At 41.7% G+C, this 72,089-nt stretch overlaps 1 long non-coding RNA gene across 1 annotated transcript; it reads right to left on the reverse strand.

Annotated features, from left to right (window-relative positions):
- Window positions 1-377: 377 nt before the first annotated feature.
- On the reverse strand, window positions 378-19,066 carry LOC137040851 (uncharacterized). The gene is made up of 3 exons (XR_010897997.1): window positions 18,679-19,066; window positions 17,798-17,866; window positions 378-558 (listed from the first exon to the last, which is right to left on the reverse strand). It is a non-coding gene; the product is annotated as an uncharacterized lncRNA (long non-coding RNA).
- Window positions 19,067-72,089: the final 53,023 nt, after the last annotated feature.

Here is a 72,089-nt window from a genome sequence, read left to right on the forward strand (position 1 = left end):
ACACTGTTTATAGTGTTGAATTTACAGTGTTAATCTAGTACTTTACAGTGTAGAAAATGTACACCGTGAGTGTAAAGAGTTACACTTACAATTGTTGTTTAACACCCTTGGTGTTGATTTTATTCCATTGGATTACACTGTTAGAGTTATTAATAAAGCATTCTGTTCAGTGGGGGAACAAAATTGTACACTATTATATGGTGTTAATGTACAAGATAAAATCAAGAATCTTCAGACCGATGTATAAATCCAAAGTTTATTTAACAAATGGGCAAAGTGGCTACTTTAAAACATATGCCAGTTGTGTAAAGGTCATAGTCAATCATATTCATGAGCTGTTGCACAGAAATAAAATAAAAGTTAATTAAATGCGCAAAATCATCAAATTTGCCTAGACATTAACAAATATGAGAGGTAGATTTGAACAAGATTGCAGAAAGCTACTTGTCGACAGTTGTGTAGCATCTAAACACTGTTCCTCTTTGTCCCATCAGCGAGCAGGTATGGCTGTGTAGTCTCTTCAATTTAGTCAAGTTGTTCTTGTATGTTAGTCTCTGCCTAAAGATCAAAAACAAAAATAAAACTCAAAGTCATCTTTTCAATTGACTGCCTTTATATTAGTTTTCCACAATACCAGCTAACTGGCAATATTTTGAGGCAAACAATACTAATAAAGCAAATATTATTACCTTATTGTGCATGACCTTATTCTACATCCCTTACGCCCAGTGATTGGGTTGAAAACAGACAAACCCAAAAATGGGTTGCTTTAACCCAGCAGTTGGGTTAAATGGTTGCCTAAAACAACCCAATCACTGGGTTAAAGCAACCCACACTGTAAAAAAAATATTTTCATGATTTGTTATCACAACTTTTTACCATTTGTCAAATCAACTTAGATAATTAATGTGGTTCAGATAACATAATATTTTAAATGTCTATTTATTAAACCAATCTCCTTTGTTGTATTAACTCAAAAAAATGTTTTCAATGAACCCAAACTTTTAAGGCAACCTGGTAACTTATTTTTTTTTTAAGTTAAAGGAAGTGTAAGTAAGATCCAAAACTGGTACTGCAATCACTATGCCCTCTCCCCCTCCCCCTGACTCGAGGTTGCCAGATAGGCTGCAGGATCCAGCAGGAACGTTTGTAGCTGCAGCTGTGGTAACTAGAGCGGATCTGGCAACCCGGATGCTGAAACACTACTGACTTTGTGATTGGTAGATGGGTGGAGGGCGGAGCTTCAGGCCAAAACACAACATGACAACTTCAACATCAGTTGAGGTCTGTGACAACAACTTTTAAGTGACAATATCCTGGCCGGACTACTGTTGTCAGTGAAATGAACACAATTTCTTAATGTCTAGTTACATATCAAGTCCATATTATGATTAATTGAAATACATTTATTACATACAGTTCCTTTAAACAAACATATTTTTACAGTGGATTTTTTTTTTCTTTTCCCATTTTCAACCCAACTTGGGTTGTTTTTGACCCAGCACTTTTAAAAGTGTAATCCTAACCAATACCTAAACTTGAACGCTACAAAAACGACCTTAATAACTATTGATAAGCAGTTAATTAGGAGTTTGTTGTGACAAAAGTCATAGTTAGTAATGAATATGTGTTCTCCACACTAAAGTGTTACTATCTTCACCCAATATTTATCTTGATATTACAGATTCAATGAAGTGCTATTATTTGCTCAGAACTCTTCAGATGCACCCAAAATGTACAAGATAAATTCCTTTTGGAACCAAACACACAGACTGGGAATCATTTAGCAGATTAGCCAATTACGGCCAAAAATTTGCTTTTCCCATGTACAGTGTTTAAAAACAGTGCTGACCGCACAGTGATAATTAACACATGTTAGTGTGTGTTAGTGCTGCTAATGGTCAGCAGTGAGTGTTTGGATGGGTTTGTGATGTTGGTAGAAACAGGCTGTTCTTGTGCCACTTCAAAAGGGGGAGATAAAAGTCAAGACGTTTCCCTCTCTGGAGCTGGGGACCACAGGAGGCCAGGCCATGAAACAGCAACCTCTTTTTTAAAGTGAACACCACACTCACACACACAGACACACACACACACACACACACACACACACACACACACACAGACACACACACACACACACACACACACACACACACACACACACACACACACACACACACACGTCTGGTTCACTATCTGTGGGGACTCTCCATAGACGTAATGGCTTTTATACCATACAAACCTTATTTTTTATCCTCATACACTGCCCCTGCCCCTGCCCCTAACCCATCACAGGAAACATTCTGAATTTTTACTTTCTCAACAACAATAAAAACGCATCCTGTATGATTTATAAGCATTTTGAAAAGTGGGGACCGCTGGCGGGGTCCCACAATGTAGGTGATCTCAGGTTTTATTGTCCTTATGGGGACACTTGGTCCCCACAATGTAATATAAACAAGGGCACACACGCACATGCACAAGCACACACACACACACACACACACACACACACACACACACACACACACACACACACACACACACACACACACACACACACACACACACACACACACACACACACACACACACACACACACACACACACACACACACACACACACACACACACACACACACACACTGCCCAACTTTCAGCACAATTTAGTATGACCCCAACCATCAAAACAAATAAACTCCAAAGGGAGGATGAATAGATGGTGTTACTAAAACAACAGTGATTTGAATATGAAAGCGGCACTAATGTGAGATGGAACAGAGAGTGGGATTGTAGAGAGACGAGCTATGCTGAGGTAAGCTGCCCTCAGTACTCTCTCACACACACAGCAGAGGGCACTTCACCTCTCTCTGTCTCTCTGTCACTCATCTTCAATTCAAAACTTTGTTTTCTTTACATGTTCTTCCCTGTAGCACAGTGTGCCATTTGTCTCATGATAGCAGTACAGTGCATTTTTGTCTGGTTTTCAGTAAATAATTATTTTTATTTTTTTCAAATATTTATGTTTTTGTTATATTATTACATTCAGAAGAGTAGTTATTAGAACCATGGGAGTGTAAAAAGGGTCCATTTTACAGTTATTATAAAATATCTTAAAATCCTTGATATATGATAAATATTGCATCTTAAATATAAATGTATTTTGTGTTTTAAGTATAAACAAGTGCAGTAATCTATGGAAGCTTGTTTCCACCAATGAATAAAAAATAAGGTAATTGTGATTTTTTTTCTCACAGTTGCGAGGTTATATCTTAAAATTTTGACCTTATAACTCGCAATTGCAAATTTATATCTTGCTATTCAGATTTTGTTTAATCATAATTGAGATATAAACTACCAAGTCCAAGTTAAAGTCCGAATTGTAAAATATAAACTTGCAATGGCGAAAAAAGTTAGATCTGTGAGTCAGAAAAAGTCGCAATTACATTTATTTTATTTAATGATGGAAACAAGCTTCCATAGTAATCCAGTCTATAACTGTTTTTTGGTAGTTGTTTTTTTACTGAAAAAGTAAAAGTGTTGACTGTTTGCAGCTGCCAAGCAACATTGGCACATTAAAACAAAATAATATTCTTTTTGTAGTGCATATGTTTCAGTTTGCTCTTATCATATAGTGTTTTCTGTGACATTTTCCATTTTCGCTCTCTTTAAATTCTTGGCCCAGCCTGAAACCCATTCAATGGAATTACCCTCATGGAGCGACGGCCCATTTTTACTCACAATTACACCCACACTTCCTCACGCCAAGATCAAACAGCAGACCCACAGCCGAGAAAAAAGAGTTACAAAGAAGGCTGAGGACAGAGTATTGAGGGGAAATTAAAAAAGAAATCCCCTCATTGCCACCACCAAAGGCTCATTCAAAAACCAGAAGAGAGGTAAGGGGCCTGAGTGGGATGGTTTGGTTTAAGATGAATGGTGAGGTGCTTATGAATGAGTCTATAGGTCAGGTGAAGGGCACCCACAGGGTAAAAAAATACAGATTTTTGGCAGGTGGGCCACATCTGATGTTCCCATGAACATTGAAAGACCAGTGGCACAGTGAGGTGGAAACAGACCCTGGCCAGCGGACAAACACAATACACGGTTACATACACAGACACACCCTGTGCAATCATAATTTCATAATTCTCACAGACACATTCCAGGGGTGAAGGCCCGAAGGATTAGGGTCAAAAAAGCTGGTGACTTTTTGAAAGCCAAGAAAATAAGTAGATGATGTTGTTTGTGTGTTAAAAAAGGGGAATTTAGTTTCATTTTGACTCCCTTGTGCCATATGTTTGCCAGATGAGTGATGGCTTTCTATGGGCACTGAGATTGTGTGTGTGTGTGTGTGTTTGTGTGATTTCCTGCTAACAAATGAGTAATGTGCTCCAGATAGAAAACAGGTCCCAAAACCATCGTCGGCCTTTAGGAATTTGAGTGGTCCAACCACCTCACCAAGACTGAGATATCTGGTCTGTGTCAGTGGATGTGGATGTGGATGTGGTAAAACTGGATTTTCTCTTCAGTTTTCCACTATTAGAAGAAACTGCTTTTCCAAGCAGGAAGTTACTAATAGGAATATCGATTGAAAGTGAAAGTATTAATCATCATAGACTAGGCTGAATGATATAAAGTAAAAATGATATTCCAGTAAAAATAATAATAAATATAGCTGCATTAAGGGGCCAAGCACAATGAAGCAAGCAAGAAGTAAAATCATCAGTAAAATATAGCATTTAATTTTATATACTTTATTGTAATTAGTGGCATTTTAATGTTTTGTTCAGTTTTAACGTCACCAACAGGCGCACTCCAGTCCAATTTTGTTTCTAACTCTTATGGTTCAAAAGTTATTATCGTAAACATGAGTGAAAGTTTGGACAAGTTGTGGCGCTAGAGAGTTTGATCTAGAGATACCAAATTTGCTGTTGTTAATTCTGGGACTGTCCTCTGTCAGTGTGCTAAATTGCATAACTTTCCCACAAGAACTTCAAAGGGCTGCCAAAGATTTAAGAGCAACAGAAGAAGCAACAGAAGAACGCCAATGGATACAATAGACGCCATCGCATCTTTGGTGCTTGGCCCCTAATAATAATAATAATAATAAGACGACGATAAGTATACTTAATGATAATTTTTGGTTTTGTTTAAAAAAAAGTATCATGGTTGAGCATAAACCTCACTTTCAGATTTATGTTTAAAACAAGAAAAAACTTTTCAATATATATTTGCTGAAAACTGTTACAGTAGACTGGTTGCTAAAGCTGAAACTAATCTCTGCCATAAAGAGAGCCGGAGTTGAGAACTTTGGTTCAGAGAAAGTGAAAAGTATCAGACAGTCTCTGTTTTTCATTTTATATCACTAAGATTATATTAATACTGTGACAATATTGTAAGTTACTGGCTCTTAAACCCAATTAAGTTGCTCTGAGACACAGACGAACCATCTGGTGACTTACACTGTGCAATAGACTTAGGGCAACCTAGCTCTCAAAAGCTCTAATGTTCTGTAAAACGTTGAAAATACACTCACAATCCTGCAGAGACAAACACACATGAACTTCAGCTAGAGCGCTGGAGTAAAACTTTGGCCCTGACCATCACATCTGCCTCAGGGACCTTTAATGTTCTGTTGTCTCGTGGAACAGAGCACCATGTGTGTCCAAACATCATTGTTTGAAATGTTTTGAGTTACATCACATTTATACTTCATTACCTTAGAATCACATCTACACTGTTTTCTCAGATGCCTAATCTGCATGATGAAAGCAATCACTGGGGCCTGTTTCACATGGCCATACAGAAATAAAACGACTGCCTCATTGAACCATCTTCAATTACATATTTTACATTTAATTAATTACCATCTTGGTTAATGATATTAACTATTAACATCTCACAAACATAACTTTGTCTACTCAGTATAGACAGAAGGTACAAATTATGCAATGTAAAAAAATAAAATAAAATAAAAAAACATTTAGAGAAAATATTTGCTGTTTCAACTTAAAGGTGCACTATGCAACTTTCCGTCCACTGGAGGACGCCTATTCTAAACAAAGGTATAGTTTGATGACGCCAAGTGTGAGCGCAGTATCTTGGGACATGTGGTCTTCACCTCACAGCCGGTGGAAAATAGGACTCGGGCAGAAATCATGTTTATGGATGCGGTTATTAACGTTACTGTAGTGTAAAGCAGAGCAGGATCGAGTGTTGTGGAGCTGAGCACGGCCGCTGCAGCGATTGTTATACAAACACACTCGCGAGCACCGGGACTTTTATTATGACGGGACGGGACACAGTCGCCGGGTGCTCGCACTTCTGCTTTTTCCGGTCAGGTAAAGCAGCTCTGACTAATCATATTAGACACATTTTAGTGTGTTTAAAATGATGTTATGACGTTACTCTCAAAAAAAAGTAATTGTTTGCGATGCCTTAAAAATTTCAATGAAGTCAGCTTGAAATGTGAAGTTATATTAAGTGACAACTTGGATATTTTAGTTGACCAAACTTAAAATGTTAAGACAGCACGAACGCTTACTTTTTTAAGATGAAACCATTTTTAACAGGTTTTATTTAACATAAAACCTAATAATTTTCTCTAATCATACCTAATGCAAAATCCAATGATCTAATCAGTGCAAACAGAAAGAATAGACATTGTTTAAAAAGTTAATTATGCATGGCAGGTGTTCTTTGGACTGCAGTGAAGGTCAGAGGCATGCTCATGATATTATACATGCTATTAGTGAATCAATGATATTAAACAAATAATATAACCTACAATGACAGTGCATGTAGCGTAACAGTGCAGAACCAACTGTTGATTCCATTTGATTTAATTCTGATTCGTTCAGTTTTGTCTGTTTTGTCCAATTTACTAATACATGAAATACATAATCTCTGCTAATGCTGTAAATTATACAGTGCAGCGTTTTAGACAGATCCATTTTTCTTATTGAACTATTCATTAAAAGCACCACCTCATGAGAATCAATTATTCAGGAATCAAGTTCAATAAAAATGCTTCTTGCCATTATAAAAGGGCCCGAACTATGCAGCTATATATTAATGTGGATCATGTCTGTCAACAAGCTTCGTTTGGATTACAGAAGCTTCGTTTTTATCCCACGAAATCAACAATGTCTCTAAAGAAGCGTGTTTCTGGTTGTGAGAGAAAGATACCCTCATTCAACTTCCCAAATAAGCCAGTGTTAAACAGTGGATGCAGCGTGTCTCTTATAATAATAAAACAAAATATTCTGTAGGCACTCAAGATTAACACGAGATGAACTGTTTTTCACAGCTCTAATAATGTCGCAAATCAATTAACATTACTTACAAACTAAATGAATATTTAACATATTTAATATTTCATCTATATACAGCTTGATCTAATATCTGGAGATTGTACCTAACCTAAGCTGGCCCCACTTTATATTAGGTGGCCTTAAGTACTATGTACTTGCATCAAAAAAAGTACAATGTACTATGTTCAAATTGTATTGCCAAACACCTTTGCTGAAATTGAGGTGGGATACGGGTAGAGTTAGGGACAGGTGTGGTGGTGTGGGTCAGTTTAAGGGTAGGGTTAGGTGTAAGGGAAGTGTCAATGGTGTAATTACAAATATAACTACAGAAATGAATTACAGACAATTACATGCAGGCATTTTTTTTTATGTAAGTACAATGTAAAAACATGTATGTACACAATAAGTGCATTGTATCATATGATTAATTACAATGTTAGTACATAGTAGTTAAGGCCAGCTAATATAAAGTGGGTCCCCTAAGCTTTACTGAAAGGAAGGTCAGTCATGCACAGTGATGTATAGAGTTGTACATCAACAGTGATTGAAGGGTACAAGTTCATGCCACACTGCGAGCAATATCCAACAAGTCCATTTTGGTCTGCCAGATGTCTTTTGCCGATGCAAACACATTTGAGTCAATTTGGACACTGTTATGCCAGAATCATTCCAGAGCACATGTGGACCTGATTGCAACAACAAATATTTGGTATTAGGTTTACCACCAGAGCCTTTGATCATGCTGATGAACAAGCTGAAAAATCAAAGTGTCAGCATTTAGAGCATCAGCAATATGGAATGTCTTCTGGGTTACAAGGTAAACAAGTTCACACAGTTCCACCCTCCTCATATCCTGGCACAGACACACGATCACACCTTCCTCAGCAAAGCACGTCCAATTCAAACAGCGCTGTTTTGGCAAGATCCTTCGTTGCATGAAATGGCCGCCAGATCTCCCTTTAAACGCACCCTGATTGTTTGATTGCCTGGAATGTTCCACATCTCAGCCCATGAAGCCACCAAGGTTTAAGTGGCTAGCAGCACGAGTGTGAAATTAAAGCACTTAGTTACTCGCCAGTAAATTCTATACAGTTGGTATGAGGATCACACACGATGTAGGCAGTAGTAAAACCTGACTTTATTCAATTCCATATGTAATTTTCTATGCATAAATCTCTCCTCAACCCCCCTCAGACTTATAACACAGACTTACTGTTCATTTTAAAATCTGAGGTGTTATTTTCTGAGCTCAGGGACCTTTTAAATCACTGAGCAGGGGCGTAGCACCAAATTTTGGGCCCTGGGTACAAACCATCTTGCTGGGCCCCCGTACCATGTATGTGTATGTATAGAAAACTGACTTCTAAGGCCCCCCCCCCTGCCTCGGGCCCTGGTTACTCAGTACCCTTTATCCCCCCAGTCCCACGCCCCTGTCACTGAGTAACATTCTTTACAATTAAATGGTTTTTCCTCTGTCTGCTAAGCTGTCTACATTAGCATTTGAGCGTTAGCATGTGGTGCTAACGGAGCTTTATTGTCATATGCTGGAAATCACTAGGGATACATTATGCACCTGGCTAGAGTTTTTCCATTTTTGCACATTATTCAAAGCCGAAGAACAATAAAGCTACGATGTTAATTTAGAAAAGATGTGCCACTGAAAATATGGGTACATTGCTTCTACTTCCATGGGTCTAATTCAATTATAGTCTAGTTTTATAGGTTTGTTTCAGCCCACCAAAGCAGAGAATGCAATGTGTAACAGAATGGCATCACATAACAGCAGCCTGCAAGACAGAAGCTGAAAACTGACATCAAGTCAAGTGCATTGTACTACTTATTATCAGTGGTAGACAACACAAATCCTGAACTTGAGTTAAAGCACACACAAAACAGAAAAAACAACTGAAATAGTATTTTCTTGTGAAACATACACAATGTTTAAATATTTTTTTTTACAGTCTACAGATAAAACATTACTTCAATTAAAGTATAAATACTTCTCAGTAAAACTACAAACATAATTACTTTTAAATATATAGTGCACTAAGTACCAAAAATAAAATGACTGACACTGTAAAAAAAAAAAAAAAAAAGATTCAGGTCTCCAATTGAAAATGTTCAAGTGACTGATCACATCAAAAGGTTTCAGCTAGCCAAATTTAATTTCTGTTAATTATACTGCATCAATTCACAGAATTTCAATTCAGCAAAATGAAAAATGTATCAATTCACAGAATTTCCATTCAGCCAACTCAAAATTTAGATGTGATTAGTCACTAGAAAATTTTATATTGGAGCATTTTTTTTTTAATTTTTTTTTTTTAATAGTGTACCATTCTATTTTTGTAGGACTACTATTTTCTAATTTTGGCTATTCCATAATCTCAGAATACCATTGGTTTCTTAACTTGAGACTCACTCGGACTGGATCACTGAATGAGTTCCAAACCATCTTTGAAATGTTTTTATTTGAAATGTAATTTGATTGTTTAGTTTGTCTCACGTCCCATTCAATTACATGAAGAGGGCGGGGTTTATGACCTATACTGGGGCCAGTCACCTGGAGGCAATCAAAGTCCTTTTGCTTTACTTTACAGTTTGTTAAAGTAAAGTTAATTGTTTCTTTACAAAGTGACATTGCCAACTACAGGCCTGGCAGCTTAATACAGAATTTGTAATCGTTTTAACAGATCCGAATGTTTTGACAACATTGTGATCTGTACACAAAAAACGCAAAGGAAAAACTTTTCAGTTTTTAATACATCGTTGTGGTGGGACAAGCAGCGGGGTGAGGGACCGTGAGGCCGGTGATGAGTGTTAACGAGTGCCAGCAGCATGACACACCGGTCTCGTCTCACGGCCATGTGACGGAAGCATAAAAGGAACGGCTGCGGAAGACGAGAGAGGACCAGGCTTGGAATTTATGTTGAGTTTTGTTTAAGTTTTATTATGTTTGTGTGGGCAGTCGTCCGTGAGGGGCTGCCCACGTTTTATTTTGTGGGTATTTGCGGGCAGTCGTCCGTGAGGGGCTGCCCGGGGTTTTACTTTCGTTTTGTTTATTTATTTGTATATTAAAGTTTGTTTGCCGGTTCCCGCCTCCTTCCTTCCAATCTAAGAACTTCATTACAATCATTAAGTAAACATACCCTCAATTACTAACGAATTTCTAATAACGAGTAAAAAGTCAGATCGGGCTTTGGAATGCAGTGAAGAAAAAGATTTTCGAAATAAAAATACTGATCAAGTGCATACAGTTTACTTGAAAAATGGACAGTAAAAAAAATCATAGTTTACTTTCAACCATTACTTTGTTCAAGAACTGGTAAATTTAATTTAAAAAAAGAATAATTGGATTTTGTTTTCACTTAATTTATAGAGGCTGGTAAACCTGCCCATTCGAATAAAACTGTTGTGACCTTACTGAAAGACTGTAGAGACAACATTGAAGAAATAAAATGTGAAATGTGTAGACTATATTCATAATAAGCACTAGCTATTTCATGGACATACAGTTTACCTTGTTTGCCAGTGGACTGATAAAAACCTTTTTTAGCGGTCAGCCAATAAAATGGAAAGTAGCAGATTTCACCAGCTCTTGCCATGTTTGCATATAATGCAGCTCCTGTTATTTAACTAATCAGAAAGATCGTTGAAGCCCTCATTCTGTCACAAATGAATTTTTCTCAACCAAATGTTGCCCTGAAACCTTCTGCCTTTGTCATATTAATCTGTTCCCTCTCTTTTTCCAATCTCTCAAATGGAACAGTGTTGGCTCAATTTCTGCTGGATACTCCCAGTACACAGTGTTCACATTTGTCAAGCCAAATCTTCACTTAACAGCAAAGGGATTTTAGGATAGATCCACAGCCCGATTAAACACACAAACTCTATAGAAAGAAGGCGAGGTTCTGCTAGAGACAGCCCGTGTTTGAAGTGGGGTCGTGCTACAGTAAGTGAGGCGGAAGCACCTCTCTTATCTTATACCACAACATTCTTTGTTTATTTCCTCATTAAGCTTAATTTCAATCAGGGCTGATATGAAACACTTTAATACTTGTATATATTTGTATTCTAATAAAGAACAACCCTTGTGATCCAAATCCTGTCTGAATGCAAAACAATGTTATACAGTTTAATAATCCAATGAAGAAAACTTTTTTTTGTTGTTGTTATTTTTGGTACTGGAAATAACTTTTTTCTTTATGTCAACACAGCCCTTTACTGCATTCAGAATAGAGGTGAAATGCTTGTTGCCTCCATGCATCTTTAGTTAGACTTATTTTTATGTCAACTTTTGAAGTTATGATTGGTTCTGTGGCCTAGGTAACATATCCTCTAACATATCCTCTGCAAATGCATTACTCCTGTCTCGTCTGCCTCTGCTCTATCCCTCATTTCTCTGGCAAAGGGGTCATGAACTGGCTCTTTTTATTTTTTATACTGTTGTCTGAGGCCAACTTATGACGTTTGCGTGGTTTTTACATTCAAAAACAACATAATGAATACGTAATATGCTATTTTCTACCCTGGTTTTGGGAAGGTCTCATGGAACACTCGATTATTATGGGCATACCACACTGAAGACTTGGAAGTACACTGTAAAAAATTTATGTTCAATAAGTTATGACAACATATGTTTTTACATTGTTTTAACTCATCAAAATAAGTTGAGCAATGTTAACGTCTCAGGTTACGTATGTAACCATGGTTCCCTGAGAGGGAACGAGACGCTGCGTCGAAACGCTAGGGGACGCCTCTGCGTGCCATGTCATGAAGCACTTGTGTAATCAGTCCAATAGCGGGACGATACGTCACGGGCGGGTGACGTCATCGACCAGGAAGCTATAAAGCATGCCCGGACCAAACAGTCACTAGCTTCTGGAAAAGTCGAACAAATCGATCACAGGCATGCCGGGAGTATGGCATCTCGACGCAGCGTCTCGTTCCCTCTCAGGGAACCATGGTTACATACGTAACCTGAGACGTTCCCTATCTCGAGGGAACTTCGAGCTGCGTCGAAACGCTAGGGGACCTCAATACCCACGCCGCCAGAGTCCCAAATGTCTGTATGTGTGAATCAACCCAGAAACACCCGGGACCCCGGTGTAGAGGCTACATCTAGATTGTAAAACCTCACAAATGTATGCGGAGAGGACCACCCAGCCGCATCACATACCTCTGACAATGAAACTCCCGAAATAAGAGCCATAGAGGCAGCCATACTCCTAGTGGAGTGGGCGCGGACCCTCATTGGTGAAGGATGTCCGGCCGACTCATAAGCGAGCGAAATAGCCTCGACTATCCACTTGCTAAGCATCTGCTTTGAAGCCGGTTTTCCCTTGCTCGGGGACCCAAAAACACACAAACAACTGTTCTGAGTTTCGCCACAGGGCAGCCCTGTGGACATATGCATCTAGGGCCCTGACCGGACATAGCAGATTTAGCTTCTCTTGGTCTTGACTAGTGAACGGAGGCGGACAGAAAGCCTGCAGCATTAGTGGTCCCGGCACATTAGTCGGGACCTTGGGAGCATATCCTTCCCTCGGGAAGAGAAATGCTTTTACCATTCCTGGTGCAAACTCCAGACAAGAGGGTGCCACTGCCTAAGTAGGCACCCTCGAGCGTGCCGCAGGTCTGCGCCTCAAAGTACCACGAAGGAAACGCATGACCCAAGGGTGTTTCCCCAATGATGCATTATCTAATGGAATATGATAAGCAGATATCGCCGACACATATACTTTCAGTGTTGACGGAGATAACCCTGCGGAGAATTTTTCTTGTAGGAACTCAAGAACTGAACCGAACGGGCAGTTAACAGGGTCCAAAGCCTGGTGCGTACACCAGGCGACAAAAACTCTCCATTTGAGTGCGTAAAGTCTCCTTGTGGATGGTGCTCTGGAGTGCAACATGGTCTCTATCACCTCAGTAGATAGACCCGTGTTTATGAACTGGGCCCCCTCAGGGGCCAAGCCCACCGTTTTCACAGTTCCGGGCGCGGGTGCAGTACTGACCCCCCCGGCCTGCGAAAGAAGATCTCTCCTGACTGGGATTTTCCAGGGAGGACCTTCTAGGAGAGACATAATGTCGGCGAGCCATACTTGGCCCGGCCAGAGCGGGGCTACCAATAAAAGCTGAACCCCGTCCCGGCGGACGCTCTCCAGCACTCCTGGGAGCAATGCCAGAGGGGGGAAGGCGTACAGCAGGGCTGGATGCGTGAGGGAGAAATATGCTGGACAGTGTGTCGTCTCTCGAGACGCAAACAGATCCACCTGGGCTCGCCCAAAGCGGATCCACAGCTCCTCCACCACCTCGGGTGGAGTCTCCATTCTCCCGGCATCACTCCCTGCCTCGACAGGGAGTCTGCCGCTACATACAGGACCCCCGGGATGTACATCGCCCTGAGCGAGAGCATCTTGCCGTGGGCCCATGTTAGCATATGACGCGTCAGCTTCCACACCCGACGCAATCTCAACCCCCCCTGGTGATTTATATACGAGACCACCGAAGTGTTGTCTGACCGAACTAACACATGGCGGCCCCGCAGGTCTGAGAGGAAGTGTTTGATTTTATATGATTGAAACACAGCCATCAGCTCCAGCTGGTTTATGTGCCAGGAGAGCTGACGGCCGCTCAGACCTTGGGCCGAGCGGCCACTCATGACCGCTCCCCAGCCAGTTAGGGAGGCATCCGTCGTTAGCGTTACGCGACGACAAGGAGCCCCCAGAACTGGACCTTGGGACAGGAACCAAGGATCTTTTCACTTCACTAAGGCACGTAGGCAGCGCCGCGTGACCTTGATCAAGCGAAAAAGGGTTTCCCCTCAGGGAGAACCCCTTGGTCCTGAGCCACCACTGTAAGGGTCTCATGTACCGCAGGCCAAAAGGTACCCCGTTGGACGCTGCTGTCATCAGCCCTAACACTCTCTGAAAGTGTTTCACAGTGAGTGACTGACCTAGCTTTATCTGGTTCACGGTATCCAGGATCGTTTTTATCCTGGGAGGGGATAGCCGAGCCAACATTATTTTCGTGTCCCAGACTACCGCCAGAAAAGTAGTACTCTGCAGCTTATAGGTGCCAGCACACATTTCTTTCCGTTCAACCTTAGCCCCAACACTCTCATATGGGCGAGAACAGCATCTCAATGCTGAACGCCCACTGTTTCGACTATGCTAACATCAGCCAATCGTCGATATAGTTGAGCACGCGAATGCCCTGGAGTCGCACCTGAGCCAGAGCTGCATTCACGCACTTGGTGAAAGTGTGGGGTGATTAAGCTAGGCCGAATGGCAGCACTCAATACTGGTAAGCTTCGCCCCCAAAAGCAAACCTGAAGACCTGTCTGTGCTGCGGAAGGATGGAGATGTGGAAGTATAAATTTTTTAGGTCTATTGTGACACACCAGTCCTCGGACCTGACGTGACACACGATCTGTTTTATCGTGAGCATTTTGTTTAGCTGATGCAGATCTAAAAATAGGCCTTAACCCTCCATCCTTCTTTGGAACTATGAAGTACCGGCTGTAAAAGCCCGACTCTCTGCAGAGGGGAGGGACCCGTGTATAGCCTCTTTTCGCAGAAGAGTCTGTACCTCTCGTTCCATGACCAGAGGCTGCTCGGGGGTTACTACCGTAGGAGTAACCCTGCTGAACACGGGTGGGTGTGACCCGAACCCTTTTTATAATGTGAGCAGGACCCATTCTGAGATATTCGGCAGAAGTTTCCACGCTGCCAGAAAATCTACTAAGGGAACCAGCCTCTCGAGGCTGGTCTCTGGATTTTCCTGGGTGGTCAGCCCGGTGTCCTGTAACGGATAACCGGCAGGTAGCAACCGAACTGACCGCCCCGGGGCCCTCACGAGAGGGCGCGAACATCCCCAAGCCGCTACGTTTCCGGGCGGACAAGGAGATATATGTTCGCCGGGGACCGCCGCGCCCTGAAGCACCAACGGTGGCAGGGTTGGCAGACCGGCCCCCCCCGATGGCACCGGGAAAGAGCGGGCGCCTCGGCGAGCCGCACTCTCCCGGAGGGGACTGCCATCGGAAGTCCTGCGCCTCTGACGTCAGGACTTCTTAGCCGAGGCCTTCCTAGCAGTAAGGACGGCCCTCAGATCCGCCCTACCACGGGAAGGTCCCGGCTGAGCGCGTCGCCCGGATCCCCGATCCCTCTGCGGGGGGGGGGCCCCGAGCGGCCACGCTCTCTCTTTGTTTTGCTCGGTGTAGGTTTGAGAAAGGATGTACTCGGCTGAGGCTGCCCCGCTCGACAGCCCCAGAGGGACATTTTGATTTATTTATTTATTTATTATATATATATTTTTTTATATTTCACATCTCAATATCAATATCCCCCAGCAGGTCTGCTTGTTTTATATGCTTGCAGGGCAACCGCCGTATACAAACCGGCGGCCGCCTGATCTGCTGCCGAATATGCCCTACCCCCAAAGCCGACTTTTTTTTTTTTTTTTTTTTTACCGGCTTGTTGTGGGCAGCTGTGGGGCTGTGTGACGATGTGGACTCGGGGGAGAGATAGCTCGCAAGCGTCTCTTCCCCGCGAGACATCGTCGCCCTTTCTGAATGATAGATGCAGACCCATAATCTACGCGATGCCTCGGCAAACACGCGATCTGAGCCACTAAACTCAACCCCGTAATCTACACGCTGCCTCGGCAAGCGCGAGATCCGCGATCGAGTCATAGAATCTATATTGTAGACCCGTGATCTACACGCTGCCTCGGCAAACGCGAGATCCGAGCCACTAGATTCAGCCCCTCGTAATCTCAAACATACTGTCTGCTCGCCATTATATTGTTCTTTCTCTTTTTTATTTTATTTATATATTTATTTATTTTTTGGCGAACTTCTTGACACTCGGCCGGCCAGTCTAAACTTAACCTGGACACAGCGCGAGTTACACCAATAGCACCTCTTTTTATGAGTGTGTGTGTGTCGTTTTCTTTTGGCAGATCATCATCAGCGCTAACAACATCCAGTTCCTCGGAGCTGGAGTGCTGCTGCGCTTGTGCCTCAGCGCGAGCGGAAGAAAACCGCAGAGCGTGCTTCCAGCTCGCTAACTGAGGCATGAGATCCAGCGGGTAAAGGCAGAGATAGGGGATCACCCGTCTCTAACCCCGCCACTAGATCCAACTGCGATCCCCAGGACGCGAGCCTTCGCTGCGCCTCGGCAACAGCGGGACCCGAGCCCTGAGGACCGCGAGCCAAAGCACTCTCCTCGAAGAGTGCCCGGCGTGATCTTAATATGCGCATTGGGAGTCTCTCGCAATGCTCGCAGCCGACCCCCTCGAGAGCTGACTGGGCATGCTCGAGCCCCAAACACATCACACATTAGGACGTGTGTATCCCCACAGGGAGGAACACAATACCTATACTGACTTGCCATATTTCTTTCTTTCTTTCTTTTTTGAACACACACACAATAAATGGACATACAATTCACACAGAGCGCTTGTGAAGACACAGAAGCTAGTGACTGTTTGGTCCGGGCATGCTTTATAGCTTCCTGGTCGATGACGTCACCCGCCCGTGACGTATCGTCCCGCTATTGGACTGATTACACAAGTGCTTCATGACATGGCACGCAGAGGCGTCCCCTAGCGTTTCGACGCAGCTCGAAGTTCCCTCGAGATAGGGAAACTTGTTTTTATTAGTTATACAAGATGTAACTCATTTTTTAAAGTCAGTTTAACATAATTTAAGTTGAAATAACTTAAACATCCAAGTCGATTCTACTGCAAAAGTTCAAAATGTGCCTTTTTTTTTACAGTGTAGACGCCCCCTGCCATGATTGGATAAGCTTTGCATATTACAATGAGCTTCGACTCCCCCATGAGGAATTGTTTTGAAAGTGTGTGGGGAAACGGCAAACAGAACAATTCACCCACAGGACTAGTAAAATGTCTTTATAAAACAAACACAATGATTTATCTCTTATCCACCTGCAATTAATTGGAATGTTATTTTTTATTACTTGGCCCGCCTGATCGGTGGATATAACCGCAAACTGTGCATCACTACACATGCACACACACACACACACACACACACACACACACACACACACACACACACACACACACACACACACACACACACACACACACAAGCATGCATGCACGCACAAGCCTCACTGCAGAGTCAGCATGATCATCTTCTGTGATTTTTTTTTTTTTCTTCAAACAGTCTTCAAACATCAAGAGAGTGAACATCACACATCAAGAAGGAAATGTTATTTCACTATTTAAGATCGCCTGTTGGGCTGGTGAAATGTTTTGGTAGTCCGTCTGGAAAACACATAGCCCTGGGATGTTGGGCTTTGCGAGCCATGGCCCATAACATTAAATGTCCGTGTCTGATCCCGATTCACAGCACATTGAACCAACAATACTTTGAATAAAGGATTTTCCAGCCTGTGACAGCGTGTTTGTAACAATGCAATACTATCATTAAAACAATGTTTTCACTCACATAAGTGTGTTCATTCATCCATGTAATCTCATCCTGTCTGCAAATCCAGTCTCTTGTTTACAAGCGAATCTGTGGTGAAATGAAGGAACAAATGCGGGTCTTACCCACATGAGCCAGATATTCATTGAAAATAAAGCTCATCTATGCATTCATATTGGAATCCGAATTAAAGGCTTAGTTCACCCAAAAATGGAACTGATGTCATTAATGACTCACCCTAATGTTGTTCCACACCCGTAAGACCACCGTTCATCTTCAGAACACAATATATTTTATATTTTAGTCCCAGACCACATGCAGTCTATGCACACTGTACTGTCCATGTCCAGAAAGCTAATAAAAACATCATCAAAGTAGTCCATTTTATGAGCATATCCCTCCAATCTAGTCCTTGCACTAGCTCCCTGTCAGGTGTTGCCTATAATTTTTTAATTATCATGCTTACCTACAAGGCCTTGCATGGTTTAGTGCCACAATATCTGTCTGAACTTTTAACGATCTACACACCAAGGTGTGATCTCCGCTTTTCCGATTACTGTTCCTTCAACACTGTTAACTAAGAAAATATTTGGAACAACCCCATTGTGGACCCCAATGAATTTCATTGAATGGATTAAAAAAAACAAAAAAACATTCACCATCTTTTGTTCTTACATCTTTGTTCATTTGGTCTTACAAGTTTGGAATGACTTGAGGGTGAGTAACAGATGACTGAATTTTCTTTTTTTTAGCGAACTATCCCTTTAAGATTCAACAGCAGATGTCTAATCTCAATCAGTCTTGCTTTACAGCGTGTTATTCCTGGGCTGTTTTGTGTGCTCGCAGCCAGTGAAACCCATCATCAAAGCACTTGTCCTGACTAGGATATTGGCTGAACATACTTCTCCTTTTCTAGCCTGCGCCCCTGCAGTCTCTGGGGCTCCAGGGGCAGGAAGCTGAACCCCAGGCTTGTGGGGATGGAAACCAAATCCAGAGCTCCTGCTTTTGGGAAGACTGAGACAGCTTGCTGCGTCTGAGGCTGAATTTAAGTCCGTCAACAGGATCCAAGGGTTGCAGTGGTTGTGGGCAGGTCCAGTTTTCAACACAGTGAAAGGTAGTGAGGCTGCTCTGATCGCATTGGGACACGTCTTTTTGCTGAAGGTGCTGAAATATTTCCTGTCATCTCTGGAGCTTTGCCCCGAAAATCCTCTCTGCTACAGACATTAGCATTGGTAGTTGCAAGCAGTAGTACTTTAGTGGGGATACTATAAAGGGAAGTATCATAGATCACCACTCGTACAAAAAGAAATGGGAGAAAGAGTTGAGAAAGAGAAAGAAGGGAGAAGAAGCTGAAAATATTTAGCTTGTCACTTGGGCAGTACCTTAAAAAGTACACCTTTATATGTACACCTACACCTAAAACGTGTTAATGATTATTCTGAAATGGGATAGGGACACATTCAAGCATAGTGTTACTTCTGGCAGGTCACATCAGTCATGCTTGCATCCACTGACTCTCAGCAGATCATGTCTACCTATAGAATACCTATAAGGTCCTTCGGTATTATCAGCTATAGCATTGCTCGGGAGCTAATTACCCTCCTCCATCCCTAGTTCCTCCTCTTATGTGTACAATCAATTATTGAACATTAATGACATCAGCAGAACAGGGCACCACGGTGGCTCAGTGTGTCGCACTGTTGCCTCACAACAAGATGTTCCCCGGTTTGAGCCCCAGCTGAGCCAGGAGTTCTCCCTGTGTGCAGTTTGCATGTTCTTTCTGTGTGCTCTGGTTTCCCCCACAGTCCGAAGACATGCAGGTTAGGTGGATTGAATATGCTAAATTGTAGGATTGTGTGTGAAGGTTTTAGGATGGGCATCTGGCGTAAAACCTGCGCCAAATCAAAGGTCTGTGTGCAGCTGACCCTACAAATGATTGGGATAATGCTAGGAATATGATGAAGGATATCTGCAATATACAGAACTGAACCATATCAACACAAACCAAACTGTATGCTAATTGTCAATTTTGCAAAATTGCTAATTTTGATGATAGTGGTCCTGACAGGGCCAAAAATTAAGACTGAATAAATTCACCCATTTTCCAAACTGTTTGTCCCATGCAGGGTCATAGGGATACTGGAGCCTATCCCAGCATCTCGGGCCATTTGCAAGGGGAAACTGGAGAACCCAGAGGGAAGCCACACAGGGAGAACATGCAAACTTGAGGCCGACAGAAAGGCCTCCTCTGACAGGGCCTGAACCTGGGATGTTCTTGCTGCAAAGGAACAATGCTACCCATCATCATGCTGCCCGAATGAATGAATTAATATTCTAAATTTGACTTTGATGAATTAATTAAAAAAACAAACCTTAAAAGTTATGTTTTTCTTAATAACACTTGTTCTTACTTCAGGTAGCATTACTTATATATATACATTTTAGTATATTGCACATTTGCAAAAAGCTAAATTGTATCCAATAAACTGCTTAGGATTTCTGGGTTAAAGGGTTAGTTCACTCAAAAACGAAAATTCTGCCATTAATTACTTACCCTAATGTCGTTGACACCCGTAAGACCTCCGTTCATCTTTGGAACACAAATGAAGATATTTTTTGTTGAAATCCGATGGCTCAGAAAGGCCTTCATTGACACCAATGTCATTTCCTCTCGTAAAAGACCCATAAAAGGGTGTGAGATGGGCTTTGTATCGACGTCTTTAGTGCCTTTTATGGGTCTTGAGAGAGGAAAGGACATTGGTGTCAATGAAGGCCTGTCTAAGCCATTGAATTTCAACAAAAATATCTTCATTTGTATTGCGAAGATGAACGGAGGTCTTATGGGTTTCAAACGACATTAGGGTAATTAATTAATGAGAGAAATTTCATTTTTGGGTGAACTAACACTTTAACCCAGAAATCCTTAATATAACCTCAATAACCTTAAAGTTTAATTTTTTTTAGGCCAAATGATGGCTTTTTTTTTCTCTTTCAGTTGTAAAAATTGCATTGCATCCCATATTAGTTCCAATATGCACCTTTTCTGGTTAAATAAGGTACTAACCCCAGAGACAAGCTCATGTACCTCTTTTCATATTGTATTACTCATCAGCACTGAAAATTGCTTACTGGGAATCTTTAATTCCAAGCTGGCTGCCAAGTGAACTGACTTGCCTTAAAGTGACTTTGACAGTTACTGACACTGGGAGGACAACACAATGCCAGAGCAACTGGAATATAAATGTTACTTTTATTGTATCCCAGTGCTTCATTTGACTCATCAGTCCCTCAGGAATTAAAATAGTAGCAGCCCGAAACCCTAAACTTGTGTAAGCAACATTTAATGACCGTACCTGGGAAAAGCTCCTCTTTTCTGGCATTCAGACCAGTACGTCTGGGAACGATAACTGGTCAGCTGAATAAGTTCCTGTCAAAACAATGAACCAAAGTGCCATGTACTTTGATGTCTTGCTCCGACTGGTCACTGAGAGGATTATCTGGTTTGAGACTTCTAGAATAAACACAGTCAGACCAGTTACAATGGAGATGAAGGTACATGATACCATGAACAAATCGACTGTTTTGAAAGACAGACTGCCCAATTAGTCATATGACATACTGTGAAAACAGGTTCACATTAAACAAATCAGAGTCCTTTGGCAGTTGCTTGTCTCCTAATCTGAGTGATTATGGATAGCGAGAAGAGGATATAGATAAAATGACTGAGCTGGAGCCAGGGCTGAGGAATGACATGGCATGGAAATCAATGCCAGGTTTAGGATCTCTGACGAACATGCATTTTCCGCCCTGATAGCGAAAGCAGTGGGAACTTCCTGCCAGAGCAGCGTTCACAGTCACCAAGTAATCCCTGTGAGCTCAATGTTTAACAGCCACTTACTGGGAAGAGGGATTTACACACGAGCACACGCATTTATGTGCACACACAGTGACTGCGTGTAACTATAACAGCAGAAATCAATTAGAAGGCAAAGAAAGCATGTTGAGATGTTTACTGAATAATTCACCCATTCCACGGCCAGTGCAGGTCTGGCTTGTGTCGAGACCTCCAGTGGGTTTCCATCCTCTCTGCTGGGGGCAAGATGTTGCAATTTGTGGGCTGCTTTCTGAGGAGTTTGTTTTGTCCTGAATCAGTTACGGTTGGCAGGAGGCCCAGCATGCTTTCACGAACGGTGTAGTGTTTGGAGTGTCAGGGGAGGCTATGAATTCCCACACTATCATATGTCATAATGCCACATATCATCCAAGTTTATGAATTTGATTAACTTATTTCTCAGCCATGATATCTCCGGAATTTTACTTTAATATATCGGATTTAATAGATTTATTTAACACATACCTAATTTGACATGTGTGGCGAGGTGAACGAGCGAGAGGCATGCGAGGTGCGAGTGAGACCGGGGACGTGATTGCGAAAGAGCGTCACCTGCGAGCCACTCCGGTCTCAAGTCCTCTCATGAGGGAGCTTGGAAGCATTTAAGGACGAGCAACACCAGTCAAGGACGAGAGAGGACCAGGCCTGGATTTTACGTTGAATTTTGTTTATGTTTTGTTATGTGTGTGTCGGCAGTTGTCCGTGAGGGGCTGCCTACAGTTTACTTTCGTTTTGTTTATTTATTAAAAGTTGTTGAATGTTCGCCGGATCCCGCCTCCTTCCTTCCCATTTACGAACTTTATTACATTGGTGCCGAAACCCAGAAGGAAGGAGGGACACGATGCCGAAGAGCCCTCGCTGCTGAGGGGGATCGCGGTGCTGAGGAGTTCGGGCAGCGTGGATGAGGAAAGACCGCGAGTGGCTGCCAGAGGCGGTGGTGCTGGAGTGAGTGAAGACCGGTGGGACGGAGAGCTTGCTGCCATGCCCCTGGGTCAAGGTTGGGTGGCGGCCGTCCTGGAGGGAGCAGAGGAGTTGCCATCGTTCGCTGCGGGCCGGAGCCTGCTGCCGTCCGCCGTAATGGGGAGGAGCAGGGAACGCGGAGCTTACTGCCGGCTCCCTCAGGCAGAGGAGCCACCGCCGGCCGCCAGAGGGCGGAGGAGGATCGAGCCATCCACCGGGTGTCCAGCACCATCTCATAGCACAGTGAGGAAGAGCCTCTTGGCTGGTGAAGACCGAGCGGCAGTGTGTCCAGGAATCGGAACAGATTTTTTTTTTCCTCTCTCCACCCTCTCATCCTGTTGCTCGGTCTCCATCTCCTGCTTCTCTCGTCTCATCTGCCCATACCCCAGAAGCGTGAGACGTGCAGATTGAGCACCCCAGGGGGGGGGGAGTTGGCGCAGTCTCAGGTGTACCCCCTGGCCTGCGAGGGGCGATGGGGGTATGTGGTGAGGTGAACGACCGAGAGACATGGGAGGAGCGAGTCCTCTCATGAGGGAGCTCGGAGGCATTTAAGGACGAGCGACACCAGTCAAGGACGAGAGAGGACCAGGCCTGGATTTTACGTTGAGTTTTGTTTATGTTTTGTTATGTGTGTGCAGGCAGTCGTCCGTGAGGTGCGCTGCCCGCGGTTTACTTTCGTTTTGTTTATTTAATAAAAGTTGTTGCATGTTCGCCGGTTCCCGCCTCCTTCCTCCCTATCTATGAACTATTACAACATTATAATCGTTTATTCTCTTTTATGTGATTTTTCCATTCTTATTGATTGACTGATTGATGTAAATTAATTTGAACATTTCTCAAGGAATGCATTTATGTTTTAGATGATGTCTGCTATTATATCCATATTGCTTATTTCAATGTATGAACAAAATGTATGTATGTACTCTATGTGCATCCTACTATTTGTTTTACTTCTTTTACATACTATATACTATAGCAAGGAAAGATGCACAATCACATGAGTGTAGAACAACAAAAAAGAACCAAGACTTTTTATTGGCTGCTTTTGACATGGTATATAATTAAAGCCAGGTGAGTGAAGCTACATTCACTGTGTCTAACGAACTCCATTCCATCATTTTGATATCTGCGCTGTCTAAAAAGCCAGAAAACAACCAAATGCCCCCTACCACGTTTGAGCTTTTTGTCACAAAGGCTTTTGGCTGTGTTCTGGATCTTCGAAAGAGAAACAAAAATGACATACAGCTGTGTAACATTACCACAGGCCACCACATAAAGGCACCCAGTGCCTGTACAAGTGCACTAAACTACGGTTCAAAAGATTGTGATTCCTTTTAACTGTACGAGGGCCTCGGCTTCCAGACTCTAGAAGAGCTATTATCCAAAAAGAGCAATATGCTGCCAGCACCACAATTGGATATGCTTCATTACAGGGGATTTCAAAACAATGTCAGGTTAAAGCCAAACCAATTCCAAGAAGCAGGTCTTAGGTCTGAGCCTGTATGAAAACAATGAATGACAGCAGAGTTTAAAATAAAGCGAAACCATATTGTGCAATTAATTGCATGTGTTGCCTGATAACAAGCTAGCTGAACTATATCATATAGGCAGTCCCTACATTTGAAGTAATTAACAATGTCCATTAGGTCAGTGTTGCTGTTCAATAATTAGTTGCATAAACAACTGGGAACAATTTCAATTTAGATAACAGGCTAATTAACCTGTGTTGAAACCCTGCAGGCTATATTAGTCATAACACAAAACCTTTAAACATACATCCACATATGAAAACAGACCTGTTAGCTACACTAAAATGCCCTCAGCAGGATTACAGCCATGTGAATAAAGGAACAAGTAAGTGATTAAATTCAGGCCTCATTAGAGTTGGAGTTTAGTAGGGGTCATCAAACTGGATTCAATCCCTCTGCATCATTCTTTGTTCAGTGCAAAAATAACAAAACGCCAGAGCAGAATAAATAGGATTTATAGTCCAGGGGGTTGTTTGCAATCACCTATGGCTCCATAAAACATATTTCTTCCAAAATTATACCCCTGCTGTAGCTGGAATGTAAAAAAAAAAAATATGATAATATGCTCATAAGTGCAGCATGAGTCACGACAGGTTCAGTTCCTCAGGGTCACTGTCAGATATTTTCTTTTTCACCCATGTGCCCCTCTCACGTGAAGTCAGATGTACCCACCCAAACATAAAGAGACTGAGGGGAGTACGGTGCATGAAATAAAGTTTCATGTTTTCCCCATTCTGACACATATTCCCACACTCTCATCTGGTAAAATGATGGTTTTCTAAAATAAGCTCAGGTTTTCCCCTTGGAATGATTCTGAAACAATGCATATCAAAAGCACACACACACACACACACACACACACACACACACACACACACACACACACACAAACAATAAAATTATGAAAAGGAAAATATCATGTGGGAACTTTGATTCCTACTCAGCATGCGTCTGCATAAAACCATTTTTAAAAAAATCCCTCAAGCTTTTTAAAAAAATGGCCTTTTAAGCAAATAAAATAATCTCTGACCCAGACATCAGCTTGGTCATGACATAAGAGTTTGCTGTCACAATTAGTCGGATATACAGCTTTCACACTGAACTACACCTGAGCAAAAGCATAACCTTAACAAAAAAGCACTGTGTCAGTATCATAGTACAACAATCATATCATATGGTATTATTGTATGAATGAAGAGGGATACGATGGGCCTGGTGGTATAGTGTCACGAAATGTTTTATCAAATTAACATATTGTATAATTCTAAAGTTTCTAAAATTTTATTTTTTACATTGAAGTCACATTTCTAAAGTATCTAAATCATTTTTAGCATAACCAGACTTTGATATAGGATGGTGTATTATTAAATATATAAAAATAAATTCTCAATTATTTTTTATTTGAAAATTGTAATCAGGCAATTCATTTATACATTAACCTTTTGATATGATGCCCACAATGAACTACCAATGAACAATACTTCTACAGCATTTATTAGTCTTAGTTAAAGGGGTCATGAACTGCGTTGTTTTGTTGTTTTATGATGTTTCCTGGGGTGGACTTATAATGTAAGAATGCTTTAATCTTCACGAACAGTGCAAATGGGATATAGTTAAGAGATTTGTTGAATAAAACGGGAGTCACTGATAAACACCTCATTGATAAACTCTCGCTGTTTGATTGACAGCTCCAACGATTGAAAGGGAGCCTTCTTTAAATAGAATAATAAAATAGAATTTAATAACCATTAAAGGAAGTGTAAGATTGTGGCCAAAACTGGTACTGCAGGTGTATCCCCTCTCCCCCTCCCCCTGACTCGAGGTTGCCAGATAGGCTGCAGGATCCAGCAGGAACGTTTGTAGCTGCAGCTGTGGTAACTAGAGCAGATCTGGCAACCCGGATGCTGAAACACTACTGACTTCGTGATTGGTAGATAGGTGGAGGGCGGAGCTTCAGGCCAAAACACAACATGACAACTTCAACATCAGTTGAGGTCTGCGACAACAACTTTTAAATGACAATATCCTGGCCGGACTACTGTTGTCACTGATATAAGGCTTTGAAATGAACATGATTTCTTAATGTCTAGTGACATATCAGGGCCATTTTATGATTAATTGAAAGACATTTCTTACATACAGTTCCTTTAAATAACAGATTATTTAGAACTAAAACAGGCATTAGAATTAACACAGTTACTTACATGTTGCATTACTGTCGAGCCCAGTCACAATCCTTTTTTAATTCTCAATTGCATGTTTAACGCTTGGAAGCTTGATCTGGTTTAAAGGGGGGGTGAAACACTCAGTTTCAGTCAGTGTCATGTCAATCTTGAGTACCTATAGAGTAGCATTGCATCCTGCATATCTCCGAAAAGTCTTTATTTTTTTTATAATTATATAAGAAAGATGCGCTGTTCCGAGTCTTTCCGAAAAAAGCAGAGCGGGTGGGGGCGTGTCATGTGAGCGGAGCTAAATAATGACGTGTGCAGCAGCGCGCTGCAGTGAGGAAAGTGAGTCGCTCTGTGAGGAAAGTGATTCGCTCTGTGAGGAAAGTGATTCGCTCAGTGAGGAAAGTGATTCGCCCGCCGCGTGAGGAAAGTGATTCGCTCTGTGAGGAAAGTGATTCGCTCAGTGAGGAAAGTGATTCGCCCGCCGCGTGAGGAAAATGAGTCGCTCTGTGAGGAAAGTGATTCGCTCTGTGAGGAAAGTGATTCGCTCAGTGAGGAAAGTGATTCGCCCGCCGCGTGAGGAAAGTGAGTCGCTCTGTGAGGAAAGTGATTCGCTCAGTGAGGAAAGTGATTCGCCTGCCGCGTGAGGAAAGTGAGTCGCTCTGTGAGGAAAGTGATTTGCCCGTTTAAGTTATTTAACTAATGTTAGCAAATTGTAAAGATACTGCTTTACCCAGAAGACAAGTAAAAATGGCCCATCTTACCCCACTCTACCCTACTATTGGTAGTATCGGTAATGCTACATTGTGACAGTTATTTCACCCCATTAATGCCCCATCAGTCTCTTTTTTGGTGTAGGATGTTGTGTCACTGTCATGATAGATGATTATGAATATGGTTAATCGGTTTCTTTGACACCGCAGATGGACATCTGCAGAGAGGAGTGATGAATGCTTTCCAAAAGAGCCCTGCTAGTGTGCATCTGTGTTTATTTTTGCAGGAGATTCTGACCCCCTCTATGGTCCTACGATGACAGAATTCTCTCTGAACGTCCCCGCTGAGACAGCACACCTTTAACTCTTCCTCGTTCTGCTTGACGTTACCGTTGGCTTAAATGCCAGAGTGAAAAATGAAACCAGGCTTCAGGGATCTGCTTCATGATCACTCTGTAACACACACACACACTTACATCAGGAACACTGGCCATCCTCCAACTCCTTATGTCACCTTTGGACAAACGATCACAGCACCAGGGGACACAGTTCATTGTGCGGATTCAGATCTGGCTTTTGTTAGCACCGAGGCCCCATTGCCAAAGGACTCGCTATGATACAGAATAAATCACCTCAGAAGGCAGGATTTTACAAGCCTCAGTGAAGTGCTCCATTAAAGTCGAGCTCTGTTCAGATGTACACCCCTTAAAATGATTTTAGTGTCTGTTTAATGGCTAATTACATTTCAGTAATAAACATGCCAAGTGATATAAAACATTCCCAATTAAGACTTGTATTTTAGACAGCTGATTAAGACATGATGTGTAAATCTTAAAGCAATAGTTCACCTAAAAATTTAAATTTATGCTAACCCTCATGTCATTCTAAACCCATAAGACTTTTGTTCATCTCCACTAACAGTGGAGCTGTGATGTAGTAGGGCTGTGATGATAACAGCATTACGGCAATACCGCAGTAATGAGATGCCTACCGCGGTGTTGAGGTCATCACCGTCATAATTTTTTTTGGGCTGGTGAAAGTTACAGGTGTGCATATGGTGTACAGTGTGATATAAAGTTTAAACACACGAATCATCATAATCTACTGCCTTCTATATAAAAATGCAATGATATGTATCGTTGATTTAAACGATATAATTTGCGACATAAATTTGTTTTATCAAATGCTCAGTTTACTGAATAATCTATAATAATTCACCCACAAATTTTAATTCTGTCATCATGTACTCACCCAAATGTCGTTTTGTTTAACTTCTATTTAAGGGGTACACTGTAAAACATTTTTTAGAAAAAAAAAGTTACCTGGTTGCCTTAAAATTTTGAGTTCATTGAAATTAAAATTTTGAGTTAATACAATGAACATTTTTTGAGATTTGACAACCTTTATTAAAATATTATTAAAAGATTTTGTAAGCATATTGGGTAATTGTGTGTGTGTTATTTCTGATGATGCAGTGAAACATGCCAAATAGTGCTATTTTCATGATTTATCAATTTTTTTTATGTGGTTCAGATACAATAATATTTTGAGTTTCTATTTATTAAACTAATTTCCTTCATTGTATCAACTCAAAGTTTTAATTTAAAAAAACTCACAATTTTAAGGCAACCAGGTTACTTACTTTTTTTAAGTTAAACCAACAAAAACCAACCACATTTTTTTTACAGTGTAGGGGTTAACCGCCAAACTGTGTGATTTGTTGCTTCTTCACCGCGGTAAGAAAAAAACCCATACCGTCACAGCCCTAAACACAAGTGAAGGTATTTTTAATGTATCGTAAAACATTTATGTCCCTCCATTTATAGTCCATTCCACCAAAAGTTTCAAAATGTTGATCATAAGAATGGCTTCATAAAAGTAATCCATATGAATGAATGGTTTTAAAGAGGGCATATTATGCCCTTTCAGAGAATCTTGATTTTGTTTTTGGGGTCTACGGTTCCCTTTCAGTCGGTCACGTTCGACGTACGTCAGAACTGAACCGACGAATTGGGATCTGCCCTCAGAGACCTATCCACTTCGAGTGTAAAAAACGAGCCAATCGGAGATTGGCATGTGATCCACACATTCCACGCTCCGCCCCGCAGCGCGGGTATAAATAGGAAGTGGAATGGTAGATCAAATGCTTTCAACTTCGGAGCCGAACAGTTCATTCTGTTTCCACGAAGAGTGTTTAAAAGACTGAGTCTTGGAGAGAGAGGAAGGAGAACTGCCAGTGCGGGTGTTACAGCGCTTCTCAGCGAGAGACCGACCAGTTGCAATTGTTTGCATTCATTTAAAAGAGCTTCCATTGTTGGTTCGCTGGGCGTTTTTCCCTGTTTTGAGTGTCACACGCAGGCTTGCATTCGGACTGCGTGCTGACCGCGGTCATCTCCCTGAGTGCTTCAGCACAACTAAAAGAGCAGTTTTCCATCCTAAAAGAGCAACACGGTTTGACCCTGCGTCTTTTTCAAGATGTCATTCAAACCGTGTGTTTCTGGGTGCGGTCGCTTTCTGTCCCCGCTTGACGGTCATGTTCGTTGTCTCTCGTGTCTGGGCACTCAGCACGCAGAGGCTGCGTTCGTGAATGACTCATGTTCCCATTGCGGGAACATGACCATCGCAGTGTTACGGTCCAGACTCCAATACCTCAAGGCAGGTGGAGCACCCTCGCGCATCCCCCGGTCTAGCGGTCCTTCTGCGCCTAAGCAGAGGGCTGCTACTCTGGCTGATGACTTGGGTGGGGACCTGAGGGTGACGGTCAGGGCAAACCCGCCGGGTCATATGGCTCCTCGGGCCCCTCCCCCCTCCGCTGCGCCGGTGGAGTTTCCGGAGGAGCGTGCTGACCTCTCACGTGGAGTGCCAGCCGTTTCCTTTGGGGCTCCGGCAGAAGACAGGATGTCGGTCACTGCATCGGGGGACGAGCTAATGGGCTCTGAGGATGAGGATTCGGCTGCGCTGCCCCCTTCGGGTGTGACAGCGTTGCCCGAGTCTGACCCAGAGCTTACGGCTATGCTTTCCCGGGCCGCCGCAAGCGTAGGGCTCGAGTGGAACCCTCCACCGTGTCCCGAACCTTCGCGGCTGGACGATTGGTTTCTCGGGACGGCCCGTGCTGGTTCTCAGCGCCCCGCCCCGGTGCCTTTCTTCCCGGAAGTGCATCAGGAGATCTCGAAGTCGTGGGCAGCGCCGTATAGCGCTCGCTCGCGATCGACGGACTCCTCCGTCCTCACCTCCCTCGATGGCGGTGCGGTGAAGGGTTACGTGGGAATCCCCCCGGTCGAGCGGTCAGTGGCGATGCACCTGTGTCCCAAGACCGCTGCGGACTGGCGTGGTGCCCCGCGTCTCCCCTCCCGGGCGTGTAAGTTCTCGTCCGGGCTGACCGGCAAGTCTTACACAGCCTGTGGAGAAGCCGCATCGGCTTTGCATGCCATGGCGCTCCTGCAGGTCTACCAGGCCAAAGCGCTCATGGAACTGCACGAGGGAAGTTCCGACCAGGGCGTTATGCAGGAACTGCGTGCGGCGACGGACCTCGCTCTACGAGTGACGAAAGTCACTGCACGCTCCCTGGGTCGGGCGATGTCCACTCTGGTGGTCCAGGAACGCCACCTGTGGCTGAACCTGGCAGATATGCGTGAAGCGGACAAGGTCCTGAACGCCCCTATCTGTCAGGCCGGCCTCTTCGGCGACGCCATCGAGGACTTTGCCCAGCAGTTCTCGGTGGCCCAGAAGCAGACGGAGGCTATCAGGAACATCCTGCCCCGGCGACCTGCTGCTGCCTCCACCCATTTGCCGGCCGCAGCTCCCCCGCCTGCTCGTCGCCGAGGGCGTCCCCCAGCGTCCGCCTCCGCCCCTGCCAAGCCAAAGCAGCAGCCTCCACAGGCCAAGCAGGGTGCCGGGCGCAAGGGTGGCGCCCAACCTGTCCAGACCGCTAAGCCTGCCGGCAAGCGCAAGGGGAAGCGGCCCTGAGACAGGCAGCCCAGGGAGGACAGGAGCTGCTCTTCAGGAGATGATGTCCGCATCCCTCCCACACCCCCCGGAGGAGGACCGGTGGGGTCCCGACTGGTCCGAAACATCTGCCGCCAGCTCTCCGGAGCTCGGCGGTACCCACATACTCACAAAAAGAGCAGTTTCCTATCCCCCTGGGCCCCAAGAGGGTCAGGGTGGCAGTTCACGACGCCTCCGGGCTTTGTCTCTCCCTCCCTCCCCTCCCCTCGCCAGGGGGCAGCAGAGTGGGCTCCGAGGACGCCTCCGGGCCTTCTCACCCACTCTCTGCCTCTCCCGGGAAAGCTCAGACAACACTCCGGGCCGCCCACGGGCCTCCCGAGTCGGGTCTGAGCATCCCACCTCTCTGCCTCCGGGCAGCGAGCAGTCGAGCGGGCTCCGAGGACGTCTCCGGGCCTTCTCACCCGCTCCCTGCCCGCACCAGGAGAGCTCGCGCGACACTCCGGGCCGCCTCCGGGCCTCCCGAGTCGAGCCAGAGCTCTCCGATGCGCTGCCCCACCCCGGGCATGTCTGTGGTGCCGTTGGTCCCGCTGGTACGGTCCCTGGGAGCGTGGCTACAGCTCCCTCGACCGTCCCGTTGGCTCATCCGTACCATCAGACTCGGCTACGCGATTCAGTTCGCGCGCCGGCCACCCAAGTACAAGGGCATCCTCTTCACCTCAGTGCGAAGCAGCGATGCTCAAGTCTTGCGGTCAGAGATCGAGGTCCTACTGGCGAAGGACGCGATCGAGCCGGTTCCTCCAGCCGAGATGAAGACAGGGTTCTACAGCCCTTACTTCATCGTGCCCAAGAAAGGGGGTGGGCTCCGGCCAATCCTGGACCTGCGCGTCCTGAATCAGGCCCTGCACAAGCTCCCGTTCCGGATGTTAACGCAGAAACGCATTTTTCAATGCATCCGTCCCCAGGATTGGTTTGCAGCGATCGACCTGAAGGACGCGTACTTTCATGTCTCTATACTCCCCCGACACAGACCGTTCCTACGCTTTGCGTTCGAGGGGAAGGCATACCAGTACAAAGTCCTGCCCTTCGGGCTGTCCCTGTCGCCTCGCGTCTTTACGAAGGTCGCGGAGGCAGCCATTGTTCCACTCCGAGAACGCGGCGTTCGCATCCTCAACTATCTCGACGACTGGCTCATTCTCGCCCAGTCTCGGGAGCAGTTGTGCGAACACAGGGACATGGTGCTCAGTCACCTCAGCCAGTTGGGCCTTCGGGTCAACCGAGAGAAGAGCAAGCTCTGTCCTACGCAGAGAATCTCTTACCTCGGTATGGAGCTGGATTCGGTCAGCCAGACTGCGCGCCTCACGGAGGAGCGAGTCAGGTCGGTGTTGAACTGCTTGAATATGTTCAAGGGCAGAACAGCGGTCCCACTGAAACTTTTTCAGAGGCTCCTGGGGCATATGGCATCCGTAGCCGCGGTCACGCCGCTCGGATTGCTTCATATGAGACCGCTCCAACACTGGCTTCATGGCCGAGTCCCGAGGTGGGCGTGGCAGAGCGGCCAGTACCGGGTCCCAGTGACTCCTTATTGCCGCCAAACCTTCAGCCCGTGGTCCAACGCTTCGTTTCTCCGGGCCGGGGTGCCCCTAGAACAAGTGTGCAGGCATGCTGTGCTATTCACGGATGCCTCATCCACGGGTTGGGGGGCCACGTACAACGGGCATGCAGTTGCGGGTCTGTGAACGGAACCGCAAGTGCATTGGCATATCAATTGCCTCGAGTTGCTAGCAGTACACTTGTCACTGCGCCACCTCAAGGGGCCGCTACGTGGCAAGCATGTACTGGTCCGTACGGACAGCATGGCGGCCGTTGCGTACATCAACCGTCAGGGTGGTCTACGCTCCCGTCGCATGTTCCAACTCGCCCGCCACCTGCTCCTGTGGAGTCAGAAGCATCTGAGGTCGCTTCGGGCCATGCATGTCCCTGGTGCGCTGAACCAGACAGCCGACGAGCTCTCTCGGCAGCCAGCACCTCCGGGAGAATGGCGACTCCACCCCCAGGCGGTCCAGCTGATATGGGACCAGTTCGGAGCCGCACAGGTAGACCTGTTGCCTCTCCGGACTCGACCCATTGCCAGTGGTACTATTCCCTGACCGGGGGTACCCTCGGCACAGATGCACTGGCGCACAGCTGGCCCCGGGACCTACGCAAGTATGCGTTTCCCCCAGTGAGCCTTCTTGCACAGACCCTGTGCAAAGTCAGGGAGGACGAGGAGCAGGTCTTGTTAGTTGCGCCGTATTGGCCCAACCGGACCTGGTTCCCAGAACTAACTCTCCTCGCGACAGCCCCTCCTTGGCCCATTCCCCTGAGGAAGGACCTTCTTTCTCAGGGACGGGGCACTCTATGGCACCCGCGTCCAGACCTCTGGAATCTTCATGTCTGGTCCCTGGACGGGACGCGGAGGTTCTAGATGGACTACCACAAGCAGTCGTAGATACCATCTCTTCAGCTAGAGCCCCCTCTACAAGGCGCCTCTATGTACTGAAGTGGAACCTGTTCGTTGAGTGGTGTTCTTCCCGCCAGGAAGACCCCCGAAGGTGTTCGATTGGTGTTGTGCTTTCCTTCCTGCAAGACGGGTTGGAGCGAAGGCTGTCTCCCTCCACCCTCAAAGTGTACGTCGCCGCAATAGCGGCGTATCACGACGCAGTCGAAGGTAAGTCCGTCGGAAAGCACGACCTAATCGTCAGGTTCCTCAGAGGTGCGAGGAGACTAAATCCTCCTCGTCCATCCTCGATACCCTCTTGGGACTTGGCTCTAGTGCTCAGAGCACTTCAGAGCCCTCCCTTCGAGCCGTTGGAGTCCATTGAGATTAAAATCCTGTCAATGAAGACAGTGCTCTTGACTGCTTTGGCCTCGATCAAGAGGGTAGGGAACCTGCACGCACTTTCGGTCAGCGAATCGTGCCTAGAGTTCGGGCCTGGTAACTCTCACGTTGTCCTGAGACCCAGGCCCGGATACGTGCCCAAGGTTCCTACCACTCCCTTCCGGGACCAGGTGGTGAACCTGCAAGCGCTGCCTTCGGAGGAGGCAGACCCAGCCCTGGCTTTGTTGTGTCCGGTCCGCGCTCTTCGCGCTTACATTGACCGGACCCAAAGCTTTCGGACCTCAGAGCAACTCTTCGTCTGTTACGGAGGCCAGCAGAAGGGAAAGGCTGTCTCCAAGCAGAGGTTAGCCCACTGGATAGTGGATGCTATAGTCTTGGCTTACCAGTCCCAAGACATGCCTTGCCCGTTCGGTGTAAGAGCACACTCCACTCGGAGTGTTGCTTCTTCCTGGGCGCTGGCTCAAGGCGCCTCGCTGACAGACATTTGTAGAGCTGCGGGCTGGGCGACACCTAACACGTTTGCTAGGTTTTATAGCTTACGTGTAGAGCCGGTATCTTCCCGCATCCTCGCCCCTGGTGGCCAGGAGCGCTAAGTGCCCGTTCTAAGTGTCGGCTTTTAACGCCACTCCCGCCCTCTGGGCCGGATACGTGCGTTTATTTGTCTCCAGTTGTGTTCCCCGGGAAACCGGCTAACCCTGTCGAGCTCCTCCGTCACCCCATGCGGTGTCAGACGTTGCGGACCGTCTGACGCTAGGCCTGCACCCGTATGCTTGTGGAACGTGGTTGTAGGCTGGGTTCCATATGTAGCGGTTCCCTCACAGCAACCCCATATGTGTATTCGTCCACGGTATCAGCTACCCTTCGGGCTAGCTCCGTGTCTTTCCCTCGACAGAGCCCGCTCTGTCGTCTCTGGGCGTGTTCTTTCCCCCCTTCAATTAGGTTGGAACCACCCCAGAGACTGCCATATGTTGCACTACCCTGCCAGGTTAGTCCTTATGTGTATTCCGCCACCACTCCTTCCCTGAAGGACGTGGCCCCGCAGCATACCTCTTCCGAGAGGGCACGCTTCCCAGCGGTCTATGGTCACTCTAAGGGGGTCTTGCAGAAACAGCAGTGACTGACCTCCCTGCTTGGAGCCCTGACTTCCGTACCATACTAGACGGTCCAGTGCGCTCAAGCAGGACGCTGGAAGGGCCAGCATCCTGGCGTTTTCCAAAGGGATCCCAATTCGTCGGTTCAGTTCTGACGTACGTCGAACGTGACCGACTGAAAGGGAACGTCTCGGTTACGTATGTAACCCTCGTTCCCTGAAGGAGGGAACGGAGACGTACGTCCCGTCGCCAGGAGCTGTGCTTCAGCTAGGAGCCCAGTCACGTATTCGGCTCCTCAGTTGAAAAAAGCATTTGATCTACCATTCCACTTCCTATTTATACCCGCGCTGCGGGGCGGAGCGTGGAATGTGTGGATCACATGCCAATCTCCGATTGGCTCGTTTTTTACACTCGAAGTGGATAGGTCTCTGAGGGCAGATCCCAATTCGTCGGTTCAGTTCTGACGTACGTCTCCGTTCCCTCCTTCAGGGAACGAGGGTTACATACGTAACCGAGACGTTTTCATGCTTGAATGTTCACACTATTTTCACATATTTTACACTGCTGCAGCACCTCTTTTCCCAGTCGGACAGTAAAACTCTGTTTAGTTCCTGTCTCTATGATGCCCCTGCTTTGGAAAAGCTCAATGTGCTCTGATTGGTCATTGGACCTGTATGTTGCGATTGGTCAACTGCTACGAGTGTGTCACGCCCCTCACCATAATCCCAAATTTCAACACACTACTACTAGGCCTGGTCCCTTTATTTTGTGTATGCCTAGGGTGGGAATATTGCGATGTGTATGTTTCCAGAAGAAAACTCAAGACTACAGTCGAGCCATATTAGGTGCTTACTGATATAAATTACTCCCTTTGGAGTTATTTTGTGCTTTAAAACTTTTTCATTACATGGTAGTGTATGCATTACAGGGGTGATGAATTGAGGAATTAACTTTCCCTTGAGCTTTTGATATATAAAAGGTCAGATTATCCTGTAAGTTTCAGAGCGGAAAAATCCCTTGTTAGTCAAAGAAAAGCTTTTATAGACACCAGGCCCAGAAAACGATTGTGTGCTTCGCGTGACGAAACACGGCTCTGCAGAATAATAAGAACGTGTAATTCAGTAGCCCCGCCCACCGACTCATCGGATCACGCTAGTCAGCAGCAATAAACATGCTGAAGAAGATAGCAAGATACTGTGGAAGAACACAGTCGCTGCATAAGCTTCCTTTGGATCCTAATATTAGGAATATGTAATACTACATTTATTTTTAATGAAATTCCAGCTCACTTGGGGAAGACCGTGTACGTGTGTTCGCGTCATTTCACTGAGGAATTGTTTGTAAACAAGTCTCAAGTACTGGATTTGCAGACACAATGTTGTGCCTTCTATATTTAATCAGTAATGATAAGTAAAACTTTTTTTATATGTAATTGTAGTCCCAGGGCTATGTGTTTTTCAGACGGGCTACCCAAACGTACGCCCGTCAGCAGAAATAATATTTTCTTGATCTGATAAAGACGTTTACGAGCCCTGTGAGAGAATCATCCCAGTTGCCATTTTCAAATCAATCCCTCCCTCATGTGAACTGAACTGGAGCTGAAGCTCATTAAATATGCAAATCTTCTCCAATCCTAGCTGTGGGCGTTTACTTCCAAGTCTCCAGTGCGGCACGCCCATCAAAACCCAGCATTCAGGAGAGAGCCTCAAAACCAGTGAAGAAAATAGCCTATTACTTATTAGTTATGATGTTTTTGAATGTAAAAACCACACAAACATCATTAGTTGAAGAAAGCCAGTTCATGACACCTTTAATATGAGACTAGTGTGAGGAAAATCACTCAATAACCTTGCATTAGCTCTGTTCAAAACCTTAGCTATTTATCAAAACTTCTTTATATCCAGTCCTGAAAAATAAAATGGGGTTCCACTTTATTTTGATAGTCCACTTTAGACATTCTACAAACTATAAGTAACTTTGCAACTGCATGTCAGCTAACTCTCATTAGAGTATTAGTAGACTGTCAGTAGACTGGTAGGTTACGGTTAGGTGTTAGGGTTCGGGTTAGTAGAATAAGTTGAATTGTAGTTGCCAATTTACTTAAAGTCAGTAGAATTTCTGTTGGGGGACCGACAAAATAAAGTTTTAGTAAATATTAATCAGACAGTCTACAAATACTCTAATGACAATTAGTTGACATGTAGTTGCAAAGTTACTTATAGTTAGTAGAATGTCTGAAGTGGACTATCAAAATAAAGTGTTACCTAAAATGGTTATGTATCTATGCATACCAATTAAAATCACAGAAATATGTTGGTTTCACAATTAAAATTATCATTCTTTGATCAACACTTTTTAAGAAAGAATATAAATATTAAGGTTGAGTTATTAGCTATTACCTAGTTGCTTATTAGCATACATATTACTAGGATATTGGCTGTTTATTAGTACTTATAAAGCACTTATTAATGCCTTATTCTGCATGACCTATTTCTGCATACAAACTATTAATAAGCAGTAAATTAGGAGTTTATTGAGGCAAAAGTCGTAGTTAATAGTGAATGTTTCCCATACTAAAGTGTTACCGAAATGCCTACTAGAATGGGTAAACCCAGCCTGATCTGCCGACTGCCGGTGATTTTAAACATGTCTGGAAACATGTACATTCATTTCTACTGCTGCGGGAACCAATCACAGACTGGCTTATCCACCAGGCATGCTATTGGCGGGTTTAACACGATGACAGATAGAGGGTGCGTCTCAGTCAGCTCCATAGTTCAGTAGTCAGGGCACTGATCAGGGGGTTTAGCTCATTGAGTTATCTCCTGATCAGTGCCCTGACTACTGAACTATGGAGCTGATTGAGACACACCCAGAGAAACGATGGGTCGTTGCCAGTTGATCACGCCTCTTGTGGTCTGATTGTTTGAAGGACTATCCAATTGCGTACAGATAATGCTTGTTTATCACGCCTCTTGTGCAGTAGAAAATACAGAGCAGACTCCCCAGACCAATGTTCAGTTTTAAATTGAGCTTGGTCTGGTGATAGCCAGACAAAGACCCTACAGATTTTCACTTTAATTGCATTGCTGCAAACATATTTGTGGTACATTTGTGGTATTGACAGCATGCCTCAGATTTTGATGGACCTTAACTTGTTGGGACCGGGGACATTCCATTTTGTTTTGTACAATTTTGTTTTGGGGAAAAAAATTTAAGAATGAAGGTCTACCCCGAAAACGTATCCGTCATTGGGATGCAAGCAGATTTTACGGAAACGTATGATCAACATTTATTAAAAAAAAAAGAACAAATATAGATAGATGATCGACAAAAGGCTGAACGATATGGATTCAAACTCAGTGGCTCAAGCCCATTTGAGTGTAACGCGAATCGTGGATCCAAGCAGCAAGAATGACTTCAAGTATTGTAAGTCATGTTTTCCGCATCTGCACTGTCGGATACTAAGTTCAGAGCCAGTTTTAGCACATTCCCTAGAAAAATGGATTACGTTGTTACAAAAAACTGTGGCTTGAGGAGCTGTTTTATTCCCCAGCGTCTCATCGCTCCAGCTCAACAGGGGCTTAGACCTTCTGCAGATCTCTGGATGGGGCCTCTTTAATCAAAACCTCTTCATTTAATAAAAGACATCATGTCATTCACACAGAGGTGCTCTTCTGCAAGCAATTTGAGCAGCATCATGGTTTTAACTGTAACAGTAAAGTGTGTAATTGCTGTAAGATTCCCAAATCCACCCCTATTCATTCTCCCTATCTTTCTCTCTTTCCTGGCCGTGTAACTTTTTATTGTTCTAGGTTTTTACTGGATTCAATTGTCTCCTGGTAGTGGTGTAAACCTCAAAATGGCCAGCGTTCCATTCCTGCTGTCAGCATCACTGACTCTGCCAGGAAGCCCAGCTTGTAAATCGCCCCATGGCCTGTCTGAGACCACCTGAGTCATATGAGCCGCACATCAGCCCAGCATCTAATGTATTCACTCTCTAAAAGCTCCAAGACTACGTCAGAGCAGTCTGATGAATCCAAGCTCCTTCGCTTTTGTCTGTTTATTTGAGTTTGCAGGCTCTTTTGTTTGGCAGGCGTGATAAGGAGGGTTTACAACATGATACGTATAACTACGAATAACTCAAAGAGCTGGGTGAAGTGTTAAATCGTTTTTTACAGAGTGATAGAACAAAAGATCTTTCACTGTATTACGTGATAATGTGGAATGTGAAAATCCTTCACAGTTTGATTCCTCCAGTAAAGTTTTTTCATGGTGACTTCAATATTCACAAACACCATCAAAAAGCGAATGCCTCCAATTCCCAATCATATAAAAGTGTTAGAACATACGGTTACTTTCAAAGTTAAACATGTCAGTATCTTGGATTCGATAATAACTCATGCTCATTTTGTTATCGTTTTGTTGTTTGACTCTCCTCACAGGGTCCTCCGAAGAAAGTGCACGTTGGATGGATGACTATTTCTCTTTTTGTTGCCTTTAAAAATATTGCTGCTGTTCTGATGGACTTGGCAAACATGGGAGGAAATGTCTCATATGTGCCCATGTATTCCGAGCTGTTGGATTTATTTAGGCAAAGAGAGCACATAGAGGTCACTGATGTAGGAATATTATGAGATTACACCACCATCATGCAAGACAACAGACTTCAATATACTGTCACATAAGTTCACACTTACATATAGGGCCTAATCAGATGCTCAGTAAACGTTATTTGTATTTGGCATGTTGTCTAAGGGGATGGCTCCGAGCTCAGAATTTGGCCTAATCCCAGAGTTAGTCTAAAAACAGCCTTTATTGTTACCAAGCCCAGAAAACTATCATCGCAACTGTGGCCCTGCCCACAGGCGTGTTAGAGAGAGGATGAGGAGAGAAGAGCTTTCCGGTAGGGCTGAACGATATGGACAAAATTTCATATCTCGATTATCATGCCAGATATCTCGATATCGATACGATATGACTACGTGTTCGGTGAAAACCAAGCATATCTCCAAAAAAATAAAAAGATTTAGGCCTACATTTCAAAAAATTGTGTCAGAAAATGTATTGTTTTTAAGCCTTTCGCACGTACGATCACACAGTTGTAATCAGTCAAGACTGGTCCCTGGAGCGTATGATCATCACGATCAACTGCTAAATCCAAATGTTGAATTTAGCCAGAGACAGGCCCGCTCAGAGCTGTCATACTGTATATCACAACTTTTCAGTGTTTTCAACCACATACTGTTTATTTTAGGTTTCAAACATATAAATTCACATAAGTATTAAAACAATACATTTAGAGTTTTTAAAATACACACTGATGTCTATGGAAGAGGTAATAATAATCCTTTCCATTATAATTCGACTCGTTTTATTCATATTTATTCAGATACACATTGTGTAAGTAACTTTATTGTTTACTCTATTCTATTCCCAGTTCACCAGCCACTTACTTTTAAGTATTTCAGGAGAAATGGATGAATTCACATGTTGTAAACATAGAGGTTGTAAATCCAACAGATCCGATTCTCTGAACTGCGTACTAACACGGTGGCGCCCATCGCGCATACAGCTCAACTAACGCGATCCTTATAAAGGGGTTTAAACAACAATATACTTCCACTTGCATGTATTTAACAAACAGAATATCAGATATTTTATGCCATAGCTAACACATTTGTGAATATTCTGAATAAAAAAGGAAAAATGACAAAAGCAGATCATCATTCATTCAACGCTGTTGCTGCTGTGGTGTGTCACATGACAAGCAATGACACGTCACCATGGAAATGCCGCCTCCCCTCTCACAATATAGTTCCCACGTCCCTGGTAGTGTGTGCGCGCTGGCTTTAGCGGTGTTTTCAAGGGCACTTGTAAAACTGATGTTTGTTGTGACTGCCAGAGTTTTATGCATTGTAGCGCGGAGAGGGGAAATCTATATCGTCTATATCGTTGTTGTTTTTTTTATAGTAATATCTTGAAAGTTCATATCTCGATATAGATACGATAACGATATATCGTTCAGCCCTACTACACGGGATAGACTACAAATAACATTACCTTCTGAAGGATCCTAATGCTAGGAATGCGGTTATGTTATTTAGTAGTGGAACATTTCACTGTGGATTCTTTGGTAAACCAGACACAATTTAGGCAGGCTTTGCAAACAGACTTACATGGACAGAATGCAGAATGTTTCTGAATTACTTGACATTTCTTCAGAACATCCTGTTTCTTCTTTGCCTCTCGTTTCCTCTGTTCTCACTCCTACTGTTCAATAAAAACCTAATTTTTGTTTTAGGTTTTTTTTTGTCCCTGGAGGTTGTCTAGTCAGTCTTTCCATACTGCAACATCCCTTCTATACAAAACACGCTCTGTCTTGTAAGAAACAGAGAGCACAAATAGGGTGTGATAGAGATGACACAAGCCACACATTATTCAGGCTTAAGTGTCTGACCTCTGAACTACAGCCGTTTGGGTACTCAAGGGCCACTGCCAAATGAGGACAGGAAGAAGGGAGTAAGTAGGATGAGAGGGGAGAGATAGAGGATGCTTTGTGCACTCCAACAAAAGTTGCTTTCTTTTTCAACTCAATTTAGTGTTGTCTCACTTGACCCTATTAGAAATAAGGCTATTTTGGGTTACATCCTGGAAAACACACTATGATCTCTGTACCAAAAACTCAGGACACCCATCACACTGGTAATGATTATAAATCTACGTATTTGTACGAGGTGGCTAATTCGTACAAATTCATTCAACCTGACTTGTTTGAATTTGTATGATTCTTCTATTGCAGTGATGGGTAGGGTTTACGGGTGGGTTAGGGCTAGCTCATTCCTACGAAATCATACGAATTGACCAACTCATCAAATACGTATGACTTAACAAAAATCGTACGAGTGAGCTCGTACAAATTCCTTCGAATTAGCCACCTCGTATGAATTGCTGTGAGATCAGGTTGGATATGTGAATGGTAGGTAGGGCCTTTAAAACACCAATGCTGCGTCCCAATTCGGCCACTAATACTGCGTCCTAAAAGTATGTACTCTTTTTGTGACAAAAAAGTACATACTTTTGAGTGTGTAGCAGAAACGTATGCAAGCTTCGGGACATACTACTTAATCATCTTTAACGGACTTACATGCATCCCGTCACCGTTAACACTGCCCTGTGAATCATCACACAGTTCAAATTCTCCACATTCAGTTTCATTTCCTGCCGTATCGGAGAGAAATGTAGCCGCACGTTGATCTGCCATTTGTGGGTCTTTAATGCAGAGACTCTCCTCGTGTTTACAGTTTAAATATAAAGACGCATTTAAAATTTAATGAAACGTGTCATTACAAAAGTTCACAATGCTGCTGCAGGTGAAATATAATGTGTACAGGACAACACTGAATAAATATATTTTTGTCAGGTTAAATACTGATAGTTAGTCACTCAAACCCCTTAATCTAAACCTCTCTACTTAACCGTCGGATTCGCACATCCGTGATGTTTGTAGTTTTTTAACGTTTTTTAATCTGCGTTCTAATTGAATCCTCGTCCAACTCTCAAAGGGTTGTGGCAATATCAGCCGTTAGAGTGCGCATCGATCCGCACTTCGAATTCGGACCGGAAATAGTAAACCATTGGGTATCTTTGGAATACTCTTTTCAACATAGTATGATTTGGGACATACTAATTCTATTTTCGAGTACTAATTGATATGGATAGTATGCGAATTGGGACGCAGAGCAAGTGGAAATAGTGTGCCTTGTTGGCAAGTGCTATTCACACTAGCTCTGCCTAACAAAAACAAAATATATGTATTTTAATTCAACAGTATTCAGTGTATACATTTTTTTGTTTAACATTTTCAGTGGTGTAGTCAGTAAAGCATAAATCTTAAAGACCTATAGGTTTTGACACGATCGACCCGGGTTCAAATCCGCCTTTTGCAGAGCTCGCTCTTCTCTCTTTTCCTATCACATATCACATTGGAAGACATTTACTTCAATAAAAATTAACGGGGTGAATTGAGAAATCACAATTCTGTGCCTTCTATATTGGATGCAACAGAAATGGTGCAACACACTTATGTTAATTATATGTAATAGTATTGCATTTTTACAGATCATATAGATTATGTGTAGGTGTCTATCTGAACACTCCTTAGCACGCTGTCAAAGGCCGAAGAATTCTTTATTTGTGGTGTTGTACTATGATTCGTGATCGCTGATAAGACTCTGATCAGGGCTCGCAAAGCCCAACCCCCCGTTGTGTTTTTCAGATGGGCTTAAATAGTGAAATAACATTCCTTTCGTTTTTCACTTTCAATTAAAAAAATAATCAATCGTGGGTGGATGAGAGATAAATCATTGTCTTTGTTTGATAAAGACATTTTGTAAGCCATGTGACTGTTTCTCCCCACGCTTTCAAAACAATTCCCACATGAACTGACAGCGGAGCTGAAGCTCATTAAATATGCAAATCTTCTCCAATCCTAGCTGTGGGCGTTTACTTCCAAGTCTCCAGTGCGGCACGCCCATCAAAACCCAGCGTTCAGGAGAGAGCCTCAAAACCAGTGAAGAAAATAGCCTATTACTTATTAGTTATGATTATGAAACCATGGAAACCTCAAAAGTTGACCTCAGACAAAAGTATAAAAAAATTAAAAAGCCAATTCATAACTCCTTTAAGAAAATGTTCTAAAAATGGAAATAAAGTGCCTAATGAAATTTTTAATAATAATAAAAGCATTTATTGGGTAGGGTTAGGGGAAGAAATAGTAAAGGCTTTTATTGTCCCATTAAGGTGGCATCCATTTAATAATTTTAATAAATATAATAATTTACACCATGTTGTTATTGCATCCAGTTTAAGTACACCAATAATGAGGTCCAAATAGTATGTATCTGTCAAAATAAAGTATAAATAGCATGTAATTATGGATGCTTTGTGCACTCCCAACAAAAATCGTACGGTTGAGATGTGACAAGGAAACAACACGAGATCATGCGTGTATCAGAGGAGTTATCGCTCGAAACTGGAATTTGTTTTAAAAGTGATTAACTGCAGAAAGTTTGCGATACAAATTGTCTGTGCATTAGCCTGACAAGCCAGACCCACATCAAGATGTTTGGTCTGGAAACTCACCATTGACAGGGCTCAATACGAGGGGCGGGATAAACGGTTGTCTTTCAACTCCCTCTGCTCGCGATAGGATAGCGCTACAACCAACCAGAGCAACGTGAAGTGGAGCTCGTTGATAGATTAAACATTCGCTCTATCCGGTCGGCAAAACTCTGAACACATCTTCCTTTATAAAAAATGACTTCAGTGCCGTTCTTTGTTCTTTTCTCAGAGAAAAGCTTAACTTCAAGTCTTCCAGAGTCGCGGTCAAAGCTGATTCGAAAGACCGCCGTTCGCCAGCTTCTGTGTTTACTAGTAGAACGCAAGCGAAACCCGGCCGTCATTATGTTAAGCCCCACCCACCAAGTCTATATACAATGTGATTGGCCTGACCAGAGTTTGACGTTTACAGCTCAGAAGTGTATTGAGAGTTGCTAGATGATACTCGCGGCAGATTAGATTTGCTGCCGCTAGGGTGCGTCTAGATTTCTAGGCTTTCTGTGTGTTGATTTGTGAAAAGGAGAAAAATGGTGGAGGAAACTGTTGGGGAGACGTGGGGAGCAATGATAGTGTTCTGCACAGAGATTTTGAGGTAAATAAATATTTTTTCAATGTGCTGCTGTTGCGTCTGGTCAAGAAAATGTTTGTGCTTTTTTTTCCATTTGATATAATTGTAAACATATCTATATCTGTTAAAATACTGATATTCTGTTTACTCCTCCCTGAACTTCTCGCTGCCCTATATCTTTCTCTCTTATTGGCTGTCAGTCATAGCAGATGCCATTTTCAGTCAGAACACATTTCACACAGCAGGATTTTGAATCGCAGACACTTTAAGATATTTAGCATGCCAAATATCTCACAGAAGTCAGTGACTCGTCTGCGATTCTCTCAGATCGCGTCTTTGGTAATTTACACTGCGCGACTGTCACTGACGTGCACAAGCACCGATTTGCCAATGATTTCGTGCGTTTGCCTGCGATTTCACAAAACCTGTCGGTGAGTCAAAATCGGGGCTAAAATCGGCAGTGTGATCTTGGCAGAAGGGAGGTCCCACTACCATGACCCACCTCAAAACGTTTTTAGAATGTTTTGGATCTATACACGTAAGGGTATACAGTTACACGGAGTGAATGAGGGCATTTTTTAAATTGTATTGTTTTACCATTTTTGTAACAATTGGCATTATCCTCTATATTGTATGACTAAATTGTCTTGTGTAGGAGCTGGCTAGTCTTATTTAATACCCTATAGGTTAACCAGCTGTTTTGATGATTCACTAATTACTAATAGTTTATAAATGCTTGAGTGTACAAAGGATGCCCATCCTGAATAAAGCTTTGTAGCCGAAATGTGTTGATCAACCTTTTTAACGTTTTAATGTATTATCATAGAATATTAAAGCTTTTTTAGTTAAAACCACATGAGTGCCACACATTTTGTATCATAATCTGATGTTTACCTCTCATTTATCCAATGAGCATCAGTACCCATACCCTTGTTTTGGAAAAATGTCAAAAGATATGATTTCTCTATGATCTGGAAATAAATGATATAACATGCTGCAACATCAAGGAAATGCATATAAAAAGTTGAGCAACATATTCCACAGTCTAATAATTTCGCCTGAAGGAAAGTGAATCAAAATGAATCATTAGCTCAGAGATTCCCATGCCTCTTACTACACATTCAGAATTCCAAAGTGATGACATGCACAATAGCTCAGTCTGTTAGAAAACAGAACGATTTGACACGCTGCGGCAGGAAGCATTACTCAGAGAAATTACTTGACTCTGTCTGTCATCACGACTTCCTATTCTTCAGTACGCGCTAAAAGATATAGACCACAAGCCTTAAAACTTTTTAACAAATTGCTCATTTTGATCAGAACACTGACTCATAGCACCCTATCCGTGTCCAAATAAATAATTTCATCCTATGATGCATGAGTGTGATAACAATTCAGTGATATCATCAAAAGTACCATGGCATTATCAACTGATACCCTGTACCATGATACGGTTCAATACATTTTTAAGAGCAAGATTACCTTTATAATACTTACTAATATATATTTTAACTTTTATACTTTATAATACAAACCCAAAGCTACTTACACAAGTACTATTAATTTTGTATTTAAAGCAGCACTAGGTAACTTTTCAACCTTCATAATATATTTTCAAGACTCTTGTGATGATACATCGACTTGCAATAGGTTGAATGACACGTCTGCCATAGCCTGACTGGGTCTGAATCGCTTTTAATCGTACTTTTAAACTTCTGGTTTCGGGTAGTAACCCAAGAACAAAAAGAGCTACAAAATTCGACTGCTTTACGGCATATACGTCACTTCCACCACCACCCCCCACGTAAACACAAGTAAATACATAAAACGTACAAAATCATATCAATTTTAGGATACCTAACATGTCTGTGATACTTGTTTATTTGCTTGCCTCATAGACCGTAAAAAAATATGGACGACGCGACATCATCCGTTTCCGCTTGCCAGAGTTGAAGCTTTCAGGCGGCCTGCACGGCGCGGACATCTTGGGACCGAGTCTGTGCAGTATTGATTTCGGGACTGGAGTTGCGCAGTAGAGCGCAGGAAGTAGAGCAGAAAGTACAGCTGCGATATCAAAAGCCCGCCCACACTCTCACAGATGCAGAACAATTAATTATGTGAAATAAACAGTTATGGAAATGTAGAAATTAAAGCTACAGCTCCAATCTGCTTCCAAAAATCCAGAAAAAAATAACTTTTTAACGAAATAAAAATAAACTTATTTTAAAAACGAACACTTGAAATGAAATCATCGTGATGATAACTGCCTACAATGACATAATAACTTTCGGGGGAAAAATATTTGAAGTGTAATTTTATTGTTTAGTTTGCCTCGGGTCCATTAGAAAACACAGAGGGGCAACTATACTAGGACCAGTCACCAGAGCGATCAAGGCGCGAAAGCTTCAGTCAAGGCGCAGTACCCTTCTGAGAGGGGTACTGCAGGCTTGGACAGAACACCTGCATGTGAACTCCTCCTGCAGTGTTCAGGGCTATCATGGTTGTCATGTCATCAAATGCAGACGCGCATCCCCTGATGTACTGTTTACGACAGTAGTAGAGGACAATACTGTTTTCCAACTGTAGGGGGACCCCGAAAGCAAAATCATTTATCAGTGATATAAAATTGTTCATGAAGGCTGGAAACAAAAAAACAACTTATATTCAGGTGTGCAGAATTATTAGGCACGTTTTTTTTTTTACAAATAAAATGAGTCAAAAAAGAGATTTAACTCACTTTGACTGAAAGGTCAAAATGCCCTTGAGAAGGTTGCAATACTATGCAATACTAGACATTGCAGTTAAGGCATGACCATTAAACAGTGAAATGCTCATTGGGCAAGCAGGGTCAGCCAAAAACAGGTGGCGACGAAAAGACACATTTTAAATGCACAAAATTAAGAATTAGGGTGAAGAATTAAGTGTGAAGCCATCAGATACCCTTTAGTATCCATGCACCACCGTTTTCCAGAACTGCAACCTACCTGGAGTCTCCAAAAGTGCAAGGTGTCAGAAACTCTAAAATTAGGTAAAGACTCCTAAAAAATGACCCCCACTTAAAGGACTACTTCAGCGTTGGGAAGATCAATCTGTATTTAAACTGGTTCATACTGTAGTAGAAATGTGAAATTTTTTAATTTGGTGCTTTCTAGACTGAGAAAAGACAGAAAATGTATTTTTGTCTCATGGGGATGAACAACCCGATCACACATAAATGCGTATAAATAGTACGAGTGTGCAATGTCGTGGAATGTATACGCTAAAACTCATTTTGGCGTGCATATGATACGCTGTTTTTCGCGTGCATATGATACGCTCTTTATGGCGTATATATGACACGCGCTTGGGTAGGTTTAGGGTAGTGGGGCGTATATATGACACTCGCTTGGGTAGGTTTAGGGTGGTGGGGTGGGGGGTTCGTATGTATAATACGCCATAAAAGGCGTGTCATATGCACGCGAAAAACAGCGTGCCATAGACACGCCAAAATGAGTTTTGGCGTATAAATTCCACGACATTGCACACTCGTACTATTTATACGCATTTTTGTGAGAATACCCTGGGATGAAAGACAACAATTCCCAGAATGCTTCGCTGTCCTACGAGGCCATTCCCAAAGCAACCGCTACTGGATTACTGAATCACTGATCAATATCCCACCGCGACTGCGGTCATCTTCTTAAAATCAGTTCAGTTAGAGAACAGACACTGCAATTAAAAACTGAACGTGTGTGTTCAATATGTGATTTAGCCGCTGAGGGAGTCTCACAGCCCAAAACGCTGCAGGAGTCACATTGACAGTCATGGATGAGCTCGTGATGAGAGCTGAGGTAAACACGACGGCACTCGCGGCATAGATTCACAGCGCATGTTCAGTCTGCTGTGTTTTCAGTTCATGCCATTGAAAGCTTAACTTTCATAGTTTGAGAAGTTGAAAGACTTACTTTGCTCTGCTGGCCGCACTGTTTAAACATGAATGCCTGAGTCTGCAGCTGCGAGCTGAGTGCTGTGAGTGTGATCTCCATCCCCCACGTGCGAGTTGAAAACATGCGGAAATGGCTCCCTCTGCTGGCTGTAGTCTTTAGCCTCTGGCCAACGATTCCTCTGATGGCGGAAATTGACGATATTTGCGTCATGGGAGGAATTTTTCCAGAAATAAAATGCATAAATCTCTTGCCTCAGGGTTTAGGGGGGGGGGGGGGGGGGGGGGCTAGCGCTGCATAGTAGCGCACTGCTGCAGTGACCACCGGCGATCTACTTCATGATCATGCGAAGGTATTACTATTACGTCGCTATAGTTACAAAAATAAACAGATGACGCTCCGCTGCTGAAACAAACAAAAACACTTTTTCCCTCTAAGCAGCATGACATTAAATGTTCATAATTTGTATTCATTATAAACTCAATACACATGATAAAAAGTTAAAACTATGATAAGAAGGTGTTTTTAGAAAATTTGTTCAAATATAATTTTCATGACATTTTAGCTATAAATTATCTTTAGCAGGACAAGGACAAGCAATATTATTATAACCCACCATATGATAAGTGGTGAAAATGACACTGTAGGGATATTCTGAAACTCACACACTTTAAAAATGATATAAATTCACAGTTGCAAGTTATAAAGTCAGAATTGCGTGATAAGGTCACTGAGAATTGCGAGATTATATCTCAATTATGACTTTATATCTCAAAAAATTCTGACCTTATAACTCACAATTCTTTATTTTTTCTCCCCATAATTGTGCGATGTAGCTAACTCCTGTTTTATTCTGTGGCGGAAACAAGCTTCCATACATCCGATTATTCTGTGGTTAATTAAATAATGATTAAAGGTGCCTGTTTTGGATGAATGCATTTCAGTTGTACACATCAGCTCTTTTTCAGCCATCACTTTGCTAAATGACATCACAGACAGTGACTGGATCACCTGACCAGTCGACTCTCCTTTACACTCCATGCTGAGCTTCAGTACAGCCTATCTAATGTCAGTGTCAAGGGTCATGACCCAGTCACCATGGCAACAGCAAGATTTACAGCAGAACACTATAGTTTCCTGTTTGCACAGAGGTCTGTGCCAGCCAAACCAAAACAGCCCCTGCTAGGACCGATGGTTTAGTCTTACAGGGGACTCTCTCTATTAGACAGAGACAGAGAGGCTCACGTATGATCATCATGCTATAGGATGTACTGACCTCTTTTTCATCTCTTTTTCCAGCCAAGAAAAGTATTATGATTATAGTGAACTCAGAGAGCTGAGAAACTGCTACTGAAAACAAGCGCATACTTTTTATTTGTACACCATGACCACACTTTTGGGAGCGACAACTGCATTTAAAACAAACCACAAAAACATACATACATACATACATACATACATACATACAGTAGCCTATATATTTATTTATATATTACTGTATATATTACATATATTCATACATTGCATATGTTTTAATATTGTTTTAAACACGTGTTAAGTTTCTAGAAAGGCACTTTTTGCATTAATGTTGGTTTCATATGGTTTTGAAAAAACATTCTGAAGAAAAAATAGGCTCCAAAAATGTTAAAGCTCCCGTTCTTCGTGTGTTTTTGAAGCTTTGATTATGTTTACAGTGTGCAATATAACATGAGTTCATGTTTCGCGTGTAAAAAAACACAGTATTGTTACTATAACGATGTTATCCATGTAGCGTTTTAACAATTTTTCCTCCTACCCACTTTGACCCACTAAAAATCCCTACACACGCACGCACGACCGCACGCACACACGTTTGTTTTTGTGACAGGATATTCCATAGGCGTAATGGTTTTTATAATGTACAAACCGTATTTTCAATCCCCTTACACTGCCCATACCCCTAAACCTACCCATCACAGGAAACATTCTGCATTTTTATTTTCTAAAAAAACCTCATCCTGTATGATTTATAAGCATTTTGAAAAGTGGGGACATGGCCAATGTGACACACACACACACACACACACACACACACACACACACACACACACACACACACACACACACACACACACACAAACGCACAAGCACATTCAGTGCCCTCTGAACTCCCCAGGCCGTAGTCAATCAGCAGGCCTTCCTGTTTCCAGGGAACCCATGGAGCGGAACCTCTGCTCATCGTTCGGCTGTCTGCCCCGATAGCATCAATGTCTCATATCCACTGAGCATTCGCTTTCAACACACACGTCTGGTTCACTATCTCTGTGGAGACTCTCCATAGACATAAGCTATACAACTTTTGTACAAATGGTATATGTCATCCCCCTGAACTAACCCTACTCATCAAACAAAACTTTCTGCATTTTCACATCTTCAAAAAAAAACATAATTCTTTACGATCTTTCTAAGCTTGTTTCCTCATGACACGAGTCCCCATGAGTAAGTGTGCATTCAGGTTGCATTCAAGTCCCCACAGGGATAGAAAAACACACTTTGTTTTCTATGTTTTATGGGCACTTTCCATAGACATAGTGGTTTTTATACTGTACAAACGTCCCTACAAGGATAAGGTTTTCGGATATTGGGATATTTTGTCCCTAGCTTATATCTGAAACGCACACATGCTGAGTTTTCCTGTTTTATGGGGACTTTCCAAAGACATAAGGATTTTTGTACTATATAAATATTTTAACCCCAAACCCTAAACACGAAATTCACAGAAAACTTTGTGTGTACATTTTAAACATAACATACCATAACACAACACAACATATAACATAACATGACATAACATTTAGTATGATTTAAAAGCTGTTTTCCTCTTGGGAGCCTAAAAATTCCCTCTTTGTGGAGACATTTTGTCGCTTAACATAAGGTACCTGAACCACACACACAGACCACACAATTTGATAATGCTCAAACCCAGGAAACGCGGACAGCTGCAGAATGTTGTTTATTTCTTCTTTAGAGTTATAATATTCTTAACAACTGAATATGATTGTAATTAACCAGCATTTAAAAAATAAATAAAGCATGTGTGGAAAATAAATTCAAATCAGAAGGATGAAGCACCAACAAACCTTAATTGTAACAGAATGCAAAAACAAATGACCAAGTTCAGTAAAGCCACACAAAAAAAAAACCCCACAACAACATTTAGTTCTTTGAAAAAGGTGAATTACTAAAGCCATAACTACGTAATGATAGAGAGCTTTGGAGATGAATCTCAATTCTTCATGGCTGGTTTAATTATAATGGCCCTGGAAGCATTAGGACGCTTAACACACACTTCACAATGTCTTACATTAGATACAAAATATATTCAGCATTTATTTTAAAGAGATTTACCACAAGCAGACTTTAAAAAAGATCTCTCTTAACTCTTATGGGTCTGCACAGTTTTGGGGCCCTTTAGTCGTTTTGAGGATTTGTGATTTTTCCAGTTGCTTAGAAACATATTAATGGCAAAAATGTCATTACACTGTATTCATCACAAACTGGGCTAGCATAATATGTGAGCAACATATATGTACATGCTTGAATTTTTGAGAGAGGAACGTTTATGCATGGTTTTTGAAAAAAATAACAATTTAAAGGTGCCCTAGAATGAGTTGAAACAATATTTTAAATTGTTCTCTAATATCTACATAGGGTATGTGACTTATTTAAGGGTTAATTGTCCAGATACGGTTTTACAGGTCCATTTACAACCCCAGAAATTGTCCTAGGGATGTAATGGTCTGTTTTTGCCTTATTTAGAAGGGTCATGAATATGAATGTAGTTTGGCTCTGATTGGCTGTTTCACTGCGCGGCTCAGTTCAATGACAGAAACACATCTACCGTATACTGTCAATTATGAAGATATTATGCATTCAACCTTTTGTTATGAAGATAAAGATTTTGAAGAACAACCAATTGTTTTGAGATTGGAAATGGACGCTTTTGAGTGGTAAGTTTAGTCTTTATTTTCAGTAAAACCAGCTAAACGTAATGTCAGTACTATAACTTCAGCCGACATATGAACTATAACTAGTATCATGCGTTGGATCCAAACAACATGGGATTTTATCGTTAATGTTGTCTCACTTAGAAACTTCCAGTTTAATCAGCAATTGTTTATACAGTCAATAAGTTGATCAAATCACGACTTATTGCTTGCAGGGATATAGTTTGAATTGCCGCTTCTCCAGTATCAGACGTTGAGTGAAGCCTGCTATTGCCCAGGTTAGAAAAACTGTCTATGGTGAAATGGGCCGAGCAAACAAACAACGTTTAATTAAATTGGTTATAAATAAACATGCCTGTTGACAGTTTTGTTCAGTGGGAAGAGTATGTCCCCCCATATATATATATATATATATATATATATATATATATATATATATATATATATATATATATATATATATATATATATATATATATATATATATATATATATATATATATATATATATATGGACCCACTTTATATTAGGTGGCCTTAAGTACAATGAGTTAAGTAACATTGTAACTAATCATTTGATGCAATGCACTTATTATGCACATACATGTTTTTACAGTGTACTTACATAAAAAAATACCTGCATGTAATTACGTCTGTAATTAATTTCTGTAGTTACATTTGTAATTACACAGTTGACACTTCCCTTACACCTAACTCTACCCTTAAACTTACACACACCACCACACCTGTCCCTATCTCTGCCCTTAAACTTACACACACCACCACATCTGTCCCTAACTCTGCCCTTAAACTTACACACACCACCACACCTGTCCCTAACTCTGCCCTTAAACTTACACACACCACCACACCTGTCCCTAACTCTACCCTTAAACTTACAAACACCAACACACCTGTCCCTAACTCTGCCCTTAAACTTACACACACCACCACACCTGTCCCTAACTCTACCCTTAAACTTACACACACCACCACACCTGTCCCTATCTCTGCCCTTAAACTTACACACACCACCACACCTGTCCCTATCTCTGCCCTTAAACTTACACACACCACCACACCTGTCCCTAACTCTGCCCTTAAACTTACACACACCACCACACCTGTCCCTAACTCTGCCCTTAAACTTACACACACCACCACACCTGTCCCTAACTCTACCCTTAAACTTACCCATATCACCACACCTGTCCCTAACTCTACCCTTAAACTTACACACACCACCACACCTGTCCCTAACTCTACCCTTAAACTTACACACACCACCACACCTGTCCCTAACTCTACCCTTAAACTTACACACACCACCACACCTGTCCCTAACTCTACCCTTAAACTTACACACACCACCACACCTGTCCCTAACTCTGCCCTTAAACTTACACACACCACCACACCTGTCCCGAACTCTACCCTTAAACTTACCCATACCACCACACCTGTCCCTAACTCTACCCTTAAACTAACACACACCACCACACCTGTCCCTAACTCTAGCCTTAAACTTACACACACCACCACACCTGTCCCTAACTCTGCCCTTAAACTTACACACACCACCACACCTGTCCCTAACTCTACCCTTAAACTTACACACACCACCACACCTGTCCCTAACTCTTCCCTTAAACTTACCCATACCACCACACCTGTCCCTAACTCTACCCTTAAACTGACCCACACCACCACACCTGTCCCTAACTCTTCCCTTAAACTTACACACACCACCACACCTGTCCCTAACTCTACCCTTAAACTTACACACACCACCACACCTGTCCCTAACTCTTCCCTTAAACTTACACACACCACCACACCTGTCCCTAACTCTACCCTTAAACTTACACACACCACCACACCTGTCCCTAACTCTTCCCTTAAACTTACACACACCACCACACCTGTCCCTAACTCTTCCCTTAAACTTACACACACCACTACACCTGTCCCTAACTCTTCCCTTAAACTTACACACACCACCACACCTGTCCCTAACTCTACCCTTAAACTTACACACACCACCACACCTGTCCCTAACTCTTCCCTTAAACTTACACACACCACCACACCTGTCCCTAACTCTACCCTTAAACGTACACACACCACCACACCTGTCTCTCTACCCGTATCCCACCTTAATTTCAGCAACGGTGTTTTGCGATACAATTTGAACACAATGAGTACATTGTACTTATTTTTTGATGTAAGTACTTAAGCCCACATAATATAAAGTGGGACCATAAATATATATATATATATATATTTATATTAACTCACATACATCCACTAAAGGGACACTTAACATTGATTCAAATTGGTTAAAAGTCAATGCAAAAATGTGAAGTTAATTCTGAAATCTCTTGCCACTTGGTTTGATGTTTAATGCAAAGACGCTCATACATTTTTAAGTGTGACTTAAGAGTACAAATATTTTGGGGCCACTTAGTTGTATAAATATGTTTATAATGTATGCGTCATGTGTCAGACACTTCCATGTTTTTTCTTCCAAGTCAGTAAATGAAAAACTTGGTTTCCTTCCTGTACTTTAGAGAAAATAATAATTATGTCATTTCCAAAGGTGAAAGCTTATGCATACACCATCTCAACCCTCATGGTGGAGTAAACCCTGTTCTGACAGCCCTCTTCCAGACATTTACATTTAGACAAGAAGAGCTGTCAGGGACAGTCAGGAGTGAGCTGAAATTAGGGTTTTATTTACACTGTTCAGTGCAGCTGCAGGTCTCGCCAGCACCTTGTTGGTGTTACACTACATTGCTTTATTTTTCTGGTGATCTAAAACTGGATCTTTCGTGTGTGTGTGTGTGTGTGTGTGTGTGTGTGTGTGTGTGTGTGTGTGTGTGTGTGTGTGTGTGTGTGTGTGTGTGTGTGTGTGTGTGTGTGTGTGTGTGTGTGTGTGTGTGTGTGTGTGTGCTCTGCTTGCGTGTAATTTACAGCAGGTGTGGAATTTTGTTAGACATTCTGTATGGATAAAAACACATCAATGTACACTTTGCAGTTCTCCTTCATCAACCAAAGCACACACACTCATCAGTGTTCAGAACTTGCCTCTTAATGTCTTGCAGGTGTCTCACTTTGATACCTTGTTCACTAAAACATTTCCACATGGTGACTGAGCAGGAAGACTCCAGCTCATTTTAATTGTAAAACATCATTACACACACACAGTCCCAGCTCCCAACACTGCAGTGCCTGAAGCATCTATACAAAGACTATGGCTTTCATGTTCACAATATGATTCACCGTTTTCCAGAAGACCTTTTCCAGACCTTCACCATTTTCCAGCAGAAAACAAACCTTTCATATTTGTCTGATGACAAATACGTTGATGTATAATCACAGCTAGCAGTTTTGTTGTAAGACCATTTTCCTAACATTTTCATTAAGGTTTGGGGGTCATGAACTGCTTTACTCTATTGTTTTATAATGTTTCCTGGTCTCCACTTATAATTTTTGTATGATTTTTACATAAAAAAATGAATGGTCATAATTTAGTATTTTTCCTACCCTGATTTTAGCTCTTTGTTTTGAAAACACTGTTTGAAGGGGCATGTCTGCTGTGAGACTTTAAGAGTTTGTTCACCCAAAAATGTAAATTCTGTCATTATTGACTTACTCTAATGTCATTCAACGCCTGTAAGACCTCCGTTCATCTTTAGAACACAATTTAAGATATTTTATATTTAGTCCGAGAGCTTTTCTGTTCCTCTAATGAAAGTGTATGCACACTATACTGTCCATGTCCAGAAAGGAATGAATAAAAACATCATCAGAGTAAAAATAATAATAATAATAATAATAAATTTTATTTGTAAAGCCCTTTTCATAGTTAAAAACAATCCCAAAGTGCTACACATAAAAACATAAAAAAATAAAAAAAATAAATAAAAAAAAAATAAATAAAAAAATGAATTAGCAAAAAGTAAAAAATGCTTGTTTAAAAAGAAAGGTTTTTAGTTCTTTCTTAAGAGTCTATGGCTTGAGGAGCCCTTAGGTTTTCTGGAAGTGAATTCCAAAGACGCGGTGCGGCTGAGCAGAAGGCTCGATCCCCCATAGTGCGGAGCTTAGTTGTGGATGGTTGAAGAAGGGCTTTATTTCCAGAACGGAAATAAACATCAGTTTATTTATCTTATTTTATTTTACATCAGGAGTAGACATCAGTTAGTTAATTAGAATCTCTTGAAGCATCGAAAATACATTTTAGTCCAAAAATAACAAAAACTACGACTTTATTCAACATTGTCTTCTCTTCCGCGTTTGTTTTCAATCCACAAACAAAGATTGGAACGGTTATGAATCAACGGATTGATTCATGATTCAGAATGTCACGTGATTTCAGCAGTTTGACACGCGATCAAAATCATGAATCATTACACCGTTCGAATCTTTATTTGAGGTTTGAAAACAAACACGGAAGAGAAGACAATGCTGAATAAAGTTGTAGTTTTTTTATATTTTTTGACGAGTGTGCAATGTCGTGGAATGTATACGCCAAAACTCATTTTGGCATGTCTATGGCACGCTGTTTTTCGCGTGCATATGATACGCACTTTATGTCGTATTATACATACGAACCCCCCACCCCACCACCCTAAACCTACCCAAGAGCGTGTCATATATATACGCCATAAAGTGCGTATCATATGCACGCGAAAAACAGCGTATCATATGCACGCCAAAATGAGTTTTGGCGTATACATTCCACGACATTGCACACTCGTACTATTTATACGCATTTATGTGTGATCGGGTTGAAAAGCCTGTCATTATCACTGAAATATCCATTTTGTTTGTGCAGCTGAAATGTATAAACGAGATCTCCATGTTCTGATCACCGCTGGGAGTCTTGAACAAGATGTTCCCGAATGTTACTAGACCATGTTAACACCAGCTGGGTCTTATGAATGGAAGACACAGGACTTCCCGGACCCGGCCCAATTATCAACTTTTAAGGAGCACTGTGTGTACACTATGAGTACAGATGTCAAAAAACTGACCGAGAGCAGTAAAACGTCCCATAAATGCTACTTACAGTATACACAAATTTACTTTCATATGATGCAAAGTCTTTGCACAATGGCTCAACGCCTGTTGTGAAATATACATTTTGCTTCTAACTTAGGTTGTTTTAAAAAAAAGGAGAGACCTGTCAGAGATGATGGATTTTGAGTACATATTTATCGCACAGTTGTTTTTGTAGCTGCTTGTCAAATTGAGCATATTCAGACAGAAAAAAATGGACATAATCACGCAAGTAAGAAAAATAAACAAAGTTAAATCTGAAATCATTTGCAATTTTATAGTGCAAAAACATCTGAGTCGTGGATTTGTGTATATGACTGCATGCAATCTGCAGTGCAGATCAAACGTTTTTGGTGATTTTATTGTGCTGTTCTTAAATAGTCTCAAGAAGAAAAGAAAAAGGAAAAAAAAGACTGGACGTTCTATCACGAGATTTCAAAATACATCTTAAATCTTGTACTATTATAGTTTCATGCACATTGCCCCAGTAGTCCTTAACCTCCTTTAAACTCTCCACCCTCAGCCTGCAGCCACAGGAAACCCTTTGCATACTACCATTCATCATCAATAACCTCATACAACAATTTTCTGAACCCAAAATACTGCAGTCAAGTCTAATTCAAAACATTATCTCAACTAGCCAGTTTTCATCCATTCAACATCAGAACTGAACACATTTAGGTGTTCTTGGTTTGGGTCTGCTGCTTAGACCTCCATGAATAGGAGATTTTATTGACCTATAGATAGTGACAGAGAAGTTGGTTTTCTCACAGGATGCTTCAGTCACTCTGTGGCTCTGTGGTTAAACCCTCAATACCACTAACAGGAGGGTAGATGGTTAGAATTCCCAGCGTAACACCACGGATGTGGATGTCATGGCTGAATGATCTCATGTCTATGACCAATATGTCAAACTAAGTAAGACTATTTAGCTAGTGGGGAGACACAGCCCACCCAAATTTTTGAGGTGAAAATGGGAGGACGACTTAACGTTAATAAAATCCCCAATCCCAATGTCTTAGAATGTGTCGTTTGTAATTTCATTATACTATATTGCTGAAGACAGAACCACCGCTGTTCTTCTCTGAATGTGCCGAATCTGTCGATGTAATTAAAAGTGAGAGTGATATAGCCTCAACTAATCATCATAGAGACATCAATTATGTGCTATTATTTTGAACTGCTAACGCTGAAAATGTAATACCTAAATTATGGAGAGTAAACTTATTGATATGTGATCTACAACACATTTACCAAGCTGCCATTTGAACAGCAGCTACAGATTAAAAATCCATCTAAAGTTGGATATATCCCACACCCATCAGCTTCACTGACTGGCCGAATGTGCTTTAACACAGACATTTAAAAAGACAAAAGAATGGATTACAAGTTATATGGTAAGTGAGTGAAATGACATCTATATAGTCTCGCTGTATGTCATTTTTCTGTCAAAAAGCCATTTTCAAGCAGCTGAGCAAAAAAATAAATAAATACAATACAAAAATCCCTGTTTCTCTTCTATTTTAAAGGGGTGGCTGATTATGATTATGAATTTTTTAGCTTTAGTTAGTTTGAGATGTTGATGTTTGAGCATAAACAACATCTGCAAAGTTACGACGCTCAAAGTTCAAAGAAAAGGGAGATATTTTATTTTAAAGAAATTGCTTTTTAAGGACTACACTGGGAAAAAAAGGCAAATTTTGAACTTTTCCAGTACAATCGACTTGGATGTTTAAGTTATTTCAACTTAAATTATGTTCAACTGACTTTAAAAAATGAGTTGCATCTTGTATAACAAATAAAAAGAAGTTTAACATTTCTTAACTTATTCTGACGAGTTAAAACAATGTAAAAACATATGTTGTAACATTTTTTTCCCCAGTGTACAATATGTGGCCGGCAGGGTCTACAACAAGCTTCTTATGGGTTAGTTTAGGTGATATGCAGATAGTCTCCATTGAGTTTCTCTAAGTGATGAGCACAGGTGGAAGAACACTGTCCCTATGGCACAATCTGATCTAGTCTGACATACGGGCTGAATAGTTAGCAATTCTGACTAACACTTCAGCGCCCCGAAGCACCAGAAACAGCCTCACTGTGACGTAAAAGCAATAGCAGAGTTCAATCAGAGGGATTGAGGGATGAAAAATCAGGATATCTGCCAGACATTTTGAAGGGTTGGGCAATAATGTTTATTTCCCAATCTAGCAGGGTGTGGAGACATTTAAGTTACCAAACTGATTGCAGAACGGGTACTCCAGACAGAGAACAAACCATGTGCTTTGCTTAATTTACTCTGAATTTGAAACATAGTAGCATAAACCAAGATTCCCACAAGAACTGCCAAAGTTCGGAAACAAGTTTTTCCATGTCTGAGAAAAACAATCATCTTGCAAAAATGTGAACCATATTGACATAGTGCATCAGGTTTTGTTTCATATTTTAGGTTTGAATTTTTTTTTTTCAGAGATAATTTTAAGTAACCCCATGTGTATGTTAAATGCCCTTGAAAGTGTAAATGATGTGGCTCAATCAAAACGTTTATTTTAAAGATCACCTGAGATTGCCGTGCAAACTGAATGTAAGGATTCCGGACACTTAAATGCATGTTAAGTTTAATGAAAAAGGAAACAAAAAAATAAACAAGTATTCTAGTTGAAATGTATATCAAATTAAATGAGTTGAACTTTAAATGGATTTTTGACTCATTTAAAGGGATAGTTCCCCCAAAAATGAAAATTAGACCCCATTGACATGCATTATACGAGCAACGGTTAGAGTTAAAAATCTTAATTTGTGTTCTACTGAAGAAAAAAAACACACCTACATCTTGGATGCCCTGTGGGTAAGCAGATAAACAATATATTTTTATTTTTATTTTGGGTAAACTATCCCTTTAAGAAGAACTTATGTATGTAATTTGTAAGGGTGCACAGATCAGGATTTTTGGGGCCAATCCATGAAAGCAGTTTCACCTGGTACCAGTCACCGAAATAAATAACGTATGGCGTTATTTCCCTGTCAAATGTCGAGAGCGCATTATTGTAGCGCGAAAGTACATTAATATAGTGCGCAAGCGCGAATCTCTCTGCTCGCGCGCGGAATATAATGCGAGAGCGCAAATCTCTCTCTGTGTGCGCTCTCAGATACGCTGCTCTTGGAAGAATTTTCCCTTATTTGAAACATGAATTTGAACTTGTTTACCAAATATGGTAGCTTATGCTTATCTATAACTAGCCTAGAAATTTAGACGTACCCTAGCAGCAGCAAATCTAATCTGTCGCGAGTGTCGTCTAGCAACTCTCAATACACTTCTGAGCTGTAAAAACCAAACTCTGGTCGGGCCAATCACATCTTGTATAGAGTCGGTGGGCGGGGCTTCACATAGTGACAGCAAAATTTTGCTTGCGTGCTTCTAGTAAACACAGAAGCTACCGAACTGCGGTCTTTTGAATCAGCTTTGACCTCAATTCTGGAAGACTTGGAGTTGAGCTTTTCTCTGAGAAAAGAACAAAGAACGGCACTGAAGTCATTCTTAAAAAGGGAAGATGTGTTCGGAGTTTAACCGACCGGATACAGCGAATGTTTAATCTATCAACGAGCTCCACTTCACGTTGCTCTGGTTGGTTGTAGCACTATCCTATCGCGTGCAGAGGGAGTTTAAAAGACAACCGTTTATCCCGCCCCTCGGACAGAAAATGCACGCTACGTTAACCACGAGTTTATAAAATGTGTGCCGTTAAAATTAATTTGCCTTAATTTTGACAGCTCTACTTTATACACTAAAATATTAGCGTCAGAACGCCGGCTCATTATTGGCTGACGCTGTTCACTTGACCAACACGACCAATGCATGTGATGCTGACGCAGGAGCTGGCTAATAATAAGCCTGCGTTTTGACGTAGAAGCTGGAAGCTCTTCACTATGTGAATAGCATAGGAGAATGTCGTTGACGAGAAGCAATAGCTGAATTAAGACTTTTTTCCACACAAAAAGTATTTTCAAAACATTATGGACTATCTTAACGATGTCTTCATAAACATATCCGATCTCATCACAAATATCTTAATTTGTGTTCCGAAGATTAAGAAACGTCTTATGGGTTTGGAAGGAAGGAAGGAAGGAAGGAAGGAAGGAAGGAAGGAAGGAAGGAAGGAAGGAAGGAAGGAAGGAAGGAAGGAAGGAAGGAAGGAAGGAAGGAAGGAAGGAAGGAAGGAAGGAAGGAAGGAAGGAAGGAAGGAAGGAAGGAAGGAAGGAAGGAAGGAAGGAAGGAAGGAAGGAAGGAAGGAAGGAAGGAAGGAAGGAAGGAAGGAAGGAAGGAAGGAAGGAAGGAAGGAAGGAAGGACGGACGGACGGACGGACGGACGGACGGACGGACGGAAGGAAGGAAGGAAGGAAGGAAGGAAGGAAGGAAGGAAGGAAGGAAGGAAGGAAGGAAGGAAGGAAGGAAGGAAGGAAGGAAGGACGGAAGATAGATGATAGCTTTGATGTCTTCTAGTATAAACGTATATCTTCTGTGCTGAGCCTGGAGCCAGTGTTCCATTGTGGCATTCTCTAGCTCTGCAACTATTAACACACTCCCGCATTACCATCTTCCCTCTGGCTGTCTTTAGCAGGTTTACAGTAGGGACCTTAAAGGTCCTGTTCTTCGCGATTCCATCTTTCAAACTTTAGTTAGTGTGAAGTGTTGCTGTTAGAGCATAAATAAAACCTGTAAAATTATAAAGCTCAAAGTTTAATGCCAAGCGAAATATTTTATTTAACAGAAGTTCCCTTTCAAAGCCTAAAGCGAACGGCCGGTTTGGACTACACCCCTGCACTTCCTTCAGGAATGACGTCACTGGAACCGTTGACTAACCCTCCGCCCAAAAGTACACGCAAAATAGGGGGCGTGGTCTTGTTGCTCTCCCACGTGGAGAAGAGCGCGCATTCAGCGCTTGCATCTCCCCGTTATGGTAAGAGGCGGGACCTTTCCGGGCAAAGTGCTAAGCTGCTGTCCAATCACAACACGGGAAGAGCTGGCCCAATCAGAACTCGTTACGTGTTTCTGAAGGAGGGACTTCATAGAACAAGGAAATCATTAGGCCGTTTTTAGGACAGAGGCAACAGCGCTTACAGATAAGTAAATTGTGTGAAAAATACTGTTTTTTTACACGCGAAACATGAACTCATGTTATATTGCACACTGTAAACATAATCAAAGCTTTGAAAACATGCGAAGAACAGGACCTTTAAATGCAGGAGGAGACCAGAGCTAAAAGAGCCAATGTTACAAGACACCGAAGCCATCCATATGTGACATAGGTATCAGTTAGAGGGCAAGGAGGAATAATATTAGTTTGCACCTGTCAGAGAGAGAAAGTTTTTCATAGTCAGCGAGGAGCCATCTATCATATGAGAGCCACTGAGTCTAGTCCACTGACAGGAGGACAGAGAAGAGTTAACGGAGACAGCGAGGGTGGGCTGATTACGCTGACCTCATGTGTGCGAGCGTGTTGAAGCTACAGGGGCCTCGTGAAATCGATCGTTCTCTGGCTGGCATGTGGAAAGTGGGCCTCTTGTATTACGAAGTATGATCAAAATGCATGAAGGAAAGCAGGGAAAAAATACTGTTATCAGTGGCGTTCTGAAATGAGAAGGCAAAGACCTCACAGTTTAAAAAAAAAGTAAATTCATGTTGTTTGTTGTATGTTGTAAATGTATGTTGACATTTTTCAGGTTAAAGGGATAGTTCACTTTAAAAAGAAAATTCTGTCATCCTTTACTCACCCTCAAGTTGTTTCAAACCTGTATGAATTTCTTTCTTCAGCTGAACACATGGGAAGATATTTTGAAGAATGTCAGTAACCAAACAGTTAACTGGAGCCATTGACTTCCATAGTAGGAAAAAAAAAAATACTATGAAAGTCAATGGCTCCAGTTAACTGTTTGGTTACTGACATTCTTCAAAATATCTTCCCTTGTGTTCAGCTGAAGAAAGAAATTCATACAGGTTTGAAACAACTTGAGGGTGAGTAAAGGATGATATAATTTTCTTTTTAAAGTGAACTATCCCTTTAAATAAAAAATAAATAAAAATACATTAATCACACTATCAAGTAAAAACAACAAGCAATACAGTTATATTTACTAGTTTTACTAGCAATGTAATTATTTGTTCATTTTATTCATGAATAATGTTAAGCTGTTCGTTGTTGATCATCAGTCTTCAAATCTGATTTGAAGAGCAGAGCAAAGCTGATTGCTCACTAAAACCCTCACTGATTGTGTTTTCAGTTGATACCACCTTTGGTTTGATTTTGAAGGCAGTGATATGGACAAAGCGGTGGGTGTACTGAGCTGTTTACTTTTTAATTGGTCTTCCCATTCAAACCCTTATTTACTAATTTAGACAGATGCATGAAAACCTCATTAAAAACTCCCAATTAACTATTTTCCCGCCAAAAGTTATTTGTGAGCAAACACTTCCCGGCCACACACGGAATTTACCGGGTTTCCGTATTGTCACTGTTAGACGCTAGGGGGAGCTGTTACGCATCTTCTGAAGGAGTACAGACTCTCCTGATCAAAACATCCAAGGAAGACGCAGTAAAACAAGCGATCAAATATAAGCAGATGGATATGAAAAATAACATGATCGTCAACATTAAACATATAAATAAAAAATCTAATGTTACTGCATGAAATGCGGACCCAGGACGAGTTACAGGACTGTGCATCCATTAGAGGTGTCAATGGACCTGATCTGGATACAAAAACGTGATTTTTTCAGCTTTTTGTTCAAAATGCAGCTTTTTTATGAAACTTAATCAAGTGTTGATAAAAAAGGAGTGCATGAGTATACAAGAAACTCTTTTTTTTTTTTTTTTTTTTTGCTCAGATATTCATAAAACTAAATATTCTATGGTCTCTTAAATTAAGAGTTTATAGTAAGTAGTTTAGGTATTGGGATTAAGGTATGTGGAATATGGTCACGTAGAATATGCGCGTTATAAGTACTATAAATAGCCAATGTCCTAGTAATATGCATGCTCACCGTGCGCTCACACCGCCGCCGGCGAGAGCGTCAAAATTCGCTCTTGCCGCCCTGCCAACGACGCTGTAGAAAGCTTTGTGGGCGCGTTGCCGCTCTGACGTAGATCGAATGTTTTTTTGTTTTTTTAAAACTGTATTTAAAGAGGCCGCAAATTAAACAAGCATGTTGATGGATAGACTGACCACAAGTAGGGTATAAATTAACCTCATGATTCATTTAAATATGAAAGTAAGAATGAATTGCATACCTGAAAAACGAGCGTTCTAGCACCTATAAAATAGTGTTGCGCGACTTCTTAAAAAATTACACATCCTTATGAATGAACTCGTCATAAATGATAGGGAAACCCGCACAGCAATGATCAACTTCTCTTACCTGGGAACTAATGTGGTCGGAACCAAAGTTTATATGCCTGCGTTCTCTGCATTTCTCTCAAGCAGAGCACTTCTACATTCCAATTGGTTGCCGCCGAACCGCGTCATAGCTCATTAGCATAAAGTTGAGCTGATTTCAACTCTCCTCGACGCCCAAATCGTCCAAGACGCGCCGCGCCGCTCTCGCCAGAGCTCGCCGCCGGCTCCCATTGAAAATGAATGACTTCTGGCCACCTTGCCGCCAGTGGTGTGAACACACAGTTAGGCCTGTCACGATAACAAATTTTACTGGATGATAAATTGGCCAAGAAATTATTGCGATAAACTATAATATTGTCGTTCTGAGACATTTTTATCTAAAATAATGATAATGGAATAATAATGCAGGTACGCATTTTCGAAGATCTATAAACTTTTATTTCTAAAGACTATTTAACACTGAAAATGGAAAACATTTTAAATAACCAAATACAATAAAAGCAATGGACTCTCAGTCTGTTAACAAAAAATTATTTTGAATAAATACCAAAAACAGTAAATAAAATGGATGAAAACTGCAACAGATGATTGTGTTTCAGGTGCATATTAGGGGTGGCATGGTTCACAAAACCCACTGTTAGGTTTGTATCACGGTTTTCAGTTCTGTACAGTTCTTGTGGTTATTTTTTCTTTTAATCGTTAACACTCCAGAAATGTACTTCAGCATATGACATATAGCTTAATTATCCACAATTTAGGATACAGTATAAAAGAAAAATGTTATATCATGTAATCATGCACAAACTGAACTTTCTGAGATTTTGATACAGCAAGAGAGAAGACATTGCTTTTCATTTATTTGGCAAAGAAAGGAGAATGTGTATTGTTATCTCTACATGAACTTAAGTGCCCTTTTAGCACACAAAGATTGAACTGAATAATTAACTTGCATTTATCAAACTGCCAACTTCAGTGTATATTTAAGGCTTGTTTATACGCGACGCGTCCGCCTGAGCGCGAGGGTGCACGCGGCAAAAATGCCGTCAACGCGGAGTGCGCGAGACCCCATTCCACTTGGGTTGTGAACATCAAATTTTGTAACTTTGCATGCAACTCCGCAACCAAAGAAGCACTATTTCCAGAGGAATCTGGCCGAGCATGGCGTCTCATCACGCCGGCACCCAGTCTGCGCGTTGAGTATAAACACCTCCCCAAATGGACGAGGCGCTCGCACACAGTCAGCGAGAGACGAGGAAAACAAACAAGCATGCAAATGGAATTTATCGCAGACGGAAAAATTATCGAGCGCGATATATATTTGTCTATTGTGCGATTAATTGATTTATTGACTATCACGACAGGCCTATACATGCTAATAAGCAACTAGTTAATATTGAGAATAGGACCCTAAACTAAAGTGTTTCCTAATAATCTTTATATTCACTGCCTTTCTATCAATGCAATACAGCGAATGACAGGCGACTGTGGTCTCCCAGTGGCAGTTAAGTGTGAAGTGATTCATTTGCAACAAAACAAGAGACAACATGTATGCATTCATCTCCAAAAGACGTTATTTTTGTGTTACATTTCATAATGAACCGAGACAAGCTCAGTGCCGACACAGCTCTTCTTCGTGAATTGAAATGTGGGCAAAGGATTGTGGGTTATTGGAGGACATGAAGGATACACTTGATGCATCCTTCAAAATGAGCAGAATAAAGGACGCTAACTGAAGTCTGCCTTTCATTTGAAAAGGCCTTCGGCGGCACTTGACTTCGTAGCCGAGATGTTCAGCCTAACTAGAACGCAGCTTTCCGTTTGAGAAGCACCGATAGAGAGAAGAAGGCAATACCTCCTCTCACTTGACTTTCCTCATTTCTTCTAATGTATTTCCACTTAACACACAACACGATTCAGAGGATCTGTTAAAACGCATTCGGCTCAGGGGATGCATGAGAAATGCTTTCCCACCACGTTCCTTGGAGGAAACACCCCTGATAATAAAACGTTATTACTATATTATTTTTCCTGATACAGATGCACTTTACAATACACTTCCTCACCATTTTCAAACCTGTATAACTTTCTTTCAGATTTGGAGGTTTTGTTTCTTGTTTTTATTAAATTGATAACTTTTAGGCTTTATACTTTTGAGTCATCAGCATTCCGATTTAGTCTAAGGAACTGAAAGACAAATGAAAGTTCCAATATCCTCCTGAGCTGGTTACCCAGAAATCCAAGCAGCGAACAGAATTTAAACCAACACTTTAAAGGGTTCATCTTAGTCCACTGCTCACAGGGGGAGATGCCATGTTTGTTGATTCATTTACTCAGCGGAAAAAAACAATAAATCTCGCTAACAAGAAAAGACCTCCTCGTTGGTCATCCAATTTCTCTGCACCCCTGGAGTCTGAGGGGCCAGAACAGCCCTCAGGCGCATGATGTGGTCCAGCTACTCTTAACTTGCGTTGTGAATTATGAGAAGGAAGTGTGGCAGGAATTGTGCAAGTGTGTGGAAGCAGCTCCAATTTTAAGAAAATTTTATTATTGTATTATTGGTGGTGGCAAGGTTGAATTAGATCTTTACAGTAGACTGAAGTGAGACTTTTTTTTAATTAAATATTGTCTTCTGCCCCTTCCCCCCGCTGACCAATTGGCATAACCCATATCGTGAATTTGGGTGAAGCATTACAAATATTGCCGACCTTTTAAATGGTATAGATCAGGGGCATTCAAACTTTATTATGCCAATGACCCGATAATATGATGAACCTTTTATGAAGGGCCTCCTTCCTAAAATCTATTTTTATGTATGCAAAAAAAATTTAAACTGTTAGATAAATAATAAGTGTGACATTGTGCATATAACATTTTATTCTCAAAATTGGATATACTTAATGTTGGATGTGTAAACCTGAAGAAGAACACTTTCAATTAAAATTATGTAATATTAAATTAAATGTATGCTGAACAAATGAGAGAAACATTGGGAAATGAAACAGTCAGACTTTCTAGTGAGGTTTTCTCACTATAGTCCCCTTTATCTTGCTCACTGGGGTTGTGAGGCAGAATTCTTAATGCAGTGTGTAAGCAGTGTGACCAAGTGTCACAGCAGTCGCTGAGCGAACTTCATAACATAATTTTTAACACACTTAAATGTATCTAAATATGATAAACAGAGCTGTGTTACCTCATACTCATGACCAGAAAGACTGTGTCCCGACTGTGTCCCGTCATAATAAAAGTCCTGCTGCCTGCGAGCTGTGTGTTTGCGTAACAATCGCTCAGCTCCTTTCATTAATGAACATGATTTCTACCTGAGTCCTATCCCGATTATTGTCCACCGGCTGTGAGGTGAAGACCCCATGTCCCAAGAGTCTGCACTCAAACTTGGCCTTTGTTCAAATTAAATTATGCCTTTGTTTTGAATAGGCGCCCTCTAGCGGATGGAAAAGTTACATAGTGTAGCTTTAAACAAAACAAAAATAAATAAATAAATAAATAAATAAATAAATAAATAAATAAATAAATAAATAAATAAATAAATAAATAAATAAATAAATAAATAAATAAATAAATAAATAAATAAATAAATAAATAAATAAATAAAATAAAATTAAATTAAATTAAATTAAATTAAATTAAATTAAAAACAAATTATTAAAAGCCAACAAAATTCATGGAAAGTTTCTAGCATTTGGCAAAAGATTGCCCATCGAATCTTGTTAAATGAATGAATAAGTCTTGCAAAACTTAAAAGGTTAAAAAGAAGCTGACACTTTTTGACCAGAAAAATCAATCCTCATGAAGCCCAAATCTAAACCATCTGAAGCATCAAAGCCATTTTCCTAATCTTTAACAAGCGTTAAAGCATTGTCTGGCATTATTACAGACGTGGGTCTAGAACAGAAGCTAATACCTTCGCACCTGCCAAACAACAACAACAACAAAAAGCTCTGCATGGTTTTCTGAGAATTTTCCATGATTGGAGAAAAACAAAAACTGAGGCTCTGACAAGAACTTCCCATCTCGAAAACAAAAATAACAGTGCACTAAAGCTTCAAAATCTTCTTAAAAGCCGTCAAAATTGTTTTGATTTGAATCACAAGATGAGTATTCCCAAAGCAGGACACATCATTTGCTCATCAGCACATTCATCAGAAAAAACTATTGTTTTGGATATCTCCGGTGGGGCATTTGCTTCAACAAGTCTTGAAGCATGTGCTTCTCAAACGTGAACCATATGTCGGTGTCCAGAATGGCTGTATTTATCTGAAATGAAAAACAGGGGTGTCATGGAGCCTGCTTGCATGCTGGTGCCTTCAGGGCAGGTCCATCCTCATGTTTTTATTTTAAAAGCATCTGAAATACCCCTAAGTATGCACAGAGAGAGAGAGAGAGAGAGAGAGAGAGAGAGAGAGAGAGAGAGAGAGAGAGAGAGAGAGAGAGAGAGAGAGAGAGAGAGAGAGAGAGAGAGAGAGAGAGAGAGAGAGAGAGAGAGAGAGAGAGAGAGAGAGAGAGAGAGAGAGAGAGAGAGAGAGAGAGAGAGAGAGAATTTGGTCATCTTCTAGATTAGTGGAACATGCATTTTGCATTAAATAATATATATTAAACCTGGATATGATGCGATTTATAGTTCAAGGACCAAAGCGGCTTTTAGCCTTCACCACCAAAATGTCATATACTACTCAAGACTTAACTTTTTGGGGGGTTTCATCATTTACTGATCCTATGTAAGCCCTTCATGGAGAAAAAAGGGAATCAACATATCTTTAAAACAGTGTAATTGTATTATTCTGGTGTACTATATTACATTTGAAGTACTTCTGTGTTTTGTATCATTAAAATGTTAAAAAATGTTGATGCCATTTAGACCTTCCTAAAATATAGCTTCTGTACATTACATATATATCACAATATGTGATAATTTAATAGAAATTATATATCTAAAAATATTTTCCAGATTATATTTTACACAATTTTTTTCACAGTATAAATGAGGGTTTATATATACACTCACCTAAAGGATTATTAGGAACACCATACTAATACTGTTTGAACCCCTTTCACCTTCAGAACTGCCTTAATTCTATGTGGAACTGATTTAACGTAAAGTCTTCAAATGTCCAATTTTGGTGAGCTTGTGCAAATTGTAGCCTCTTTTTCCTATTTGCAGTGGAGATGAGTGGTACCCGGTGGGGTCTTCTGCTGTTGTAGCCCATCCGCCTCAAGGTTGTGCATGTTGTGGCTTCACAAATGCTTTGCTGCATACCTCTGTTGTAACGAGTGGTTATTTCAGTCAAAGTTGCTCTTCTATCAGCTTCAATCAGTCGGCCCATTCTCCTCTGACCTCTATCATCAACAAGTCATTTTTGCCCACAGGACTGCCGCATACTGGATGTTTTTCCCTTTTCACATCATTCTTTGTAAACCCTATAAATGGTTGTGTTTGAAAATCCCAGTAACTGAGCAGACTGTGAAATACTCAGACCGGCCCGTCTGGTACCAACAACCATGCCATGCTCAAAATTGCTTAAATCACCTTTCTTTCCCATTCTGACATTCAGTTTGGAGTTCAGGAGATTGTCTTGACCAGGACCACACCCTTAAATGCATTGAAGCAACTGTCATGTGATTGGTTGATTAGATAATTGCATCAATGAGAAATTGAACAGTTTTTCCTAATAATCCTTTAGGTGAGTGTAAATGTATGTGTGTATATATATATATATATATATATATATATATATATATATATATATATATATATATATATATATATATATATATATATATATATATATATATATATATATATATATTAAATGAGTGTAAATGTATGTATATATATCATTCCGCCATACATTATAGTTCTCCTTTTTAATCCGCTTAGAAAAGTGCCACAATTTATTTTATGTCACCATACTTGATTGTTCAACTATTCGTGTAACTTTATTTAAATAGGTAAAATGTGGAGGTGTTTGGTCGCTTCCAACTTGATCTCTGTTTGGTACCATAATGAATGAACTGGGCTTAGTGTGATAAGCTAAGTGTTATCAGATCGTCACCACACGTCAGAGAGATTAAGTTCACACACTAAGACGAGAGAGGTATGTATCAACTTGTTTTAGTTAAGGAAATAACATAGTTTAATAGGAAAAAGTGGTGAAGTATCCCTTTAAGAGACTTACTGACCCTTAACGGTAGTGTACACTTGTTGTTATCCAATCAACACAGGATTCAATCAGACCCCATCATCACATACTGTTATGCTTCACAATCACCATCTGAAGGGAAAAAATCATTATGTGAAACCTTGCAGTTGATTGCCCAGTGGTGAACAAGTAAAAATGCTTACCACAAAATCACAACACAAGTCAAGCACTGACTCTCTGACTGCAGCATGGGTTAACTGTTAGAAAATCACTTTACACGGGGAAATGAGTTTCCACTATCTGTAGATGTGTTTGCTGTAATCAAAGGCGGCGCAGTTCCCATAAAAAGTAGTAAGTGTACACATGGGGAACGTTTCGCCTAATCACAGTTTCTCTCCAACTGGCTTAGTGAATAATTGGACCACTGTTTACAGTTTATTTGGCCGATCTTGAGTTTGGATTAAACAACCTCCACAGCTGTATGCTCAGAAATATGGATCTATAGATGGAGACCAAGAATAATAATCATGGAGCATAAAATTCTAGTTGGCTCCTACACACAAGATTGTAAAGATCATTACTGTTTTTATCTAAACATGTTAATCTACATTCAGAATTAACACAGCCATGTGTATACTATATTTCTACCATTATATACATAAACACCACATGCTAACCATAATCAGCATATTGCAATCTAAACAAGGTCAATTAGTTAAACGGTTTATTTTCCCCTACATATATTGTCCCACAACAAACTCAAAACCTTCATATTAACATTGAAATCAATTTTTATTTTATTTTTACATATTTTTGGGATCAATATTATTATGATTTGAAGAAACTATGGAAGCTTGTGTTACGGAAGTAGACTCAGAACAAACATGATATCGTTATTCGGGGAGTTTATTGACAACAACAGAAGCTAAAGA

This window comes from Pseudorasbora parva, chromosome 15 (assembly GCF_024679245.1).
Source record: "Pseudorasbora parva isolate DD20220531a chromosome 15, ASM2467924v1, whole genome shotgun sequence".
Classification (NCBI taxonomy): Eukaryota; Metazoa; Chordata; class Actinopteri; order Cypriniformes; family Gobionidae; genus Pseudorasbora; species Pseudorasbora parva.